The sequence below is a fragment of the Cornus florida genome, unplaced genomic scaffold, assembly GCF_030987335.1.
Source record: "Cornus florida cultivar Cherokee Brave unplaced genomic scaffold, ASM3098733v1 CherokeeBrave_3.0.0_Hap2_Chr11, whole genome shotgun sequence".
NCBI classification, from domain to species: Eukaryota; Viridiplantae; Streptophyta; class Magnoliopsida; order Cornales; family Cornaceae; genus Cornus; species Cornus florida.
The window spans coordinates 121,756,208-121,828,296 of NW_026775581.1; the positions used below are offsets into that span (position 1 = coordinate 121,756,208).

At 32.9% G+C, this 72,089-nt stretch overlaps 4 protein-coding genes, 1 long non-coding RNA gene and 5 other non-coding genes across 11 annotated transcripts in view; 8 read left to right on the plus strand and 2 right to left on the minus strand.

The window, feature by feature from the left end:
- Nucleotides 1–2,173: 2,173 nt before the first annotated feature.
- Nucleotides 2,174–5,111, minus strand: LOC132285014 (cyclin-D4-1-like). Its single transcript, XM_059787171.1, has 6 exons — nt 4,348–5,111; nt 3,829–3,915; nt 3,583–3,681; nt 3,214–3,418; nt 2,983–3,104; nt 2,174–2,822 (listed from the first exon to the last, which is right to left on the minus strand). The coding sequence occupies exons 1-6, from the start codon at nt 4,654–4,656 to the stop codon at nt 2,547–2,549; spliced, it is 1,098 nt and encodes a 365-aa protein (XP_059643154.1). The 5' UTR covers nt 4,657–5,111; the 3' UTR covers nt 2,174–2,546.
- A 5,645-nt stretch (nt 5,112–10,756) lies between these two features.
- LOC132283588 (uncharacterized) lies at nt 10,757–19,591 on the plus strand. The gene is made up of 2 exons (XR_009472060.1): nt 10,757–11,184; nt 11,594–19,591. It is a non-coding gene; the product is annotated as an uncharacterized LOC132283588 (long non-coding RNA).
- On the plus strand, nt 12,640–12,730 carry LOC132287609 (small nucleolar RNA snoR128). Its single transcript, XR_009473103.1, has one exon. It is a non-coding gene; the product is annotated as a small nucleolar RNA snoR128 (small nucleolar RNA).
- On the plus strand, nt 12,796–12,888 carry LOC132287610 (small nucleolar RNA snoR128). Its single transcript, XR_009473104.1, has one exon. It is a non-coding gene; the product is annotated as a small nucleolar RNA snoR128 (small nucleolar RNA).
- On the plus strand, nt 12,953–13,045 carry LOC132287608 (small nucleolar RNA snoR128). Its single transcript, XR_009473102.1, has one exon. It is a non-coding gene; the product is annotated as a small nucleolar RNA snoR128 (small nucleolar RNA).
- On the plus strand, nt 14,501–14,587 carry LOC132287583 (small nucleolar RNA R44/J54/Z268 family). Its single transcript, XR_009473082.1, has one exon. It is a non-coding gene; the product is annotated as a small nucleolar RNA R44/J54/Z268 family (small nucleolar RNA).
- LOC132287614 (small nucleolar RNA snoR122) lies at nt 15,374–15,449 on the plus strand. The gene has a single exon (XR_009473107.1). It is a non-coding gene; the product is annotated as a small nucleolar RNA snoR122 (small nucleolar RNA).
- Nucleotides 19,592–39,354: 19,763 nt separating the features above from the next.
- Nucleotides 39,355–52,566, plus strand: LOC132283986 (uncharacterized). Its single transcript, XM_059786050.1, has 23 exons — nt 39,355–39,488; nt 39,818–40,330; nt 40,417–40,480; nt 41,777–41,931; nt 42,022–42,090; nt 42,255–42,389; nt 42,980–43,098; nt 43,195–43,485; nt 44,115–44,199; nt 44,289–44,394; nt 44,484–44,597; nt 44,935–45,098; nt 45,244–45,364; nt 46,400–46,624; nt 46,706–46,896; nt 48,121–48,288; nt 48,381–48,486; nt 48,901–49,038; nt 50,108–50,269; nt 50,355–50,555; nt 50,753–50,947; nt 51,025–51,096; nt 51,942–52,566. Exons 2-23 carry the CDS (start codon nt 40,017–40,019, stop codon nt 52,092–52,094), a joined length of 3,348 nt encoding a protein of 1,115 aa, XP_059642033.1. The 5' UTR covers nt 39,355–39,488; nt 39,818–40,016; the 3' UTR covers nt 52,095–52,566.
- Nucleotides 52,567–56,371: 3,805 nt separating this feature from the next.
- LOC132283359 (mitochondrial uncoupling protein 5) lies at nt 56,372–57,819 on the minus strand. The gene has a single exon (XM_059785297.1). It carries the CDS (start codon nt 57,513–57,515, stop codon nt 56,556–56,558), a length of 960 nt encoding a protein of 319 aa, XP_059641280.1. The 5' UTR covers nt 57,516–57,819; the 3' UTR covers nt 56,372–56,555.
- Nucleotides 57,820–68,178: 10,359 nt separating this feature from the next.
- The window catches only part of LOC132284534 (uncharacterized), a 4,352-nt gene continuing 441 nt past the window's right edge, over nt 68,179–72,089 (plus strand). The window contains exons 1-6 of one of the 2 annotated variants that reach the window (XM_059786643.1): nt 68,179–68,510; nt 68,674–68,715; nt 69,502–69,617; nt 69,854–69,959; nt 70,240–70,293; nt 72,001–72,089. The exon at nt 72,001–72,089 is cut by the window's right edge and continues 94 nt beyond it. In XM_059786643.1, coding sequence (XP_059642626.1) covers nt 68,253–68,510; nt 68,674–68,715; nt 69,502–69,617; nt 69,854–69,959; nt 70,240–70,293; nt 72,001–72,042 — 618 coding nt within the window. In that variant the 5' untranslated portion in view covers nt 68,179–68,252 and the 3' untranslated portion in view covers nt 72,043–72,089. The remainder of the gene's footprint in view (nt 68,511–68,673; nt 68,716–69,501; nt 69,618–69,853; nt 69,960–70,239; nt 70,294–72,000) is intronic. The other variant, XM_059786642.1, reaches the window with a different exon arrangement.

A 72,089-nucleotide genomic window follows, 5' to 3' on the forward strand; every position in this document is an offset into this window, starting at 1 on the left:
CAATCACCATAACTCTCTCTCTCAGATCTAAACGCATCGTCTGTCATCGTCATCGTCAGCTGCGGTCCTCTGTCTTCGCCATGGACGTCGTCCGTTTCCCGCCGTCGTCTGTGCCGCTGTCCCTCCATCCTCATCATCATCGTTGGCCATCCTCTATCCTCGCCATCAATTAGGTACTGCATCAATTAATTTTTTGGCAAAACTTTATTTTCACTTTAATTCCATGAATCTGGACAACCTCAAAGCATTCTTTAGGCAGTTGCAGACAATTTTGTTTAGTCTTTTCTTCTGCTTCTTCTAAATTTATGGAGACTAATGCTCAATGGCCACAGGTAACTAAATTAATTTATCTCCAACTTATTTTCCTCTGTGATTTCTTTTTCTACTTAATATATACAATGTTTCAGTGGTTCTATAGATATTATTATCATGGGAATTTATAACTTTTTGATGTGTTGTTTTTTCATAGAAAATGCATAATGCACTCATGCTCAATTTTGTCCTTTTTTTTTTTTTTTTTAGAAATTAACCCTTAATTTGTTCTTGAAACATAAAAGCTTGCATTACTGCACCTTTTTTTTTTTTTTGTTTTGTCCTTTTTCTTTTTACTTACATGATAGTTGATAAAGTAATGAAAAAAGGTATTGTGACCTGTAGAATACTAATTAATTTTGAATTTTTTTTATATTTTTTTTTTGTTAAACGAGCCTAGCCCGAGCTTTTAAAATCAAGACGAGCCCGAGCCCGAGCCCAAATTTTTGAGCTTGTCACGAGCCGAGCCCGAGCCCGAGCCCGAGCTGATCCCATAAACAAACGAGCCGAGCCCGAACAGCCTAAAGCTCGGCTCGGCTCGGCTCGGCTCGGCTCATTTGCAGCCCTAAGTATAAGCGGCTAAAGCATAAGTAGACCTATTTATCATTATAATTATGTTTTTGTTTTATATGAAAAAATATTATTTTATGTTTCACTTGTAGTCATGTATATGTATAATGACATTTTTTTTTATTTATTATTTTTTAATGAGTGTATGATGACAATTTTCTTAATAAATAAATAAAAACATGTCCAGATGTCTATCCAGATTACACGCTTGACTCATATTCGTAATCATTTTTAAAAAAACAATCAAACCACGTCCTCAAACAGGATTTATCATTACATAACGATTTCGCATAGGAGTACTCTATCAAAATTACTTAACGATTTTCGCGTGGGAGTACTATCAAAATTTATGCTTTGGTTAGGATGGAAGAAATGGGAAATTAGAGATGATAGCTGACATTCTTATAAAACAGGTTGTGTAATTTTTATAGAGAGAAAGTGGTGTTAATTATAAATAAAGTTTTATAACTTAAAAATAAAAAAATACATTCTCACAATTAATGTGTACCAATAATAAATAGACACATTCTATTTTAATTACCAAATCAGATGGTAATCAATCATAAATAGTAATCAAATCACCATCTTTGATTTGGTGAGTGAGTATCTACTCTCATCATATTGAATTTGGTAATCAAATCACCATCTTTCATTATTAGTGCACGTTAACTATGAGAATGGTGTTACTAGTAAGGACCTAAGTACTCTAAAGTATTAATAATAGCAAGAACAATAATGAGGTCCTATCTTAGTGAATGCTGATGTGAACTAATAATAAATGGATACATTCTATTTTAATTATCAAATCATAGGTGGTAATTAATTCACCATCTGATTTAGTAAGTGAGTATCTATCCAATATATTTAATTTGATAATTAAAATTATTTATTTATTATTGGTTCACAGAGTGAGTATGTATGATATAGATATTCAATCTTAAGAAAATTAAAAATTTATAAAAAAAAAAATGATTTATCCATCTTTCTTTTGTTGTCTCTTTTCTACTTAAACAAATAAAGTTTCCTCCCTATTTTACCTCTTTCATTCCTTCTTACCAAGTATAAAATCATAGCTTTACCGTATTTAGGGCCAAAATTTGTTGCGTGCTATGCGTGTGCGTGTGTAGAGAAAGAGAGAGAGGAAAAGGTTCTCAAATTTTGAGTGGAAAAGGGAAACCTGTCTTGACCACTCGTCTTGTTTATGGTCTTCCAAAAAGGGATTGTTGTATACTCAGCTCTGACTTTCACAAGAAAAAATAAAATGAAACAAACATCTATCTCATATCTTTTAATCTCCACTTTTTTTTTTGGATGAGCCAGGCAGTTCCTCTGCTCTTTTACCATAATCTCCTTTTCTTTTTTCAGTTGAAATTGAAGCTAAAAATAAAAAAACTGTATTTTAACTAGACACAACATATTTGGATCATTTTAACCCAAAAAAAAAAAAAAATCATATTTGGATCCTCCAAATTTATGTTCTTCTCCACCTTCTACCTGTGGTGACCTCTGATTATTGGCAGCAGGTGAGACTTTCTCTACATGCTAAAAGCATGACACCACTCTCTCTCTTTCTTTCAAAAACCACACCAAAACTCCTATTCCACCAAACTGTTTGATTGGACTTTGGTGCGAGAGGCCACAAAAAAAAAAAAAATTTCCACATTTCATGACTTGTTGTCCACTTGAGATTGAGATAGTACGTCAAATTTTCTCCTCTTACTGTTTGGACTATTGTGATGTTGTGATGAAGAATTTGCACATGACCCAACTGTCATATCATCACTTTTGTAGCTCAAGCTGAAGCATGCCACTTCTAACACCCCATTTGGGCTTTGGGGTACTGTTGTAATTGTGCCATTACCACCAGTCCCCACATTACTCCAACCACCACTATTCAATATCAAATCTTGTATCAATTCAACACACTTCAATACTCTCCCCTGAAATTTCACAAACATACATTAATAAAAAATTAAAAATTAAAAATTAAAATAAAATTAAAAAAACCCAAAAAGAGAGATCAAAGAGATCTCCAAATATGAAAAACAAATTTGTCCTGTCTAGGGTAATAATGGTTTCAGTGGGTACCACTAGTTTTACCTTTTCTAAATGCATGAAACAAGACATTGCCTTGTCAATGTTTACTGCTTTTATTTCTCCTGAAATAGACAATGCCACTGCTGCGGCAATTTCACAAGGCCTGAATTCCAAGAAGTCAATCCCTGCACTCAATTTCCACACCAAGCACTGGATCAACACCTCAATCACACACACACGTCTGACCTAAACAGTACTACCAAAATATCAACACATACAAGAGTGAAGACACACCTTTGATTGTGGTTAATATGAGTCGAATTGATCTAGAAATCAATGGTCCTGATGGAAGTTGATCAGTACCATTGATCTTTCTAAGGAAGTAGTCTATGAAGGAACAAGGAGTGCAAGCTTGCATTCTCCAATTCAAGGTGTTCAACACCAGCAGCTCCATTCTTTGTATTGTTTTACCTTCAAACACATACTTGGGCTCTCCTACCTGCCCAAATAAACACATTACCAACACAATTTCATTAATTTTTTCTCATAAAATTCAGACCATATCAAACATCTAATGCACTAAAAGAAAATCATCCTTAAATCCTATATATATATATATATATATATATATATATATATATATATATAATATTGTTTTTTCACCTGTAGGTCTACAGTAATAGGCACTTTAGTCTCCTCCATTTTGGTTGCTAGTGATAAACAGGCCACAGCTAACAATTGCACTGTCCAAGTTTTACCTCTCTACATAATAAGTAAATGAATTAAAACAAAGTGAAATAAAAAAACGCACACAAACACATAGATATATATATATAATTAGCATTAAACACAACAAACCAAATGACAATGAAAGAAAGAAGAACACTTGGGTCCAGATATTTGACTTACAGGCAGTTCATAAACTGATAGGAATCGGTCCAAGTAGTTCATTGATAGACAAGCACTCAACGGTCCAAAACTGTAATGGGCATGAGCCTGTTCAACACCCAAAAAAACACAAAAAACCATTACAAAAATCAACATTGGCAACATATTCATAGGGTATAATCAATTAAAAATGAATAAATCATAGAGCCCAAATCATCGGATAAAAAAAATTAAAAAAAAACACACACACACACACACACAAATCCAGTCCAGAATTACACACAGCTATCAAACCACAAACATGGGGTTTCATTTAGATTGATTCAAGCAAAAAGAGTGACAGGATTTGAACAAAATGTGTTAAAAATAAACATTTTTTTTTATGAAAATGGAAAAAATCTAAGACCCATTTGCAGAAACTCAATTCAATGCCATAAAAAGTATGTAAAAATCAATGCAAAGTGAAGAAGAAAATAACACCCAGTACATTGAATAATCAAAACTCAATAAACCCATTTTTAAGAGAACTAAACAACCCACCTTCAAAATCCAATCAAAAGCCTCTCTTCTCACGCCCAAATCCAATTCCCCTGTTCTTAATCTCTTGAGATAATCGTCTCTGGGCAAATGCATTCTCTCTCTGTCAGCCAGTAAATCGAAACTCTCATCACTCAGCAATGGTAAACCCATCAATGGCTCTGATCTATCAATGCCAGAGACCATGTTTGGATCATATGTTTGATGGGTTTGGTCATCTGTGGCCACTGAATCAAGATCATCAAACCACGACTTGTTGGTTTCCGTACAGAGAAGGTTTGAGGCTGCGCAGTCAAAACTGCTGTCTGCCATCGACAAACCCAGTTTTGCTCTGTAAATCCTAGTGAAATCTCATCAAAATGGGATTGTTGAAACACAATTTTTTTTTTTTTTTAATTTATGAATTTTTGCATGTAGAATATAAAATTTTCATTGTGCAATGAACCAAAGAGAGGGAGAAAAACAGAGAGAGAGAGAGTGTCTAGAGCGAGAAAGTCTAGAGAGAGAGAGGGCGGATGGAGGGACTGCTGCAAATAGATGGACCTTATGTAGGAAATGAACATTTGGTTTTAGGGTAAACGAGAGATTGGGGGAGAGAAGGCTTTTGTTTCGTAGATACAAGAAAACGAAAAAACAAAAATAAATAAATAAAATCCCTATTGTAAGAAAATGAGAGTTTTGAATGAAACTTATTCGAGTTCCTTTGGACGTCCCGAAGAGTGTTTTAATGAGTAAAAATAGAATCTTTGAATGAAAATATCTCAATAAAGATACATTACCAGACCCTTTTAATGCATAAACGTTGAATCTTTGAAAGAAAATAAGAGTATTGATTTAAACTTATTCGAGTTACTTATGAAGTGGCGAAGAGTGTTTTAATGAGTAAAGATCGAATATTTGATTGAAAATATCTCAATAAAAGTACCTTTTATGTCATTAAACCTTTTTAATGCATATAGATTGAATCTTTGAAACAAAAAAAGAGTTTGAATTTAAAATTATTCGTGCTACCTAGTAGTCGCGAAGAGTGTTTTAATGAGTATATGTTGAATCTTTAAATGAAAGTACCACAATAAAGGTACCTTTTATGTCACTAGACCTTTTCAATGTATAAAGATTGAATCTTAGAAAGAAAATAAGGTTTTTGAGTTAAACTTATTCGAGTTCCCTTTGACGGCCCATAGAGTGTTTTACAGAGTAAAGATTGAATCTTTGAACGAAAATACCTTAATAAAGGTAACTAGTATGTCACTAGACCTTTTTAATGTAAAAAGATTGAATCTCAGAAATAAAATGATAGTTTAGAGATTAACTTATTCGAGTTACCTATGAAGTCGCGAAACGTGTTGTAATGACTAAATATTAAATCGTTGAATGAAAATATCTCAACAAAGGAACCTATTATGTAACTAGACCTTTTTAATGTATAAAGATTGAATCTTTTAAAGAAAATGAGAGTTTTGAGTGAAACTTATTCGAGTTCCATTTGACGTCACGAAGAGTGTTTTACAGAGTATATATTGAATCTTTGAATGAAAATTCCTCAGTAAAGGTACCTTGTATGTCACTATACCTTTTCAATGTAAAAAGATTGAATCTTTGGAAGAAAATGAGAGTTTTGAGATTAACTTATTCGAGTTATCTATGAAGTCGGGAAGCGTGTTTTAATGAAAAAAGATTAAATCTTTGAATGGTAATATCTCAATAAAGGAACCTATTATATGACTAAACCTTTTTAATGTATACAGATTGAATCTTTGATAGAAAATAAGAGTTTTGAATGAAATTTATTCGAGTTCCTTTTGACGTCCCGAAGAGTGTTTTAATGACTAAAAATAGAATCTTTGAATGAAAATAACTCAATAAAGATACATTACCAGACCTTTTTAATGCATAAACGTTGAATCTTTGAAAGAAAACAAAGAATAAAACCCCCCATTGCAGTGGATTACATGTACAGATATATGTGTAAATTGCAAAACGATCACCTTAACTATCATTTTCTTTGTAAAAGCCCTTAAACTATTGAAATGGCAAGAATATCCTTGAAGTTTCAAAAGAAAACTTCAAACACCACCTTATTGTCAATTCACATTAAAAAAAACAGAGAGAATGCAGCCAGCACACGAGTGATATGTTTGCTATTAGAAAAACTCTAAACTTGATAACCTATTAACATTGACAAATTTAGAAAATTATGTGACGAAACGGCTTTAAAAATAACAAAAAAATCAATAGCTATATAATTTTTTAAAAGAATAAAATTAAATAATTGCCCCCACTAAGTTATTAACAAGCTTTCGCCAACCTTATTGAGATACATGGGTGTGAACCCCATCATAACAGATGTGATGTAGTGTATCTCAGTCGATTCTCATGACTCGACAACTGTAGCACGATTTTTACTATTATGACTAGTTTTTGATGATTCAATATTTAATAATAAGAATAAATTTGATCTTTTAAATTTCAACAAGGTTAAAATTGTAGCACGATTCTTGCCATTTCTTAAATTAGTATTTACTCTTTTATTACCTCTGTTTTCTTTTCTTCAGAGTATTTATTGTGTGATCCAATCAAGAATGACATAAATGGAGAATGACAGCCTTTGTGGCTTATTTTTTAAACTTTGTTGTCTTTCCATAATACTACAAGTTAAAATTGTAATTTTGAGCGTCCATTAACAGTTACTTAACGGAATATTCCTGTAATTTTGGTTCAAGAGGGAGTATTTACAAAATAGAAGTCCTTGAGGAGGTTTATTTGCAAATTACAATATACCATATATATATGTTTGTATATACATATGATACACATCATACACATGTACAACTGTGCAACATTTATTAAAAGTTGAAAACTGAGAAAATTTGAGGCAAGCAATACAGTTTGCGAGTGCTCCTACTAGGCTACTATTGATATTAGTCACACTGTGAGGTGCTATAGTGTCAATATTGCCATTGCTTGTCTGGGCAGGTTAGTATGGCATACTGGCAGTCAACGATTATGATTGACTAAAGGAAAGGGCAGTGTTGGTATACTTCATTTTAGGGGCTTGTTTGAGTGATGAATAGATTTCAAATACTGATGATGCAATTACTATTATTTTTTTGGCAAATCTAGTGATGTAATTATGATTTCCATGAAATAAATAGAGAGATTGCATCTTTAACCTGTCAATTTAAGAGATGCACCGGACCCAAATGTGATTTAGTAGGTCCTTGGGTTTTCTTGTGTTTAACCTATCTTGAATGTGGTTAGGTGTCAAAGGTATCCACCTGATCATATCCAAACGGAAAATGAAATAGATATAATTTGGAAGATATATAACATTATTTAATAATTTAAATATATATTTTTTTATAAGTGGGTATCTACCTGTTATAATTAGTATCAAAATCAAATTCAGTTATTGATTCGGTGTCACTCTAAGCATCCGACGCGGAGGAATTTAGATTGTCATCTCGGGATAGACAAGGTGACCCTACCACAACAAGGGGATTACGAGTTTGGATGGGAGAGAATGTTAGAGGTCTCCACGTTAGATCCAAATAAAAAATAAAATGGGGTATAATTGAGTGGGTATACAACATTATTTAATAACTTAAGCTTTTGAGTCAGCGAGCAAACGTTTCCGTTCTATTAGCACATTACTCAGTACCCTAATTAGTAGAACGCTCAACATCCCGAATGATTATGTCCGTATTCGAGTATCCCTTCCCTAATTACCTGAATAAAAAAATTCAATGTGATTTAGAGTACACTTAGGTCATAAATTTTACTTTTCTTGTTTATTGGATCTACTTTTTAATTTGAATTTTGTTACTCATTTAAAATTATATTTTTTTCTTATTGAGTATACACTATTTACCGTTGCGCGCCTTTATTGGAAGTTTTTTCAAGTTCAAAGAACGGTTTGAAAGCTTAAACATCACTATGGCACCAATTTTTTATGGGAAGGTATTAATGAAAAAATGTCATAAGAAAATGATTCTTGAAGATTTTTAAATTTAATTAAGGGTTTATTAATTAATTTTACGAGTCGTGTGCTACATTGAGTTTAAATGTGTTTTGAAGTGATAATTTATGATCATTAAGGAGCGGAAATTAATTATGATTCAATTGCCAAATTTAAGTAAGAAGTACAATACAATTTATGATGCCCAAACACATCAGTACATCACCTTTGACTATAACTAATTTATTATAAGTTGGTACGCCTAATCAGTTTGTATAAATCGTATTGGATTTTCATTTCCTTTTAAAAAAACACACACTTGTAGATAATTAACAGTTACAAATAATATAATAGATAACAATTAATATATAATTGTTTTATTAATTCCTTCTGATATGGAGTACCTATTCTGCGTTTCTCTTGTGGTCTCTCTGTAACCCAAAAGAAAGACGATGACTTCTTAAGATGATTTTGATTCAACTCCACACTCACTGACCTACGCTGACACACATATTTATTCCAATGTACCTCTTTATATATATATATTCATATAATATACTGTAAATATATATAGAAATTAAAAAAGTTGGAAGAATCGGTACATAATCAAGAGGATAAATTGAGATCTAAAGAAACATGCATGCTCATTCCCTTTATTAGACTTTAGCATCAAAAAAATTTCCAACCCCTTTTCTTCTCTCCTAGAGAATATTCTCTCTTTATATATAAATATATATACAGAGGCATGAAATTAATTACTTTTTCATCAACTTCTTTTGAAGGGGTTAAGTCCCAAAAATTCTGGTTAGACCAAAATAAATATGGATGTGAAACACTTTAGTCTTTAGTACATACAAGCATCTCATATCACGTGTATTTACAAAAAAACCTGTTCAACAGAGCTCTTTTTGGAGCTGCATGCATGGTTCGAGCTGGCATGGAGTACTGTGGTCCATATTAACTCGGTCTCTTTATGCATCTTTCTCTCTCTAAAACTCTACTCCTTTCTCTTTCTACAATGGCATCAAAAGCATCCAGCACTAGCACTCCATCCATGGCTAGTAGCTTTCTGCATCTCCACAATAAGCGCTGATGTCTTTTATATATATATATATATATATAAAATAAAATGTCTCTTTCCGGATCTACACTGCCCTAAATTTGTCTACCTAGCTCCTTTGCCACCACTTGCTAATTGTAAATTGCCCTATATGTTAAGAGTGTGTGTGTTATATATATATATATATATATATATATGGAATGGTAAGGTACGTGAGAATTGTATTAAAGTATAAATTAAAGAATGTACAACTGGAAATTAAGAGAGAAACTTGCCCATTGAACACAAAACATCAAGAGTTGCAGGTTCCTAAGTCACCTGTGAGTGTAGGTGAGTCTTACTTACAAATAGAAAAAATACAAACATATATATAAAAGAAAAAACAAAGAAGAACTAATTAATATCACCCATTATCACCTATGAGTGTAGGTGAGTCTTACTTACATTTTGTTCGTTAAAATATTAAATAAAATAAAATAAAAGGTGCATGTTGTTCGGTCAAATAATCTAGAGAATTTCAAACTCGTGAGGTCGTTTAGTAAATCATTTGTATTTTTATTTTATACTTTCAAATATTTTAAAATTTCAATAATAATTAAATATTTTAAAATTTCAATAATAATTATAAAAAAAAACAATTAGTATATAAACAAACGCCATAACGAACTTATAGGCTGATGACCTCACGGTCAAAGCATATGATTATAGGTTGTACAGGAAATGTTGGACTTGGACCAGATCGAACAGGAACTACATGATTCCATTGGTTATCAACCTATTTTATTTTGATCTACTCATTAACAACTCTCAATTCAAGTGACATCAAGGCCCAAGGGCCTCTAGTCAATAATATCTCCACACGTTGAGAATTTAAAATTATTATAAGAGAAAAAAATATATAATTAATAAAATTTATTTATTTATATATTAATTATTAGTAAGAGTTGATTCGCAACTTTGCAAGTTTTAAATCTGTTCTTAAATTCTCCCTAACTTTATTACGATGACAAGCCTGTTCCAAAAAGGGCGAGTTCCTATATGGAACGTTATATTAGCATAATTTTGGATTTAATTTTTAAATGTAACTTTTTTTGGTTGTTAGAAATCTTATAAAAAATATATATATATATCATCTCGTCATCATCCTTGCTTTATTCTTATTTTAATAGAGTTTGTCACATAAATTTTATTTCTCTATTTTTGTTATACATTGTGTCACCTACTATATTTAAACTTGACAGACAATAATGACGCTATTGCTATGAAACAAGATGATGACTTTTTATTTCTAACTGTGGGAAGAAACTTAACCACACAAACTCACATTGTCTTTAATGAAATTTGAACCCTCCCCCGTCTTAGTGGTCATAGGCTAGGCCATCTTAGCTTTTTGAGCCGCCTGGACAGTGGTTGGCCTATCCATTATATAATGATTGTTGCTCATTTGGGCTTTCAATGGCTTGCGTTGCGTTTAATTGTTTGCTCTGGTTGGGCTTGTGTTCTGGATTTCCTCCGGGTTTGGCTATTTTGGCCCACTCTACTTGTTGTGGCCCACTATATATATTGCTTAACCTTAAAAAAAAAAAAAAAAAAAAAAGAGGAAAAATCTTACCACTTCGCGGTGTTCCAATCGAAGGAAACCCTAGCACGACAGAAATTTCCCCTTCTATAAATAGTCCTAAACTCCAAGACCTGGAATTACCATCCGAAAGACGATGTGTGTACTGTTCAATTCGAACCAGCTCAATCTTTCTCACCGCATACTCTTCATGGAGAATCTCTCTCCATCAGAAGCAATCTTCAAGCCTTAACCCTAATCCAGGTTTATTTTTCTCTCCTCTTCTTTATTTACACCCTGTAACGATGAGCAAACCACAAACAGTTCATGGAGAGTCTCTCTCCATCAGAAGCAGTCAAGCCCTAACCCTAATCCTAATTCTTCTATCCTCTCCATTATTTACACCTGTAACAATAAACAAACCCAAAAGTCACAAACTCTTCATGGAAAATCTCTCTGCATCATAAGCAGACTCAAACCCCTAACCCTAATCCACGTTTATTTTTCTCTCTTTTTTATTTTTATTTTTTCTCGGTCCCGTTTCGAATGGTCTACCAGACAAGTACAACGATAGGGATTTATTATTATTTTTTTCGTATTTTTCTTAATCTCTTGAATTTGCTTGATGTTCTGTTAACATATTTCATGCATATGTTCTACAATATGTGTGCAGCTTTCAGGTCAGGGGACTCATAGCAATATAGCAGGATTAATTTACTGTTTTAAATTGTGTCATTCTTTGCACTTCTCTAATTTGTATTTTTATGTTACTTTAAAATTTAGATTCCATCGAGCTCATACAATTTTACAAACCATTGAATATTTTTTACTTGACCTAGACCAATACCATGCTTGATCTCATTATGGTGTTGGTCGTCCAAATGGGTTTCCTATTTCTTATTTTATTTTTTACTGCATTACTGGCAACACATCAATTGCACATTTGATCTTTGGGTGCTTCAGTTGTTTTCAAACTGGAAGGATTCATAATTTTACTACTTAATGGCTGATGCTGTCTTCCAGCCAATTCCTTGTGAAAATTGAATGTTTTCTTGTGAAGTTGTTCTTAGGATACTTGTAGAAGTTATGTGCTACTTCAATTAATGTTTATTAGTGTTACTTCTTCATTTGAAAGTCAAGTGGCTTCTTTAGTCAATATTTCTTTTGGACAGCGCTGGGGCATTTTAAGATTGTTTGGAAAGATACCGGTATAGCTATGTAAATGATTGAAAATATGGTGTTGGAATGATATGGTCTCCTAAATTCATTTTGATAAACTAAGGATCATGAAGATAATGTGAATAATGTGAATAGGGAGTTGCCGATAATCATTTCAAAAGTTGTGGGTTAAACTAATTATACAATTTACATTATTGCTTGAATCAAATTGGATATAATATACAGAATCTGCCATAGGAACATTGAGAATGAGATAAGCACAACACAAACGCTGATTGAGTTCTATGCCATTTGTCAATGCATTTCTTTGCAAATGCTCATGTTTTCCTTCCTTACCCAATTATTTACATCATTTTAAATGTATTATACACATTGCTGAATTTTTTAATAGTTGAGATTTTACTTTGATCTCTTTTCACCATTTGTCTACCTATCTCTTTGGTTTATTGCTAGACTACCATGAATTTACATTTTTGCCGACAAGTTAATGTAAGCTTCATATATTAAAATTTGGAGAGGAGGATTAATATGGAAAGTTGGTTGCTGTGATGAATATAAAACTTGTTGAAAGTTTACTATTGCTTGATGAAATATCGACAATTATGTCGAACCTGAGCGGTTACCTGAGCAACCTAGTGTCACATTTACTCTTGTATTCCTTTTACTCCTCTTTCAGTTTGTACAAATTACAATTGGTTGCTATGATGAAGAAATAATACCTGTTGAAAGTTTACAATTGCTTGATGAAATATCGACAATTATGTTGATCCTGAGCGGTTACCTGAGCAACTTAGTGTCACAGTCACTCTTGTATTTGTTTATTCCTCTTTGAATATGGAAAAATTACAATTGGTTGCTATGATGAAGAAATAAAAGTTGTTGAAAGTTTGCATTTGCTTGATGAAATATCGACAATTTAGTCGATCCTGAGCGGTTACCTGAGCAACTTAATGTTACAATTATTCTTGTACTTTAGTCCTCTTTAAATATTATGTTTCTCTATTTTCTTTATATGGCAGTTTCATATTTCTCCTCCCAAAAAAGTAATTTCGTGCTCTATCCTTTTGTTCTTTTTGCACTTCTAGAGGCAAGTATTCTAGTTGATTAAATAATAAGTTAATGGTTACTAGCATGAATTTATGTAATTTTCATTCTTAGTTTTTCTATCTATATATATCCAAATTCTTATTGCTTTTATTTTTGGAAGTTATATATTTGAAGTTTATTTGTCATAATAGCCTTGTCTCCTTAATGATGTTTACTTACACATCTGTAGGCTACTTTGTGCGATTGAGGTATTGATTTTGCGAACTCCCCTCCCCTCTTCTCTTATTTATTAGTTCTTGTTTTTTGGTTTGCTTATATTGAATTTTTATCGGCTTTCTCTTTCATACTATTGTATTTTAATGATAGATTTTATAATTTAAGAGGAACATATTGTCTTATATGCAAATGGTTTGCCAGGATGAATACTAGAAACTTGAGAGTTTTGATGTACATGCTCGAGGACATGTCAACATTTATGTCGACCTGAGTTGTTTAATTGTGTTACATATTTTTTTTCTAGTTTTAGTTTCTTTTGACATCTTTTGCGTGTGTGTGTGTTTTTTTTATTTTTTATTTTTTATTTTTATTTCTCCCATTTCCCATTTCCTATTTCCCAGAGTCTGTTTGTTCTCTGTCTCCTCCTAAATTCCTGATATCATGTATTCTTACCATTATCTTATTCATGTATCCGAAGTATATCTTTGGACTTCTCTCATATGAAATGGGGTCTATTTGTAAATAATGAATGTGGAAAACTTATTCTAAATTTCTAGTAAATATTTGAGGAAAGCTGATCCAGGGATTGATAGATATACACTTTAGTTTACAACTCAGTTTTTGTAAATACATTTTTGTGTTATAATAGTCCGGTTAGTTTGTATAGATTTTTTAAAAATTTCCCGTGGATATATATCACTATTTTTGGGTTTTAGAATAATATGAATTATTTCTTGGAAATGTAGTCATTTTTGTCATTTGGTTGCCAATGATGGGTTTAAATATGCTATGAATATTCATAATGAAAAGAACTTACTCTGAGGTACCCCTTTTTTATTTTTTTAAAAATTTCCTTTGGATATGTATAACTAATTTTGGGTTTTAGAATAATATGAATTATTTCTTGGAAAAAGTCATTTTTGTCATTTGGGTGCCAATAATGGGTTAAATGAATATCCATAATGAAAAGAACTTACTTTGAGGTACCCTTTTTGGATCAATAAATTTTTATTTTATATATAGTATTATAGTTGTTTACTTATGAAGAAGGATTTCATGCTATTTAACCTTTTTTTTTTCAAGGTAGTTTATAGGTCTTCTTAGAAGACTGCAAATTGTGTTTATTTAGATATTAGGTTGTGCAAGTGACGACAAAATAGACAGGGACATCAGCATTCCCCATTGGAGTATGATGATTTGTCTTCGGGAATCTCTCTGATGCACAATCATTATCAGACTTGGTAGAATGTTTTTAATGTTATTTTTGTTTTCTGCTTCATTTATTATTCTTTGTTTCTGTATATCTTGGGACTAACAAGATAAACTTAATCTGATTTTTTTGCTACTAACAATATGATTCTGTAGTATAAACTAGTTTCTGAATCCATTTTCCACCATTCTGATTTTTTTGCTTGAGTTGATACCAAATCTTTCAGCATCTCTCACCCCGAGTTTACTCCGTTGCATCTCTCACCCCGGGATTGATGGATATACACTTTAGTTTACAACTAAGTTTTTGTAAATACATTTTTGTGTTATAATAGTCTGGTTAGTTTGTATAGATTTTCTTTTGGATTGTTTTTGACAAGGGCTTTTGTGATCATGAGGCTTAATAGTGATTATTTGCTCATTGCTATTGTGGCAAATTGGAAGTTATCTGAAAATATATTTAATTTTTTGTCTACCTGATTTTGACGAAAGCTGTCACTAAACTCAAATCAATTTTCTGACAGTATTTTCCATATTCAACCACTTACATCATTGAAGTCCCCTTTTAGCGGTGTATGTTAGTATAATTAATTTAGATCATTGAAATGTTTTACCAATATGCATGATGCATACTTTTTTTATTACGTGTGATTCAGTAATCATTGCAGGAGTTTGTCTCCAGTTTATCAATTTCTTGTTTCACTAAGTCTTGCTATGCACCTCTATTTGTCTTAAAGTTATGGATTAGGACACTAGCGTAGTCAGCTTTGCTTTGTGTTCCGGTTGCTGTCATTTCTTGGTTTGCCTATGATGTATTTATCTGCACGTATTATCAGACATACTAATGATGATATGTGATTGTCACTACCTCTGAGGCAAAACCTTCACTAATTGAGATCTTAACTAGTATGTATATTGGTTCCTCAGTTAGTGTTACACAATAATTAGGTTTATGATATTGTCAAAAGCTTACTGAATTATAGTTGAGAATAAGTTCCATTTAAGTTTTGATCTATTGTTATATTTCCTTTAAACTATTGTGTTAGTTATTTGTTATTCCCCAAGCATAATAAATGGCAAATGATGATCTCCTTGATTTGGGTATGATGTGTCTAAATGCTTGTATAATCAGATATGGAGAGGATGACTACTGATTGTCACCTCATCTGAGGCAAAACCAGCCATGCTTTAAGCCTTTGACTTTGACTATGGTTTATACTTTATTCCTCTCTCTCTCTCTCTCTCTCTCTCTCTCTCTCTCTCTATTTTTTGTTAGGTATGGTCTCTAGTTACTTATTCAATAGCTTTGCTTAATGCATACCCTTGAAATAAGCTATCACTGTCATTAGGGGCTTATGATATGTAATTTACTAAAGCATGCTAGCTAAATATCATAGGGTATTAGATGCTAATGGAAGTGGTACCTGATTATTTTTTCAGGTATTAAGGTATTTAGTGGGGAAAAATATAGACAATTATTTTCAATGTTCACATATTGTCACTTCCAGGGCTTGTTATAAGTTGCATGTTGTTTCTTGAAAAGCCTAATGATTGATACAAAAGAACGGAGATTTGAATGGTGCTCTTTGTAGTAGCCTGACCAAAAATTGGGCTCCAATAGCATCTCATGTGATGGACAACTACTAGTTGGAAAATGAAGGCTTATATTCCAGTTTTCAACTAGATTTTTTTAATTTTTGTTGAATGTTGGCAGTTTTTTAATGTTCCAATTCCCTTTTAACAAGTCTGTTAGAAGCATGTGTGCATTATACATTGTTAATCATTTCCTGATGCATGGCAAAAGTTTTAATTGACTAGTTAGAGGGCATGATTATACATGTTAATCATTGCCTGTTGGCAGTTTCTTTTAATGTCCCAATTCTTCCTTTACAAGTTAGGGGACATGATTATACATATTAACCATTGACTGTTCAAAGATTTTTAATGTACAATTCATTCTTTACAAGTTAGGGGTGATGGTTATACATGATTATACGTGTTTTTGCATTACGGTTGTGAACATGTTTATTATTGCCCGATGAATGCCAAAAGTTTGATTTGACTGGTTAGAGGACATGAGTTCGAGTACAGAAAGACATTGTGTCTTATCCTCCAGCACTGCACGTAGGTGAGGAATACTTGTGATTGCCAATATTTAAATGTTAAACATGTTGGTCTGTTGCTGTGGGATATTTTGGCCAATAACAAGATTTGATCTAATGCTCCTTGTTAGTTTCTGTGCTGCAGTGTCTTAGAAGAAGATTAGGACCGTTGGATTTGCTTTTGTGCATGTTCTTTTTGTAATATGTTTATAAACTGCTCAAGGGTTCATTTGGCAGCCAAGCTTGCTGAAATTCAAAGTTCATTAAACGAACATCTATTTTCAATTTTTTTTGCTCCTCCAAAAAATAATCTACATAAAATCCCCTGATGTTGCAAAGTGATTTTATATTGACAAAAATGTCCTTAATATAAATTTTAAAAAATTTAGATTTTTTATTTTGTTTTTAATTTTTTAAAATTAGAACTTAAAAAAGTGTACGCTGATTATGGGATATTATGTGACAAATACCTCTTAATATAAATTTGAGAAAATTTAGATTTTTTATTTAATTGATTTTTATTTTAGGTTTTCTCTGTGTTAAAGATGTCATTTTCAATATAAATTCGTGTACTTTTGGTTATTTGAAAAAAAAGTTAATTCACTTACTATGATTATTCGTATTTTTATAAAGTTTAAAAGCTCACTCACTGTTTTTCAATTTTATTGAAAAATAAAGTTTGGAGAAATTGGATAATGGATGGGAATATTGAATAGAGAGGGTTAAGCTTTAACAAATATGAAAAAATGGACAGTTAAAAGTTACTCACTACTACGGTTATATCCTTTTCTTTTCCTTAAATATGATATTAACATGACTAAGGAAATAATCTCACTCTTTCTTATTGATCTTACGTAATGGATCTTTTATTTTTATTTAACTACCCAGTTTTTATATAATTGTTAAAGAAAAAGAAAAAAGAAAGACTAATATTACAATTATGATATTGGTTTGATAGAATTTGATTTAATTGAAAATTCAGAATACAAATTTGTTTTGATTTCAAAAGCAAATAAATAAATAAAATAAAATAAAATAAACTAGTACATGTACTACAAGAATTTAGCATTTGCCCAAATTCGTAAGTATGGTCTGATCAATTGAAAGAGTTTTCGTTTCCATTGATATATAATGAAAAATGATAATATATACATATATTATTGGCACCAAAGTTTTCTAATTTTTTTTTTAAAAATATGCCATGTATAATTATTACACACACTCTCTTCCTTTTTCTTTTACATTTTTTTTTTCTTTTCAAATTTGACGTAACTTAAAATCTTGCTCCATACAATTTAAATCCCAACAGATGAGTAAAATTCTTGTGCTTACTGTTAAATATAGAATCCTATTGAATCTAGAATAATTTATTTTTTATATTTATATCAATTAATCTAATAATTTTCTCTAAAATAAAAATTGAATAATCTCATTTAAAAAAATAGTTGTAAAAATTATCACATAATATTAATTCAATTGACATAATAAAAATATCAATATTTTAATTACCAATCTGAATTTTAATATAAAAAAATGTCCGTCTCTAAAACGTTTTTGGTCTTTTCAACAATTTTAAATAATAACCTAAAATAATTTCATGAGATATTGAAAAGACAGCCTCTACAAACTTTTGTTTTATTTTTTATTTTTAAAGGAGCCTATGTAGTTTTCAATAACAAATAAATTTTTTTTTTCTTTTTGAAAAAAATAAAAGGAGATCCAATGCTGATACTTCGTGTATTTAATACCGTTTCGAACAATAACTGAGATATTTGAAATATAAGGGGGAAAAAAAAAATGAGGATGGCGTCATAAACAAGCAATCTCCAACCTATATATCTATATAAAGACGCACCTGACCCGATATACGAAATATAACGTACTGGTTAGGGTTTCTGCTTCTCGTTCTTTGAGGGCTCGATCAGAAATAGGTCTTGAGGCCGCGGTTGGGTCTGGAAGCTTTACCAATATGTATCCTTTTCGCAGTTGGGGTTTCTTTCAAGAGGGTCCGATAGGGTCTCGAGGCTGCGATTCAAACAAGGGTATGAGGGTTAGGGTTTTATCGTCCTCTATTCGAGGGCTAATCAGTGATCAGACTTGGGTCTTGAAGGTGCGATTCAAACCCGCGTTTGAGGGTTAGGGTTTTCTCGTCCAATATTCGTTCTTGAGGGGTCGATATTCAAACAAGGGTCTTGAGGGTTAGGGTTAGATTCAGAAAATGGTTTTTTGGGTTCGACTGAAACAAGGGTCTTGAGGGTTGGGGCTCGATCCAGATGATGGTGTTGTGGTGTTGGATCCGGTTGATGGTTTTGTGGGGCTCAATACTGAGGGTTCTGCGGGCATCTTTTGGGTAAAAATTCGTAAATCAACTTTATTTAACTGATTTATTTACCATTTATTAGTCTAACTTCTACTCTAATTTTTTAATTGATAACTGAAAATTGTATCAAAACTAGATATAGAAGGATAGAAATTGATTGATTATTAAGATATATAAAGATCAATACATTATTTTAATAATTTTTTTTATAAGTATTAATCATTTTAAGTACTCTTTACATGTATGTATGTTAATCATATGTCATTTTCCTATATTATTGTGCTTGTGCTGAATTTGTATTTCATCTCTATTTTAATGGTCTAATGTTTTTATTTTATTTTTATAATTTTGTATTGTATTGGTAATTACCCCACCTTCCCTGAAGCGTAACATAATTACACCGGCTTCTCCAGTTGATTAGAAACTTACTTGGTTCTCCCCTATTGTTGTTACTGAAGCTCTCACCTATATTAGCAGAATGCGCTTGACAATTTCCAAATGGGAATGCTAGTGTCCAGTGTAGTATGTTTTAGTCAAAGAGGGAAGTCTATGTAATTATGTTATTCCTGAAAGAAGCCAATGTAATTTATTTATTTTATTTTTTATGTTATATTTTTGCATTCTATGTATTGTTGCATTGTTTAAACAAATTTCTCTTCATGTTTAAGATGATTCTAATATAAAGATTCGGAAGCTCAAAGATGGTAAGAGTGCTCAGATCGAATGATTTGAGAGGCTGGTGGTTCGAATCCACCCGAATCAATTTGATAATAGAAATAGTGAGTGACATTGCTTTTATCTTTAAAAGCGTATGCGGTGGCTACTTTTTTCTTGCTGGTGTCTCTTTGAATATTGCTGTAGAAATGGCATCGGCTGTATGTGGATACGGAGCTGAGATGTCTGTTTTAATGGGGTAAATGTCCCGTATAATATATACCCATCCTTCATTTGCCTTCTTACGAAGCCTGCTGCTGTAGACACCTAGCTAGAAGAAATTATTTAAAACAGAAAAAGAAACTATTGTGTGGTCCTTCCAAATAGTGGCATCAATTTGCTATGTAGAATTGTGCCAACAAATTCATATTTAATCTATTACTTTATCAGTTGCTTCCGAAGTTTAAACTTAAATGATTTGTGATGTTCTTTAATGTTGGCTAAAAGGAATGTGTTGGAGCCACGGAGGCGGAATCATTTTCGAAGAGAGGTAATGGTTTCATTATGAGCAAGGTAAAAAGAGTAGAGGCCAGATGCTTGTGTTGAGATTAAGTAATCTATTTAACTAGCCACAGTACATGCACATTCCTTTGTGCAGTTACTTGACATAGGGTAAGAAAAAGTGTTTATTGTGTTAGTTGTTTGTATCAGTTTATTGATTTATTGAGGTTTGTGTATTCTGACTCGTTACTCTCATTTTTTTTTCCCATGTATGTGTGTGTTTGTGCGCACTAGTGCATGGAAATAATAACTGGAAATTCATGATGTTGTTAAAGTTTCTGGTGCACCTCCACCTAGGAAGGCTATAGTGCAGCAATGCATCCTTGACCTGGGGGTTCTGGGAGATTCTATGAAACTATGTAACCTTGTTTTGAGTATTCCATTAATTAAAGTTTTTCTGTGGATACTTGCACTTGAGTGTTTTCTCAGTCCTTACCTACATAAAAGGTTTCAGCCTTCAAGGCCTGTGATCAACTTCTGTACAGCAGTTGCCATTGAGGCTTTGGGTTCTCTTAGGACTGTTAACAGTGATGTTGTGAAAAGAATACTTCCATATATTATTTCTAGACTACAGCTTGGTGCCGAGGGAGGTTTGGATCACAAGTTGAGGTTTTAAAACTTACCATACAATAGGGAGTTTGGTTTCTCCTATTTTTATGTTGTTTTTTTTTTTTTTTTTTCCTTTGATATTTTCACTGCCCTCCCTCAAGGTCTATGATTTGGTGACATGTTCACCCCTTCCATTAACAGTCAACTCTGGTCAATGTATTTTTTGCTTATGCTAGCAAATGTAAATTTTAAAACACCAACTTTGCCAAGCTGCCCTTAGAATGAGTGTAAAGTCAATACAGGTTTATGAAGTTAAATAGTAAACTTACAATTTCCTTTAACACCATTTAAGGACAAAGTCTAGTAGAGAAAGTGTAATTTTAAAAACATAGGGAAGGTCATTTTTTTTTTTTAACTCAACTAGAAGGGCGGTTACTGTAATTTTGTCTTGTAAATTCTGTTTTCATAATTTGCCAACTTCACAGTAAATGTAACATATGCCTGTTACTTGAATGCTGGTAGGCTAAATATATTGGTCAGGCGACTCAGGCACAATCCTTTGGGGTCAATTTTTTGGAAATTGTTTTTGTTTTGTTTTTTTTTTTTTTTTGAATGATCTGTTTGGATTCTCAGTTCTGGGGTTGGTTTTAGGATTAATCAATAAAAAAATTGGACTTGCCAAAATGAAAAGTAGCAGAGAGAGCCTCAGCAATTAATTGGACACACTTTCAACATTCTTAACTTTGGAGAACAAAGACATGGGATGTGCTATCTTTTCTCCAACTAACTGTAGCTTGGGATGTTTCTCCTCTTCAAGAAAGTACTCGTGAATTCTTCTGTAGATCACAAAAACAAAATTACCTACAAAATTTCATTAGAGTGAAACAAGTTTTCCCATATAAAAATGAGTTGACTAACTAAATTTGCCAAGTGGTTTGTTGTAACGTATTCTAGAAATGAATGATCCACTGTCCAAATTTTATTGCATTGCAGGCCTAGACAAAATGAGACCACGTAACAATTCCCACTCCACCTCAGGAGAAATCTTTATCAGTGACTGTAATTACTTGAAGAAAAGGTCATACTAAAAACATGCGGGGCTTGTGGGGCCATATCGAAGGTTTATCTGAATTCTAAATCATTATATTTTATTTTGCAAGGGAAGTAGAGTTTTTGGCCCATGTATAGCACTCTAATGTTGTGCGTTATAGTTGATAGTTGAACAAGTTATGCTGTCATATTGTGTGTTCGTGTCCATTAGAGTGAGAAATTTGATCCTACAACAGAAGTAGGACATGAAGCAAAATTTTAGGGGGATTCTAACAATTATAAGATAAAGAGGGGATGATACAATTCATTTCCAACGACACATATTTTACTAATATAAGCCTGTGATGAGTCGATGACACCAGACACTAGCTAGAATTTGAGGTACAATGACTATGAATTGGAGGAAGATAACTCTTTTTGTTCGATTGTCAAATGCAAGAAAAAATGCATATTATACTTTCTGTTTAGTTGATTGTTGACTGGAATCTTTATCTCTGTGTTCAGGGCCTTGGGCTGGTGTTTTGATGATTGTTGGTTTCCTAGCAAATAAGGTGGTGATGTCCACTAAACTTACTAAAAGCTTGATTCAGTCAGTTGCTGAGGTAGCTCGAGACCGATGCGAAAGAATCAACTGAATTGCAATGTTTTTATATGGTATTTATGGCCTTGGTCAACCTTTTTCAGGTATTGCCATGTGCTTTGAGTAGCAATTAATTTTAATTCTCTCTCTCTCTATGTATATACATATATGTATATCTATTATTTACCCTTAGGCATTAGATAATGTTTCTCAAGTTTCTTCTTTTGCTCTTGATGGTGTTGTGTAAATCATGAGTTTTCCCCCTTCCATGCTGTGAAAATTTTCTTTTATCTGGTGGTTCTTATACACCCTTCACTGGCCTTCAGTATGCATATAAAATCATTCCCTTGATCGTACGGTAAATTTCTTTCTAGTGTGTTTTGGAATCCCTTCTTGAGTATGGGCTTGTAACATTGTTCTTGGGACTTCTTATTTCAACTCCTATTGTAAATTTATTTTTATATATGTTCGCTGTATTTCTGATGATACATTCCTTCCTACTCTGATATAAATTATGGAAACAGCTTCTTTGAGGGGCTTCATTCATCGTGTAGTCTTTAAGCTCCGTCATTCTTGCATGAAGCTATCTCAGAGAGAGAACGACCCAATATCATCTGAATCAAGTTTATTCAGTTCATTTGGGAAATTTTAGTATTTGCCTTTTGGCTTTTACAGATATGGCGTCCATCTTCTTAGATATTTCTTTTTTACTCTTGTATTTGGTTTTTAACCCTTCTTTTCTCAATTTATATATATGTTTTTCCTACTGAACGATGCTAATACTGTTAATAGGAAGCTGGGCCTCACCAGTTTTGTTTCTACAAGTAAGAAATATCCATGTGAATTACGTGGGGCAATTCACAGTTTCCTGGAGGTTTGTGGGCTAATTTATTTCTCGCTCTCTCTCTCTCTTGTGCTCTCTATCTGCGCGCGTGTGTTGTGTCTGTTTGTTTCTCTCTATTGCTCTCACTTCCAAATTAGTAGTATGTTCTCAATCTTCTTGTGTTCCTTCCTTTTAGGATTCTAAACTTGAATCCAAGAAAAGGGGTTCGGTATATGAGATCCTGTCCAGGATGTTAGATGGGAATATGAATTTGTCACATGAGATTCCCTTGTTCAAAAATTTGGTTTGCACTGGAACATCCAAAGGTATTGTCTGTTGGTTCATCAAACACACAATTTTTGTTGATTAATTTTATTCTTACTTCTTGTCGCATACTTTGCTAACTACATTTTATGAATGTTATGCTTTTATTATAATTTTAATATGTGGCACAGACTGAGGTTCTACACTTGTTGGTTTGGATTCATATGTTATTCTGAAAGAAAACTAAGACTGCCCATTCAGAGGTGACATTGTTGTCTTCTCATTTGTTATTGTAAAAAAACAATGTCTGGTGACCTTTCAATTTTGTTATGCCATGTCTTACAGGTTCACTTTAGCAGTTTGCTTCACTATGTTCGGTTGATTATTTAATGGTTCTACTATTAAAAGGAAATGTTTCATTACTCACTCGTTGTTTGTTTGTTTTTCTTTTTTTCCTTTAAAATTGCCTGTTCCTTTTTGGTTGGTATAAATCCGTTCCACATCTTCCTGAGGTCAATTTTTGGTGCTCTCTCTCTCTCTCTCTCTCTCTCTCAAAGAAAGAACCGTAGATATATATAACTCTAGCATTTACAACAGAATACATTTCAAGCCATGTGGAAGGTTTAGAAATCCTAAACCTTTCAAGGCATAATCCAAGACTCATGTAACAAGAAAACACTTGATAGAACAGCATTCAGACCTTTAAAACCTGAAGAGAGAATGCATTGCCAAAAACAAGAGCCAGAACTCCAGAGATGATGCACACCTAGATGAGAAACTGTGACTACTCGCCGGCTGGATGAACTTTGGCTCGAGACTTGCGTGCAGAAGCAGCAAGGGCAGTTCACCTCTTTCAACTGGCAATTTACTGGTCATGCTTACTTGATTCAATTTGAAGTTTTGTTTTCCAAATTACTTTATTGCCGCGGAAGTTTCCTGCCAGTCACTTGTAGAGAGCCAATTAATGTGTGAAATGAATGGCCATGCTATTGTATATTGTTTAAACCCATATTTCTTGTTCTCGAAATTCCAGCTTACTGTTGCAATTATCTTTGGCTGGTTACTGCATGCTTGTGTCCATTTCTCTATTTTTAGTTGCTAAGTACCAGTAATTGGTCGATCACATGTTAGATTTGGCTTATTAGCATAGTTGCTGATATCTTTATGTATCAATTGTTATCAACTCCACCTACAACTCGTTTGTGTTGAGAACCCAACTCTTGTTGATTTGTTGCTTCATTTTCAACCTGATGACAATTATGTCGTAGATCACTGTTTTGTGGAAAAATCTTTTCAAAGTGAAAATCATATCTGATTTATCAATGCAAAAGCAAACAGGCCAATGGATGTTGATCAATCGGCTTTGCATGGGACCCACATGAAGTCTGTTGGTCAATTTTCGTTAGCATTTTTTAGTCGGCCTACTTTCTTTGTTTGACTAGCATTACTCATTACTATGGAGTCGTTACTTGTGCATAGTAATGCTACTCTACTTGAACAGGGAGCTAGAAAAGGATTAATGGGACTTTTCTGGGCTTCATACTCTATCAATCACATGTAACCTACCCTCTCATCTCTTCCTTCTTTTATCAATTAGTGTAGGATGTTGAGCTCTCTTTTTTCTCGGATTACAGGAAGCCTTTCTTTGATTTATTCTTTTCTAGAGCTTTTTTGAGAGTATAGTTTTTTCTAGATACCTAATGCGTACATGAGTGCATCCTCTTCAGCGCTTTCTTGTAAAACTTTTATTTATTTAAAATAATTCAGCACTGAAGGTCTTAACTATTACCCTATTTAAGTAGATATGTTCTTAGATTTATGTTTGTTCCATGACCTTTTACACGTGTAACCGCCTTGCTGCATGCGTATAAAGGTATGTGGATAGATTTCTGTAACGGATTTCTTTGAGTAGTCCTTAGTTAGAGGTTGATTCTTTTAGTGAATGGTAGGCCAAGAATGTCATGTAGAGGCAAATCTTCCGTTCTTCTTCTCTTTCACTAGTATATTACCCCATTTGTTTGTACTTCTTTGTAATCTTGAATTGAAACAAGGGTTCCAAGATCAGTTATGGTTTTCATTGTAAATTTTAAAATTCAGAATCTACTTGATTTACATTGACCTGACCATCTTTAGGCCTTATTATCCATGATTTTTTATGCTGTCTCCTCTCTTCCATTGGCTAGAAACTATTCGAGATGCAATACTATGCCGGTTTCACGATGACGATCTAAGTGTGGTTCAGGCAGCTCTAACTGTGGGCAGATTGTCTGAAATAATGAGTCCTGGATGTCTGTTTGATGCACTTCAGAATGCGCGTTAACAATGCCTAGGCATTTGATGTCAAGTGAGTTGGTTATAATGCTTTGATTCCTCTTCTTATCTTTTTTTCTTTACCTTTCCATATTGTACTTCATGATTATGTTTTAAATTCTTTTTGATATTATATGGTTCATTGTGAATTATTGCCATCTTCACTGCAGAAAACAACGTTAGGAATTTAAAAAGTTAATAATTTTTCCTTATGTAAAGCTTAGTTCATACTCATTGGTACATCAGTAATCAAACTTCAAATTTCAGATGTCCTTTTAATAGATGTGATGACTGTTCGTTACTACACATTCTGTGTTACAGCTGATAAGCTACTTTTGGTGTTCTCTCTTCTTGCTAGTGAATCCGTCTCTTGCCTTGTATTGCAGTTGAACCATGATCATTATTTCAGTTGGTTAAAATTGGCGATTTATCAGGAGGGTAGTTCATTCACTTATTTCTGTTTGGCTTTCAGGACTGTGCTGACCACAAGTTGCAAATGTGCTCACTAATTGTAAATGTATTTTTGTTTGGCTTTCAGGATGAATTTGTGCCGAAACTCAAAGGTTTCCTTGTTCTCAACTTGAGATATTTTATTTTTTCTAGAATCTAGTGATAAATAAGTTCACTCTTTTAGTGTTTGGTGTTAGCATGTCAACTTGTAGTATTTTATTTACTGAATGCAGACTTTGAAGTTGAATTTGAAGTCTTCGTATCTGGCCATGGAAGTAAAGTGGCCTTTCTACAGGAATCTTGTCAGTGCCTCTGGCCCAAAGGAGATGATAATTATTGTAGAGCTTCTTAGTGCAGCAGTAATTGTGATTTTTGCGATGTAATTTATGTGCATAGAGGTTTGAGAAGCAGTTACAGTGATGCATGATTGGGTCGGAAATTTATAGCCGTGGGTGGTCTTTCTTTTTTCTTTTAAACTTGCTGTACACATGCATCACTATAACAATAAGTCTGGTGGTTTAGTATTATAAGCATGTAGTGTTGTTCTGTGCCATGGTTTTCTAAGCCTTGGTCTTGGACACTTATTAGTTCTAAACCTTCAACTATAATTCCATTCTCCAACTATAAGTAAATGAAGGCCTTGTTTTAGCTTCTTTTGTTCTGAAGAGTAAAAATAAGATCAATGGCTTCAGGTAAAAACCTTTTTTCCTACACTGCATCGATATGTGTCAAATGCTTGGTTTGCCTCAGATGGCCATCAATTTATTGGTCACCTTTTAACTTCATGCATTTCTGGAAGTATGTATAATTTGTTGGTTCAGGATGAGCCTGGGATTTTCTCGCTTGCTCCTTATATTTCTGATTTTATATTTATTGAATTTTTTTTTTCTTGAAATAATTAAGTCATTGATCATGTTTATTTATTATAATGAAATAGTTGATCATGTTTATTTATTTTCTCATTCTTCTACAATTTACTTTTGAAATTGTTGCGCGTAACTTCAATCAATATGCTTTGAATTCAAAATTGACTCGGATCCTATGGGCATAATCCATATAATCCATGTATAAAGTGGGCTTGTTCTGTAGTGGGCCTTAGGTTAACCCGATCCATTTTATCCCTAAACATATCGAGATCCAAACCACAAGGAGTCCATATTCTGTCCATTTTTAAATTAAAATCCAAATCGATAAAATGGATTTTAGTTCGAGCAGATTTTGGGGGAAAGAAAACCAATTTCATGCTCTGTTTGGTGGTTGATACCAATTGCAAAGAATTGAATGCTGATATTCTGTTTTGCTTATTTTGGAGATTAGTTGATGCATTTGTTTCAGCAGTGACTGCAGATCACTTGGCTGGTGATGCATGTTACTTTCTTTTCTTTTCTTTTCTTTTATCAGCATCATTTGTCAGTGATGCCTGTTATATATTTTCTCGTTTATCTCATCTTTATTACTTAGTGCCTGAATTTAGTTTATAATTGTCAATGGTGAACGTGAACTAATACTTGTTGCTGGATGACAATGGTAAGTGGGCATGTACACTTCATGATCTGTTCATGTTCTTTGAAGCACCACAGTTCGACCATGTATCAAAAAGCTTCTTCATTATCTTGTAGTGACGTGCAAGACCCCTCCAGTCTGATTTTTGTCTAAGTTTTTTACTGAAGAAGGTTTTATTATTAGGGAATGAAGAGATTATTCTCTTAAAGAAATGCAACATTGAGTGAAGCCGACAACTCCCTCTCAAGCAGCTAAGAACCTTTCAGAACTTGAACTTTAGTCAGCCAACTCTTGATTAGAGAACTTGGTTGGTGAGGATTGTTGATTTGGCTTGCAGTCTTGCAGAGAGTACTGTACTTGATTGGCCTGAACTTGCTGCTTTGAAGTGGTTCCTGAGCTAAAGGTTGGAATGCATTTCATAGTTTTTTTTTTTTTCACTGTCTATTTTGTTTGCAAACCTTGTATGTTAGTTTTCATTTGTTTAATTGTTTCTGTACATTTGGCTGCTTTGGCTTGATTGGATGTAAGGACAGGATGAGATCTACATTATCCATTCTTTGTTTGAATGCACTACAAGTCCGTGATAAGGTGTGCAAATAGGGAATCAGGAGGATGTCTATTGTTGTTGAATATTTGGAGTGCCTTGAGAATTGCTGAAAGATAAGACTTATATGTTCATCCTAATCTGATTCCCATCAACTTGTTCTAAACGTATATATTCGCTGAACCAAATGCAACTTTGTTTAGAAAACATTTAGGTACTGTATGGTAAAATTGAAAATTAATTACTAATGATTTTGCTTAAAAACCTTTTATAATACCTTTTTGAATTTTAAATGGTCAATGATAAGTGATGTCTTCATTATCACTTTACTGATTTTACCTATTTTAAGAGCACTTATTATTCAGTGGTATCCTTATTGAATTGTCAAATGCACATGATTGGATAAGTGCTGAATGTATTCAGAATTATGTGCTAAATATGGTTATCAAACAACATCTTAGTGTTTCTCACACGGGCCTCTTATTGAGCCAGCACCTTTCAGGTTGGTTTTAATATTTTGCATTTGGGTGTTTCAATGTTTGAAGCTTTCCATTTTGCGGGTGTTTCTGTTACAGTCCAAGTTGAGAGTCTCAATAGTTTCGCGTTTCTTTGTTATCAGTCTGAGGAGTGCTTATTTTTCAAAGTCCCTTCAATTCTTGTTCCTCTGTCCAGCGATACTATTTTTCTGAACTTATTCTCGACTCCACCTGTGCTTTTTGTAGTCTTAGTAAGAAATTTACATTAAAGAAGTTCCTGATTTCGTGGATTTTTTTTTGGCTATGAAAGTTACTATTATAGAACATTAATCTTTTTGTCACGTGTCTATTTTCCTTAAGTTACTATGAATTAATGCTTATTGACTTATTTCTTCAGGATATAAGTATTGGCTCGAGTTAATTTTCCTAGATGGAAAAATGGTAGCACCCACCAACAGGTCAGTGGCCTAGCGGTACCAGGCTCCTACTTTCCAAAGAGAGGTTAGGGGTTCGAGCCTCGGTGGAGGCATGTGTGTGTGAGTACCAACCAAGAAAAAAAAAAATTGGTAGCACCCTTCTGTTAGAACAACTCTTTTAGTGCTATCTATACTTTCTGATTTGCCTTAATTGTTGGCATTCTCTAATCTAGAAATTTGACAGGAAGCAATGTGATTTGGAGTCATTTTCTTGTTCTTTCCTCATGTTTAACATCTTTGTTCAGCTCCTCATATCATCACATTTTAGTGCCAGAGACTATCGTACAGAGGTTTCTTCTTATGTTATTGCTAGCTAGTTTTCATTATAATTGTGATCATGATCATCATTGTCATCTTCACTCTCTTCATTAAGGCTATTATGCATTAAATGTCACTGATGTTTATGGTATATGAAGGGATGCTTCCCTCTATTCTTGCTATGCAATATTTTCTGTTATGTGCGTCTTGCCTACTTGATTACTGGAACAGTTGGTAACATTGAAATCTGTGTTCTCTCCACCATCCCCCACAGAAAGAGAGAAAAAAATAAAGGTGGTGTAAAATCACTGTTCATCATTTAATTTCTTTCAAAAAATAACTTTCATTAAAGAATGAAATACTGTGAGATTCTTAGATAATCTGACGGATCATTGCTAATATTTCTCAGTACTTTTCCTAGTCAAGTCAATGCAGTATAATGTATGTACCTTGTTGCGAACTCTAATGGAGGCTATTGGGGCTTATTCAATTCCAACTCATCCAATCAATTCATGGTTGTCTGGTTTTTCAAACACGAATGTTCCACAGTAATATCATATTTAGCTAATATCTAATTTTTAAGCATATTATTGATTTAAAAAGTATTCTATTTTGCATGCCTTTTCAGGTTTGACCAGTCTACAAAAGATGGAATACTGCATTATATTCTAGTTTGTGCACTAAAACTTTCTAATTATGCAAAGGTAAATGTTCCATTAATCGGTTTTCTTGTTCATCACTTGCTAGTTATGATATGTATAGATGAGTCTGGTTTTGGAAATAAAGTATTTGCGAAGTATTTCGTTATTGCTGTAATGCATGCCAGCATCGTAATTGTTTTGGATAAAGGAATAATGAGATTGAGGTTTTTGGCAGCTAAGAATTCTATTTTTGCTCAAAGGGGAGGGGATTAGAATTTTTCGGTGTAAAAGATGTTGAATGTTTGCTGTCTGACCTATTGAGAAAACACTGTCAATATCTTATTGTGTTTGATAAATCCTGCCATAAATTGTCTCTGACTGAAGTTGAAATCCTATGCCTTTTACTGGAGGTAAATTGAAGTATTAAATATATATATATATATATATGCCTTAAATACATTTACTGTCATATGCTTCTTTAAATTTTGTTGAGAATTGCATTTCCCTTGTGTACTAGACCTGTGCTGTGCAGTGATCATCATTCAATGGACATGTTTTTGAAGATCATTTATTGAAGGCCTTGCAGCAAAGTAGTATCTGAATCTTGTATTTTTTATTTGTCCTTATTTTTTTATTGATGTTTGAATAAACATGCACTTGTTGTCTGTTCTTCCAGTTAGATGATATGTCTCTGAAGAGCCTGCTGCTCCCTTGTATAACTGTGTGATTAACTCTCTGCAATTCCCTTTATGGAGGTTTGAAGACTGCGACACAGGTAACTTTTATCCATTTACCAGAAGCATGCCCAGATTCTATTTTGCAATGATTAGGTCAGCAGCCTAAATTTTAGTAGTAGATGACTGATGGATGGAGCAAGGGTATAGTGTGTGTGTACGTGTGTTTGGGGGTTCAGACAATTTGAATATGTTCCATTGGAAAACATGGACTCACATGGCTAAGCCTCAAATTTGGATGTATTCCAAATGTACTTGAAACACTTCCGGACATGTTTTTAATTTTTAACGCCATTTTTTATGTTTTGCATAACCATAGATAGTTGAATTTATATCTTGATGTCATAAAATTATCAACATTTATTGAGAATCTATATCCTTGAAATTCAATATTGTTCTTTTTTTAAGTTTTTTGTTGTATCAATGTGAGATAGAGGTTACGAAATGAATCTTGAATCAACATTTGTTCTGAGTTGTTTTCTCCAATCAATGTCCGCATCTGTAGTATCTTTTTTTGTCCCTGATATATGGAGGACTTCTGCCAAATAAAGATTTTAAATAACTACTCTCTGTATTCCTAAAAATGTTATGCCTAACTGTTTTTTACTGAAATGAGAAAAATTACCGTTTCTTAATATTTGTTGTTCGATGTCTTTTTCGTTATATTGTATTTGTAAGTGTGTTTTTGTTTGTTTTAAAGGGATATGAGGGGTCGAGGATTTATGAACTTCTTAACGTCAAGGATTTGTTAACTCATATGTGCATTTGTGACAGATGATGCATTATTTTGAAATACAGCAAGCTCTAGGTTCTCTACATATCAAAATGATAAGCATTACTCATTAGGTGCTTATCATTTATATATATATATATATATATATAAAAATAAATAGTATATAATAAACATTTTAAATTATAAGTAATTCCAATATTCTGAGTAGATTGAATTTATAATTTACAATTGAGGAGTGTTAGCGACAGTCGCTCGACACTCGCCTTCAGTGATTGATTGAAAACCTATCACAACATAAGACTAGTTCAGGTATACAACTGCTTCTCAAATACTCAAAGTAGTTCTACCATGTAGTTCTGCCATCTCCTGAGGAGAGAATTATCCGCATTACTTTTTAATTCATGTTTACCGTTCAGATTGCAATGATATACAGCAGGTCCAAAATACATGTTTATGTTAGTGTCCTTTATGTAACATATCCACTTCTTATGTTTTTGGTTTAATATTCAGCAATTCTACTTATTATGATTTTTTTCCTGTGAATGTGCTTTCATCCTCCATCGGATATCTTGTTAATTGTTCATGTCTAGCCCTCCAAAAGTAAGTACTAACTTTATTTTGTTTTTCTAGTACGAGATTCTTTAGTTAATTCAATTTTATTAATTTGTTAAGTCTCCTAATTAAATCGGGAATATAGGTAAAGTCGGACCACGTAAATTCTTATCAATTGTGTATGTGTCTATTTTTTTTCCTCTCTAATTATTATATTCTCTTGTTCTCATAAACTTCCATTGGGTCTTATTTTTTATAACAATTCATTTTCTTTATTAAATTATGAAGAATTCTAAAAGTTGAAGATTTTTGAAAAAGAAATTAAAGTGGAAGTGTGAACATATCTGAATGAAATGAATGCATTTCATTTAAGATATATGAAGAATCTTATTCATGTTTGTAAATAAAATAATATTTATTACTTTGGGCAATTCAAAATTCATTAGTATATTTTCACACCCACACATAAACTTAGTGAACTTAATTTTCAACACATATTTAACAGTATCGATCCCACATGTTCCAAACCTCATTTTAAGATAAATGCTAAGTACTTGCGACTGGAATCCTTACTTAAATACTGGATTATATAGGTAAGAGTTTTTTTATACAAACCGGCACAAAGACATATATTTATATATATATATCTATATGTCTTTGTGCCGGTTTGTATATATTATATACACACAGAAAAGAAGAAATCATTATACCACACCATGCTTTGCTTTAATAAATATCATCACAGTTTCACAGACCACCATGCTTTCCTCGTTTTCAACTAGTAAATGAACAAAAAAGATTATTTAAATTCTGTTTCTTATAATTGGATTGTTTGTTACTATTGAAGCAAAATGAGAGATTCCGAGCATTAGAAGAAATATTTTTGGAGATGCGTTTTTCCCCCAACGTGGAAACACATTAATTAAATGATTTAAACTATGTTAATTTTGGTTCAATTATGCAAACAAAATAATATAAATAGTTTGATAGATTTTAAACGATTTTAAATTAATTAATTTAATATAATTATGCGTGTAAATTTAAAATAAGGATTTATTTGAAATTCAGGCAAGAAAATATCCAAGTTGTGAAGTAATTATAGAAATATGTTTTTCTTATACTGGATTTTGTAATCGAACTTCGTAACGTTCTTATTTAAATTCAAATCTTTTTATTCTAATTATATATGCTTGACTCTTAATTTTATTTAGTATTCTTTTATTGCTTAATAATTAAAAAGATGATTCAAATTATAGTAAAATTTAAAATACAAGTGTCCAACTCATATAATCTTGTCATTGTTAAAGAATTAATTTAAGTTAGGGAATTGATTCTTCCATCGAATAGTTGCAGTGAATTGCTAAACTTACTCTTTTAATTAGTCAATTATACAGCAAATAAGAAAGTGGAGTCTTCCACTTAATTGTATTTGATATAAATAACTAATTAAAAATAATTTGGTTAGGCAATTCACTATAAGTATTGAGTGTAATTATTCAGCACGAGTACCACTATTCTTAAAATTGTTGTCTAAAACTTCAAATTATAATAAGTCAGACCCAATTTTAGTCTAACATTTATATTTATCTTATTTCCATTCTACCATTTTTCCCTTTTTAAATTTTTTTTTTTGGGAAGACGAAATTAAATTAGATTCCAAATGAGCACGCATCATAAAGTCCAAATAACATCACATGGCCACCTTTTATGTTTGTCGTTTTAGGTAACATGATCAACTACAAGGTGCTAGTGTAAAGCTACACTATTGACCTCAGTAGGTGTTGCGCTTAGAGAGATGGTATTTTCGTTTTCTTTTTCGCTATTTGTAATTTTATTTTATTATTTTTATTTAAATTCGCTCTCATTACTGTTTCCTCTTTATATGACTTAAAGTAAGGCACAATTTTTCTTTTTTTCCCTTTTCTTCTCTTTTTTAATTTTTTAAAATAATATAATCCAAATAAAGCCTATTTAAATTCTTGAATTTTTATTTTTTTTTTATTTATTTATTTTTTTTTCTTGATAAGAAACACACTTTAAACACATTTGTTTTATACATAATCTTCTACTCTCAAATTTAAACATGAGAAAGGGACACTAGATTACGGCTTTTAATGAGACTTTAATTAAAGTCATGACGATGAATAATAACATTCTTATCGAAAATATTTATGATTCATCCTTGACGGAGACTTGAAATTTGCAATTTCTTTCAAGACTTCATCATAAAACAATTTCAATATCTTGTATTTATAGTAATTTTTATCTTGATCATAAAGGTGGAAACCAAAAATAATGATATCAGAAAAAGACAGGACTTAATCTTACAAATATATATATATATATAAAAAATAAAATCGCCAAAGTAAGAAAACTGAAAAGTAAATTCTAAACGAGATGACACCGACATGATATACTCATTTCTTGAATTTTCTTCTCTTTTTTATTTCCTTTCTGGTCATGTCAAATAATTTTTTTTTTATTTTTTTTATGTCATGACAATGTTAAAAGTAATAAAAGAAAAGATTATGGGACTAAGTTATGATGTGTTTCTCTTTCGTTATTTTGAATCATTGGCTTAGATTATACCGAGAGATCAAATCTCTTCATTCAAAGCCCTCCTTTACTCCATATACTTTGACTTAGATTTCACTCTAGATAGCCAAATGGGTTAATCCTGTCGTATTGATAAATTAGTAATCTTATCTCGTCTTAGTTTACTTACAAAATTAAATTTTTTTATCGCTAAAATAATATAAAAATATAAAAGTAACTGACATAATTATCACATAATAAATAAAAAAAACATAATTCATGATAAAAAAAACTCTCTCTAGTTAAGTTGGAGCAAAAGTGAATTCAAGAGGAGAACGGGCAAATTAAGTCACAAATAGTGAAAAAGGAGTAAAAGTGTACGTGGAGCATGAGAGTAGGAGGCGGCATGAGAACGACATTCCTTAAGAAAGATTTTGTGACCTAATTCTTCACACCAAACATATCGACCATTGAATATGATTCGAACATACAAAAGGTAATTACCAAAAAGAAAAAAAAAACATACATTCATGTTTAGTGTGGATAAAATTTTTACTCACCCATATAAAACATCCTCGTATTATTTTTCATTATGCTTTTCATCTTGATGGTTTTGGATTTACTAAGCTCAAGGGTTTTTATTATTATTATTATTTTTTAAAAGAACTGTATATTTAGGAGTACTGGTTTGGATGATGGTTAATGTTGTTTGCATATTGCATGAAATGATAGTCCTACTAAAAGTGTGGATTACTAAAGTGGATGCTTCAAGCGTCTAATTTATGAACTTTCTTTAGTATATTATTATTTCTTTAGTTTCCACTTTCTTAGTCACCAAGGCATGCATCAAAGAATATATATATATATATATATTGGTACTAAAGTGGTGAAGCACTGGGATACAGCAAGGGTCCAGTTAGGTTTGAAAGTCACGATGAAAGGTGGCCCAAACTAATATTCTCAGTTCCCTCTTCCCACTCAATAGTCAAAGGATTGGAGAAAATTTTCATTATATGGTCCCACCTTTTATTTTTCCAAAAATAACAAACTTTCTCCATATCTCTTTTTGATGAATATATATATATTTGTATTGTTTTGATTTTTCAATTTCATTGTATTATTTGCGTGCTTTATTTTTTTTAATTATTATTATTATAAATATAATTATTATTATTATTATTTTGGATATGATCCGATTTGTAGAAAAAAGTTATTTGATTTAAATTTGATACCACATAATGAAATTGGTTTAGTTCAGTAATTGCTATGTGAACGATGTTTATTTTTATCAGTTGAAAAATTTTAAACATCACAAATTATTGTGTCACAAAAATAATTTGAATTACATGATAGATGACGTGGCAATTTTATGGTGCCTAAACGAGTCATGAAGGGTATAACGAACATACCTGTCTCCACTTTGGATCAAGAATGATATAACAACTTAACTTTGTGTATTCCGAAAGTGATTTTGTTCAGAGACTACATAGTATGATTGAGAGAAAACATAAGAAAAAATTATTTATGATAAAATCTAAATGCAAATAAAACTTTTTGATAGATGTTTTAGGGGTTAACTATTTCTCTTCTATAAGAACCCTAATTTTTTTAACCAATTTTTATTTGTGAATAATTAAATAAATATATAATTCACTTAAAGTTATTTAAATTTTTTTTGGAGTCATCTTTCTCTTAAATAAGAACCCTAATTTCCTCAACAATCTACATGGTTGAATAATTTAAATAATTAACTTCATGTTTGGTAAGTTTACGTTTATGTATTTCTTATTTTCTATTTCAATTTCTAAGTGTTCATATTTCGTTGGCAGTTTTTTAAAAACAGTTAAGTGTTTGATAACATTTATTTATTTCTTGAATTTTATAAACGGTAAACCAGAAACATGTTTGGTAAGTTTTTAGCACAAAAAAAAATAAAAATAAAAATAAAAATTATTCGTATAAAAATATATTAATCCCATTAATTAATATATTCTTCACATATAATAACAATTGAGTTTTCTGCTAGGGTTTCTTGAATTGGTAGTTGGTAATTGAGTTGAGTAATGAATGATGAAAATAAAGCAAAATAATGAAGTTGAACCAATTTAAAAAGAAACCCATATTTACATGCTTCCAAGAAACATAACCATCAATTCCTCTACGTATGTGTACCTATGTATACACACACACACACATCGAGATTAAAAGGAGTAACAATTCCTGAGAATCAAAGCAGATTGTGATTTTGTTGTCTTTATAAGTTTTTGCAATTTCAATATGCAGGACATATGGTATTCTATCATGTATGGGTTGTCTTTTGTTACAGAGACTACGAAGAGAATAGAGTGAGAATGCATATCTAGAGTGAGAATGCATATCCAGGGGAGGGCTAGGCTGGAGCGCCCCCGCCCCCCCCCCAAAAAAAAAGAAAAAGAAAAAAAAAACAGAAAAAGAAAGTATTATTATGGGTAATTTTAACCCAAATATATATATATATATATATATATATATATATATATATATTAGTATTAGCCTACTCAAATTGTATTATTAAATTTATGTTTAATTTTACCCCCTGACAATTTCTAGATCAGCTTGAGAGGAGAGAGAATAGAGTAAGGAGAGAGATATAAACGAATACGTCTATTATGCCTAAGGCTACAACTCGAGCAGGCCCAATCCGAAATAACCTAAGCACAACTCGATTTTTTATAAACTTAGACAATGTTTTTCTAATTTCGGTTTGGGTCTGGGTTATATATTTTGAGCCCGAATTCAATTCGGGTTGGGCTTGGGTTGATATGGATGAAGTCCGAAACCCAACCCGAGCCCGAAAATATTATATATATTTATAATTATATTAAGTTACAAGGTGTGGTAACCAAGTTGGAAGTGTGCTTATGATTTATACTTAAGGTTTTAGGTTTAAGTCATGGGTATAACATTAATTGATTTATTTTTTACACATAAATTCTTCTGAGATGGGTTCAGTGCGGACTTGGGCAGCTTGGCTCGAGCTGGGTTTGGGCTAAAGATTTTTTATATAGGCCTAGCCCGAGATGAGTGCCAAGCCCGCCCAGCCCAAGTTGCAGCCCTACATGCCCATAAATAAGAATATGTGTTTCCGTGTTTTCAGTGGGAACAAGTGAAAACAACTTTTTTGCTCTCGCAAAAAGTTTAAAGAACTCCCGCTTATAAGCCACATGATTTCTATTTTTAGAGATTTGGGAGAGAAAATTAATTGAGAAATAATCCTTTACAATAAGGAAATAAATTTTTTTTTTTTTTTTTTTCTCTCTCTTCATTCCACGTTCTCACTTTCTTTCTCTTAGTTAACACCCTCAACCAATCTGTCTCTTTCTCTCTTAGTTAACTCTCAAAGGATCTGTCTTTCTCCTGCATTATATCTTTGGTTTTTCTCTCTATGCCATCAATCCGGTTGCCGAAGATAGGTAAGGCTTTGTTTTCTGGAAGGTTTGATTTTCTCTAAGTTATGAATCAAAAGACCCTTAAACAGATTGAGTAGTTTCCATTATCTCTTGATGAAGAAGAAATTATGATGCATATGAAGGACGGAGTGGAATGCTATCAACACTAATGGCTTGTAATATTTGATTTGTTAACCAAGAGGGATAAAGAGAGATATTTATTTTCTTATTGCAAATGATTCTTTCTTAATTAATTATCTCTTCCAAATCCCTAAAAATTGGAATAGTGTGATTTAAAGAGCTCTCTCGCCATATCGATCATTACTCAATTTAAAAATAAAAATAAGGTTATCAAACACGGTATGATGTGTAACTTTTTTTTATGCCCAGCACTCTGTTTGAAATATACTATCACGTTACCAATGTGTAAAATTGTTGTATATTTTATATAACCTTTTTATACATCCACATCAGCATATTTCCTTTCTCCTCCATATTTTTCATTCAATTAACGAATCAACCATATATTATGTGAGGTTGAATGAATGATATTGATGGGGGATCTAAAAATAAATAATCTTTTTTTTTTTTTTTTTTTTGATTTACCCAAAGAAATATAGACAACTATTCCAAATCAATATCCTCGCTCCCAACATTATATAAGTCCAAATTTAAATATCATTATCAAAACACTTCTTGAACAGTCCCATAGATTTCTTTATGTTTTGTATTTGATCTTTTAACTTTCTATAACATAGAATTCAGTCACATCATTATATACTAATGTTACGAATTGAAACCTTAAAATTAAAATAAAAAAAAATTAATTATAAATTAAATATCTTCCACTTCAATAACAAAAGCCCCCAATCCAATGCTAACAAACCTAGTATAAATGACTTATTTGATTAATAATAATACCATGTCGAATGAATGACATAGCCACCGTAGAAAACTTGAAGGCACAGAATATGTGTGCACCAAATCCCCAGAGAAGCGCCATTAAAAAGATCGACCGTTATAAAAGACAAATATCCGCTAGCCACGTCAGCTTCACGTTAAAAGCACGTCTCCGTTTCTTTCTGAAATCCGCCGTTACCGTACGTATCATTTTTTTGTTTCGAAATGATCAAAAACCTTAAACTCTATTTTTAATAAGAAACTAAAAATTAAATAAATTAATTTTTTTGATATTAAAGATATTTGAAATATATAAAGGGAAAGAGAAGTGACGATCATAAAACAGGATGGGTTTAGAGAGAGAAAATATATAGAGAGAAGAAAAAAAGCCATTAAATTTGCAGAGAAAGAGAGAGAAACACTCAAGAGTTATAGCGATCTCTTCAACTTATACTCTCTTCCTTCTCATTCTCGGTAATTGTTTTACTCTCTCTACTTTCTATATTTGGAACTGTGCCTATGTGAGTTTTGTGATACATTGAATCTTTTCGTTACTATATATACTCTCGGTTAATGGTTGCTGTGAAACTTGAAAAGAACAGAAAAAAAAGGAAAGAAAATTGGGAACTTCACAACTTCACAAACTCTAAAGCCAACCCAATATCGAATCCGAGTTTTATTTTCTTTTCCTTCAATTGATTTCTCAGAGAAGAAACTGTATGTTCTGTGTTGCTTTTCTTTCTTCGCACTGTAAAAGTAGTGTTATTGATAGCGTTTTTTCACTCTCTGTTTTGATGGTTTAGGTGAAAGCAAAACCCTAATGTTCATTAACATCCTTAAATAAGTTTGACTGGTGAGCCTATTGACTGAGCATCACTTTGTGTTTTGGTTCTTGGATTTTTTTTTTTTAAAGTTTAGTATGAATCTATTGATAACTTTTAGAGTTGAAATATATTGAGAGGAAGTGATTAAATCCAAGATAAGAGAGAGAGTCTTTATTCAATGTCGACTCAAAGATTGCGATCTGATCCTCTTGTTGGCCTGAGAAATCACGGCCAAGGATTCAAATTGCCATCTGCGGCCAAGTTCCAGAGTGGGCACTTGCCATCTAAGGTTATTCCGGTGGCACGGGCTGTACCCGTCAGCAGCAATGATAATGGGTCAGGATCGGACATGGACGTATGTAGTGATTCTGATGATGAGGTTTATGGCGCACAGAATTCATTGGGCAGGCATGGTAATAATGCCAATGCCTCGGTTCACTCTGAATTCAGTTGGTCTAGGGATGCAATTCACCGGGAAAAAGGGCATAACAGGTATATCCAGTTGTACAAACTGATATTACAGATTATGAATTCTCCGATTCAATGGCTAATTTTGAAGTTGTCTTTACTCCTTTTAGGAGTAACAGTGGCAGTGTACATTACCAGGGAGCATATACTAATGTGAAGACAGCTCCCAAACAGGTTCTGAAATTAAATCTTTATTTCTTGTTTTGGAATATTGATGTTACAAGACATGTATCTATCAGTCCGGACATGGATCTACAACATTTCGAGCTTATTGTATAGTTGTACATTAAACTCTCTTATTATGTTATGTTTGTTACATTATTGCTCTAAAACGAGTGGAAACACTATATTACTTTAGAATTAAATAAAAATATTAAATAATATGAATATCTAGCCATATTTCCTTGACATTTAGTTTGAAGATTTGGTAAATCCGAGTCAATGTAACATCAACATTAACATGTTAATAAAGCATACTAAAGATAGACTGCAATTATGTACGATGGTTAATTATTATATCAAAACTTGTTTTTATTTGGATTTTTATGTAGGCCAATTAAGAGCATTTAATGGATACTTTAACATTGCATATATTATTTGCAAAACAAAGAAAGATTGTATACGTGATTTACGAGTGTTTAATGTAAGATTCATCAAATGATGTCTGTAATTTTCACTTGATGTCTTTTACCTGTTGTCATGGAATGTTAGTATATGCTAGTTCCGTGTTGAGAACGATAACTGAAAGACAACTGTTTCTAGCCAGTTATCTGAATGAGGAAATATAGAGCTAAAGTAGGTCAAAATTCTCCATTATTTTTCTTGTCTTGCATAAATGGGAAGATAGCTAATTCTGTTCTTTTATATTGGAATGTTGGAGATGAAATGAATGCTTTTGTGTACCTTTTGGGGTTCTTGATTTTGGAACTGTGTTTTGCTGAGTATCTTGAGGGAATTCATAAGTGAGAACTTAAGCCAATCTGTAATGCTACCTTTTCTTCCCAACATACAATGCTTAGTGCCCCACTTAGACTGTGTGCATGTACAACACTTGCATGGGCGTAACTTGTAACACTGAAATTAATGAAATGCCGTCGTGGATGGAAATTCAATTAAAAGACTGTCTTGCTGGGTGAATTATGGCTTGATCAAATCCAATGGTAATTATAGCTATTCTATTCATTGCATCAATGCAAGTTGGAAGAGAAATTGGCTTGTATTACTAACTGCCTAAAGTTAATGTGTAAACAATAAACATCAATTTTGGTTTATTATCCTATGTTTTTCCACCCAAAATGCAGACTATATAGAGATGCTCTCTCTCTCTCTGTGTCTGTCTGTCTGTCTGTCTGAAATGAGAGCAAGATAAAGAAAAATATTTTGTTGATGTTTATGTCCAGAGATGGTCATTTTATTGTTTAAATTATATTCCCTCGTGCTGAACTCAACTGGATTACTGGTTCCGCACAGGAAATTGATCAAGTTCCTGAGAAACTTTTATATGGCAGAGCAGAGAGTGCACCTTCCTCTGTAAGTTCAAATGGTTTGACAACTACAGATGAACCTACTGCAACCATAAGTGTGCCCTCAGGAGCTTCTGCACATCATAGTACCTCATCTGTAAGGTATTTTGCATATAGTGCATGTTTTGGGTTTTTCATTATCACTGTATTGAGGAATTTTGTATAATTGATGTGCCTGAGTATGCTTAACAGGACTGCTGGTGTTGGAGCTGCTACATCTAACAGCCCTGTTCCAACTTGCTCTCCCACATTTCATGCGAGGTAAATGAATAAGAATCGAGTACTTGTTGGTTGGATGGTTCTTGAATCATTGCGTATGACAGACTAATGCCCTCTGATGCATTTGATTTGATTGAATGATCTTTTTATTGATTTGTATTTTGTTTTTATGTTATTGTCTTCTTCCTTGTATGAACTGGATTCAGTGGATTAGGTCCTTGGTGTGCTGTGATTTCTTATGATGCATGTGTTCGGCTATGTCTTCACTCATGGGCCAGGGGTTGCATGGATGCTCCCATCTTCTTAGAAAACGAATGTGCACTGTTGCGTAATGCATTTGGGTGAGTAAGTTGTCAATTTGTTTATTCCCCCCCCTCCTTCTTTTCCTTATCTGGTCAGGTTTGTTGCTTTCTGATCAATATGTTATAATATTACTTTAACAGTTGAGATCAGGCTATGAAAATAAGAGGTAGAAGGGATTAAATAGAATTTTTTGATTCGGAGTCTCCTGTTCTGGGCCTTTGGCTTGTACAGCTTCATATTATTTCCTAGAGAATATGATGTGCTTTAATCACTTGAGTAATAAATTATTAAAAAGAAAAGTATTTCTGCATGAGGGATCTGTTTCCATAGAATTTCAGGAGCAATCGATCAGCTATAGATTATCCATGAAACTTAACAAATAAAGAGTAGCATAAGTTGTGGTATTGCATTTCACTTTAGTAGCGAGCAGTATGTAAAAATGATAACGGGATTAATAGTTTCTGGGATTCAATATTTTCTCTAAAATTATCTTTATCTGTTTATGCAAGAAAATAGTTTGTGTTTAGATCTTATTCTATTTTATGGCATATGTTTCGGAATTGAAGTTTGTTATTTGTTCCTTTTATGCGAAGTGTCTTTATAGTCATTTTTCTTTCTTAAATTATAGATTGCAACAAGTACTGTTACAACCGGAAGAAGAATTATTAAGGAAAATATCTCCAGATTTAGTCAGTGAGGGAGCCACTCTAAAACCTAAGAAAACCTTTGGCAAAATGAAAGTGCAAGGTAATTTTGTGTTTTTCCTACCACAAATTTAATTGTTTTTGCACTAAGTTAGTATGTGGAGGTTTGGTATCTATCAAAATTGTGGTTGTACTGCAGTGCGAAAAGTGAAAATGGAGATAGATGCGCCCATAGCCTGCAGTTTCCCATCTTTAAAACCGGAATCACTTCAGATTCAGATTTCCAAAATAAAATCAACTTGCTCTTCTGGTTGGGGAGCTTTAAAGAAAGTTCGTGTTGCCACTCGCATTCCTGCAAATGGCTCTTTTTCACGTCGAAGTTTGGCATATATGCATGCTGGAAGTCAGTATATGAAAGAGGTGTCTGGGCTCCTAAAAGTTGGTGTGACTAGTTTGCGCAATAGTTCATCATCCTACGAAGTAGTGCAAGGTACATGCTTTATATTTTAATGAGTTTTGTTATGAATAAATCTAAGCTCATACCCAGAACATCAATTATTAATTTGTACACTGTCACGAACAATACAATCCATTGAATTCATGCCAGTTCATCTGGATTTTCTGGTGGCTCTTTTTGTCTCAGATGGACCAAACTGTCTCATAGGCTTCAGCAAACACAGGATTAGAAATTACTTGTGAAAATATTGTGAAAATATCACTAGTCCTACACCTTGTTAACTTTTTTAGATGGTGGCAAAGGTTCTAATCCAAGACTTACTGCTCTTTATTGTAATTGGTGTTGACTGTCTAGTCGCCAGGCATAGCCATTTATTATTCAGTAGGTCATCAGTCGGGGGAACCATCTTTTGCATAAGAAACACAAGAAAACTATGGAAATGTTCTGGATCTGTCACCATATTCTCAACTTTGGTCCTATCTTGCTTAATTGGTATTCATACTCTATGGTCTGGTCACTTGGGCCTACGGGGGAGCTCAATCAATTAAAGTTCATTGTCTAAGTTATTGCATATGGACCAGATGATTAGTTTTTTACGAATTTTTTCTTGATGCCATCAGTTTTTTCTTTTCTTTTAAATGATTTGTGGTTGTTGTTCCCAGAGACATATTCTTGTTTGTTGAGATTGAAAAGTTCGGCTGAAGAGGAGAAAATTCGAATGCAGCCTGGACCTGAAACCCATATATTGTACGTTCATGTTTGCTTTCATTCTTAAGTGTTACTTCTTTCCCATCAGCCAGAGTGGATGGTTTCATTTATGTGCTACTGCCATACAGCCTGCCAGATGGAATTGGAGATGATCTGATTATTGAAGTCCATGATTCTAAGGGGAAGTATTGTGGTCATGTCATAGCTCAGGTGGCTGCCATTGCTGATGACCCGGTATGTTTTCTTTAGTTCTCAGTTATTGACTGCTAGGCATGGGAAGGCAGACATCTATGCCAGAAGGTTCATGTATTAGTTGAATGCAGGGTGACAAGCTTCGTTGGTGGTCCATATATCATGAGCCAGAGCATGAACTTGTTGGAAGAATGCAATTGTACATAAGCTATTCAACTAGTCCAGATGAGAATGGTCATCTCAAAGTACGTATGAGATTTTTTTTCTTTGAAGGGATAATCAGATTACATGTTATATTTATTTACTGCTCTATAAGGAATTTCTTATGTTTGGGTATATATGCAATAATATTCATGTTGATGATAGTGAAACTCCAAGTATTGTAAGCTCTATTTTTTAGTTATTAAAGGAGAATTTGATAAAATTACAAGTGAAATTGACTACCATTAACACTGAAGGAACCCTGCAATTGGCATCATGTTGACAATATCTCTTTGTTTGTGGAATATTAGCAACATTATTATCCTGCCTTTAGAAGTGGGCTATATGATACTCACATAGTTCCCTTTTTTCCTTCAATAGTGTGGTTCCGTTGCAGAAACTCTGGCTTATGACATGGTTTTGGAGGTTGCAATGAAGGTACAGTGTTTTCAGCAAAGAAATCTGTTGCTGCACAGTCCGTGGAAGTGGTTGGTGGATGAATTCGCAACCTATTATGGAGTTTCAGATGCATACACCAAGCTAAGGTATTGTGATGTGGTAGAGTGGGTTTCTCATTTTTGACTTGCAGAATCCTTGTGATCCATCCTCTACAATTTTCTTCCTTCCTTCCTTTATTTATTTATTTTTATTTTTTAGCTTTAATGTTGAGTCGTTTACATTATCTTGCAGATATCTTTCATATGTTATGGATGTGGCTACACCAACCGCAGATTGTCTGTTCTTGGTTCATGAGTTGCTATTACCTGTAGTTATGAAAGGTGATTTTAAGCACACATTGAGTCATCAAGAGGTGGGAGTTCATTTTGATATTAGTTTCTGCTGTTAGGTGCTTATTTAGTGGTTCAGTAGTTATGGTATGGGTTTGTGCAGTTTAGGGGGGACTATTATTTATGGAAGTAACAGTCACTGGGCCTCTTTTATTGTGGTTTGATGATTGAATGGACTCAATTTTATTTAACAAAGTTCCGACAGTGAGTTGGCTTAAAACAGTTAACTTCTCAGGTTTCAAATCCATGCAGTTATGCATCACAAACATGTCAGCTTTTTTGTAGTTTAATGTCTATAAAATTTCTTTTGGAATGTGAGATAGGCACACACCTCAATTTTATTTAACAAAGTTACGATGGTGAGTTGGCTTAAAACAGTTTTAACTTCTCAGGTTTCAAATCCATGCAGTTATGCATCACAAACTTATGTCAGCTCACCTGTAGTTTAATGTTTATATTATTTCTTTTGGAATGTAAGATAGGCACCCACCTAGTTTATGCATAACAAACTTATTTTTGTTCACCCCTTGTTTGATGTTTTTGTTGTTGTTATTTATCTATGCAAGATTGCACACACCCAACTCACCCAAACACCTACTGCTTTTGTGTCTATATTACTTTTTTATGTCTCCTCACCCCTGTTTTTGTGTGTATATTACTTTTTTATGTCTCCTCACCCCTGGTTTTATGTCTATATTACTACTAATAAGCCTCATTTTCTTGTGGATAGCTTAAAGCTTTAGCTGTCGCCTTTGGCGTTTTGTGTTTTCTTCGGTAGCACTCCCCTCTTGAGTGCCTTTCATGAAATCTTACTTATCAAAAAAAAAAAGTATGCCTCATTTTCTATCCGTCTTTGGGTAGTAACTTTCCTGTACTATTTAAAGTTTTAACTTTGAATACGAATCTGCTTCTCTTTCCCCCACCCTACCGAAGTATTTTACTATGAAGCATCTTGTTTATTTACATTTTATTTTCAATTCTTTAAATTTAGCAGTACTTAATGTAGACATCTCAACATTTTTTTTAACATCGTGAATGCATTATGGATCACTGACCAGAATCGCATCTTGGGAGAAGTCTTTGATCGATTAGAGCAGATTCTTGCTTTGGTTTTTGAGAATTACAAGTCACTGGATGAATCATCAGCGTCAGGAATGGTGGATGTTTTCAGGCCTGCAACTGGAGTGGCTGCTCCTGCTCTGGAACCAGCTTTAAAGCTGTACAGTCTTCTGCATGATATACTTTCTTCCGAGGCACAGAGGAAACTCTGCGGATATTTTCAGGTATTTACGCTTCAATACTACATAATTCTGCTTCCTTTGGTCTTTAGCAATTCACATCCTGAAGTGCCAATGGCTGTCCAGAATGCTGCAAAAAAGAGGTCCAGGAGGCACTTGGCTGAAACAGATGAATTTGTTTCGAACAATAATGAGAGTATATTGACGGATCCAGTGACTCTTTCTACGGCCTACCAGAAAATGAAATCTCTTTGTTTAAGTATTAAAAACGAAATATCCAGAGACATAGAAATCCACAATCAGCAATTGCTCCCCAGGTAGAAGTATTTCCTTGTTTTATTATGTTTAATTTTGTAACTGTTTACACCAGCTAAAACTGCCACAACTTTGGCAAATGCTTAATTCATTGCTGATAAGTTACATGCTTTAATACAATTGTTTGTTCATCTTTTTCACTCACTCACCCTCTCTCTCTCTCTTTCTCTCTCTCTCTTTGTCTCCCTCTCTCTCTCTGTTTTTATTGTAGAAATTTTATATCCAAGGGTTCTCCTCACTGAAGAAAATAAAATCTTCTAGCTGTTTTAACTTCTACTTTGATAACATTGTTGTTTCTTTACTCATGTTTGTTTCGGTATTATGTGATATCTCAACCCCTTAGGAATATATTTACCTTTACTTTATGCTAAACTCCTATTGCACAGTGAATAATTCACTCTAAGTTTTTTGGCCCACACCCCCTCCTTTGGTCACTATTGTGTTCATATAGAGGAAAAAATCATTGAAATGGTTCTGTGATCATTCCCCTCCCTCCTAATTTTTTTTCTCTCCCTCTATTACAGCGAAGGCCCATGTATAAAATTGTATATATCTAAAGTATTACAGCAAAATGGCGGGCTAATGAACGAGATAGAGGCCTTGAGAACATGCTCCTATTCTTTATCGACTTGTGTGTAATATCTTCTAATTATGCTCCTATTCTTTATAGACTTGTGTGTAATATCTTCTAATTATGTGGTTTTCTTAATTTTTTAGTGTACTTTCTGCCGTTCAAATTTATTGATTGATTGTTTAAAGTTAACCCCATCCCCAACGGTCCAAACATGAAAATCTGTGTAATATTTTGAACCGTTCATCAACATCACAGCAAATATGATTAAAATATTTATAGCTCCTACGTAAATAAGAAGCTGCACAGCGGCTACAAAATGGGAATTGGATAGAATGTAGAATAAGGAGATACAAACAAGAACCAATCCCAACGAAAAGGCAGAAAAATTGTATTGTGAAGTAATATTACTCCTAGACCTCACAATTTAATACCCACTCCCAGAAAAACTGAAAGAAAATCATGTATTGGCACAGGTAAATCCATTCTAGATGAAGGTAATGATTATAGGCATGTCCTCCCCTGCATAATTCTTAGTTGGCAGTTATGAAATGTTTGCCTTATTTAATTTGTATTGTTAATCAATAATCATATTCATTGATGATTGATTTTAATGCTTATTAATTATTGGTGTTCTAATTATATTTTTGTCCAGTTTCATCGACCTTCCAAATCTTTCTTCATCAATATATAGCGCGGAGCTTTGCAGTAGATTGCGTGCATGCTTTGTTGCATGTCCTCCTGCTGGCCCCTCACCTCCCGTATCAGAACTCCTTATTGCGACAGCCGATTTCCAAAAGGATCTTGCTTACTGGAATATTAGGTATTGACTATTGATTGTTCTTGCTCCACTATAATACTAATTGTGATATGTAGTCCATTGTCTGATTTTCACTGATCTGTGAATTTTAACAGCCCCATCAAAGGCGGAGTTGATGCAAAAGAATTGTTCCACTTACATATAGTTCGCTGGATTCAAGACAAGCGTCTTGCTTTGCTTGAATCGTGCAAGCTTGATACGGTAGTTTTAATTTTGTGGTTTCTTTTGACATTGAGAAATGCTGTAGAAAACACTAAGTTTTGTAGTTTTTATATATTAAAAATTTATTTGAATAATGGTAATACCTTTCTTTTGCTTATAAAAACTTAAAGAAGATCAATATGTTATTAGTGCTATTAATGAGATTAAATTACACCATGTTTTCTACTTTTAACTATTTAATTCATTTCCAACATGATGGATTAGCCAGCTTTATATTCAATTGAAATCAATTATGTAGCTGCTTGCTATGGTGTAGATTTCTGTGCCTCTTGATTAGTATATATGCAATAAGCAAACAGACAATATATAATGTATTCACCAGGAAGGAACTTCTGGAACTGGCTTCTTTCTTAAATTTTGGTTAATAATTGACTAGAAGTGATTTGCTTCCAGGTAAAGTTGTCCGGCATCAAAACAAAGTATTCCACAACTCCTTTTATTGATGATACGTACAATCTGCTGAAGGAAGCACTGAATGAATTTGAATTCATTATTTGTCGCTGGCCAGAATATACTTTCCTTTTGGAGAATGTATGTTCAACTATATTCTCTTCGTTCCCCTTTTTTTTTTCTTTTTCTTTTTCTTTTTTTTCACATTTCTGGGTTGACTCAAATTTGAATTATTCAGTGTAGTTCATTTTACTAATGCAATATGGGCAGATACATTGCTCAAATAAAATTGTGAGACAGACCTAGGTGATTTCTTAGGCCTAAAGTTTAAAGGTTGAGGTATACAGGAGTTTTATCCATGTCCTAAGTAATGGCATAATTTGGTCATCTAATGGAATAGTCATTTGATCAGTGACGGAGCTAGGCATTTATTCTTGGGCCTGTAACCCTGAACAATAATAAGATAAATAATTTTTGAACCAAAATAATAAATATAGACACTTAAATATTGATAGATTATGGTTCCATTCAATGCATTTATAATTATCTTCAAAGAGTTTTCATCATGATAACCTCATTTGATTTGACGCATGAAATAATACGATTAAATTGCATAACTCTATACTTTTAATTCTTTGAAGAATGAATTAATTCACAAAACAGCCAATATACTGATATTAACAAAATTATTTTTTTTTATTTTTTTTGTTTCTTTTAAAAAAATGAAATTCCTATTTTGCCGAAAGGGCAAGATTGGTGAAAAAAGGGGTACATTTTTAGAGTTTCTTGCATTCCGACTTAGGGTTGAGAAATCGACTGAAAGAACACATCTATGATTCTTCCTCTTCACTCTTTATGTTATGTTCACATTTAACAAATATATATATATATATCTCAATTTTTTTTTCTCTCTTCTTTTTTCCCTTTCTAATTTTATATATATATATATATATATATATATATATATATATATATATATAATTAGAAAGGGAAAAAAGAAGAGAGAAAAAAAAATTGAGTGAGTGCAGTTCCCCAACTAATCCTAATGTGCCTCCACTTCTGCATTTGAGATGGAGAACTTTAAGGCTCAATGCATTTAACTCTGATTTCCATCCAGTAAAGCTTCTTCCATATGTCTATATTTTAGTGTACTTTTCTCCATTTTCTTTTCAAGAATCTTATATGTGTTTTTGTTTGTCTCTACCAAAAGGCTTTAGTAGATTTTGAGAAGGCAGTAGTGGAAACTTTGGACAAGCAATATGCTGAAGTTCTATCCCCGTTGAAGGAAAATCTGGCACCCATTAAATTTGGCCTAAAGTATGTCCAAAAAATTGCCAAAACCAATCTATGCCATTATACTGTCCCTGATGAGGTGAGCAATTCTTCTTTTCTGTAACTGCTGCAGAATTGTATGTTCTTTTTATACAGAGTGCAATAGCTTACATCTATTTCTTCAGCTGGGAATTCTTTTGAATTCCATGAAAAGGATGCTTGACGTGCTGCTACCAAAAGTAGAAGCACGGTTGAAATCATGGGGTTCTTGCATTGCCAATGGTGGAAACACAGTCCCAGGTGAGCTTCTGAGTGAAGTAATAGTGATGCTGAGGACCAAATTCAGAAACTACCTGCAAGCAATCATGGAGAAACTTGCAGAAAATGTGGGTACCCTTCAGAAAGTAGCAATTTCTTTTCTACGTTTCTTTCAATATAACCTTTTGAACTTGCTAGTAAATGGTTTACTAATTTGTTGAAAATTGTAATCATTCTGTTGTATAGCATAGAATATTGATGAGTTGAACAAGAATTTAAGTGGTTGATGGAGTACTAAAAAATGACGGTTTCTTTGTATATACAGACAAGGGTGCAGAGTGGAACAAAATTGAAAAAGATAATCCAAGACACAAAAGAATGTGCTGTAGAATCAGATATAAGAAGTAGAATGCAGCCTCTAAAGGATATACTGGCAAAGACAGTCGATCACCTCCATACTGTCTTTGAAACTCATGTGTTTATAATTGTCTGTCGAGGTTTCTGGGATCAGATGGGACAGGTAGGCTACAGTTTTAGTGTTTACGAAGTTTCCCTTGTTTTCTTCACCTTAGAATGGATTTTTTCTTCTCATTGCAGGATGTGCTAAGGTTTCTGGAGAACAGGAAAGATAACAGAACCTGGTATAAAAGCTCGAGAGTTGCAGTGTCTGTAAGTTGCACTTTAAAACCTAACCTTTTGCCAGAAACTGAATCCTGTTTTTACAAGCATTTTAACCTAAACAAGGTTTTATGATTCTGAGTGTTTGAGACACTTACATTTCCAGGTTTTATGTTTCTATGCCATACAATTTTCTTGCAATAATTTTGAGATTCTGAGTCAGTGATGATGTCTAGATGAAATTTTGACACGGTTTTTGAATTTCCGAATATCAAAATAAAACTATGTTCTAATTAGGAATTAGTGTTTGATCTGGGACACAGACACTACACAGACACCTGAGTGTCTCTGATCATTTTTACTGGCATACTTTGTCCACTTCACATATAATCGTGAGGGATTACGAAGACTCTAGATTTACTTCGATTTCGTTTCTTTTCTTTTCGGGCTAATGACTCTTTAGGATGCTATGTTAACATTTAGCCACTGGACTGCAATGGCTTCAACTTATACTTAACCTGATTACAACAATCATCTTTAATTGGTAACTTTAGCAAAAGAGGTCCTCTGGTTAATCCTAGCAAATACTGTGCCGACTGTCTGCAATTTGATATGTTGTTTGTATTGTTGGGAAAGACCATCTTTCTGTACAAGATTCTATTATATGTTTTAATAGTTATTTACATCTTTCTTTTTCCCTCTCGAGAGGGTTACTATTTTACTCATTAATAACAGCAATCATCACTAAGTATTTTTTTTCTTCGAGTATCATGGATTTGTTTTGTTGTCAAAAGTTTATTTATTAAACCATATATGTAAATTATCTTGTTAACATTGTTGATAATTATGGCACTATTTCGCCAAGATTGCCTTCATGAGTGATGCTGAATGTGCAGATTATAGATGACACATTTGCATCACAAATGCAACAACTACTTGGAAATGCACTACAGGAGAAAGACCTGGAGCCACCCAGGTCTATAATGCAAGTGCGCTCCATGCTGTGTAACGATGCCACAAACCACAAGGACAACAATTACTATTACTAGAACTGTAATTATCTGTACATAGGAGAGTCTGAAGAGGCACTTCAATTTTTTCATACTTCTCAATTAAAGAAAGAATCAAGCAACCGGGTTTTGCCACATTCGATAGAAATTCCAGCTCTCGGAAGTGGGACGTCTGAGCAAAGGAGACATTGATATAGCAAATTTGGACAGCAGAGACTCACAGAGAATGTTCCCTCAATTTTGTTCTGGTAGAGCAACACGGCTTGTGACAAGGTTATTACGTGGCCTTCGTGTTGGTTCTTTGATTTTCCTTTTTGTTGTAATGAGAAGTTTAATTATTGAAATTTGTTGCTTCCATAACTTATATAATTTTGATTGGTTTTGTATTTATATATAATGGTGTAATAATTGTTTAGCCTTACTGAGAGGCAGGGCTTTTCTTAAAAAAAAAAAGTTGTATGCTGTCTTACTCGTATAAATCAGTAGAGAAGAAAATGATATTTGTTTTGTTTGGATGAGAATTCAGCATAATTAGGTATAAATCAGTGGAGATGAAATGAATATTTGTTTTGTTTGGATAAGAATTTTGCATAATTGTACAATTTTTTAAAGTTGGGAGTTCAAAAATCTTTGAGACTTTGTTTATGATGGTTAGCAGCAATGTAAGATTATTTATAAGATTATTTATTAATTGTGTGGCCCATATGTTTTGGACATGTAATATATTTCATTAATTAGTGATTAAGTAAATAGGTATCAGATTAATATTATATTATTTGGTCAACTTATAAATTACTTTTATGATAATTAATTATTGGAGAAGTGTTTTCTTATTTATTCCTTACTTTGATGGAAAGTGAAATTAAAGTTACTAAAAAGAAAAATTGATTCGAGAGAAATTTTCAATAATTGTTTGGTGCATGTGCATGTGTCTCATCTTTTACCAGCCTAAATGCTAGTTTTGTCAGGAAAAAATAATAATAATAAAAATGAAAAGTTTGAAAAGGTTTAAGGTAAAACCATTACCATTACAGTCAAAGAAATAATCAACAATCAACGAAGTTTTCATTATGCCCACCATTGTCCCCAAAAAAAAGTTGTAAAACCATTATCATTACTGTCAAAGAAATAATAAAAAAAGTAATCATGATAACCAAATCAAATAAAATTATGGAATTATGCTAATTGCAGTGTCATGATCCATTATATTATGCGAGTTATAGCCATGTTAACTAAATCTTTTGACTTATTAAACATGTTCTTGTCAATAATTTAAATAGAATTTAGGAAGAGAAAACAACATTATTTAATACCTTTGATGCAGAGAGCATCTGATCCCAATGGGAGAAGCTCACATAAGAGTAAGCACGTGATTTTTTTTCAATTTTTTTAAACCCTTATTAGATAAAAGTTATAAAGAAAAAAGTGGTGAGCATGACTACTTCTCGACTCTAATTACACTATGGACTTATTCCGTAAGTTTTTTTTTATAATTAATTCGGGGTATTTCGGATGGTACGAACCTTTAAGGTCGACTAATTTCCGAGAACCTGAAAGGGCGCCTCCCCACCTAGACGGGATAAGTCACTGCAGAAATAGCGGAGGCTAGCAACAAAGAATACCTAGCGGGAGTCGAACTCCAAACTTTGAGTTTGCTAAGCTCCAAAGTCCAACAAGTAAACTGTTGGACCATATTCAAAGTGGATCGTAAATTTTTATCTTTGCATTCGCATGTAATTCATATAATTGGCCCAAAAAAATAAACTCTTATTTCTATCCTTATCTAACATTTTTTTTTTTTTTTCTCCTCCACTCATTTCACCTTTTTTTTTTTTTTTTTTTTTTTTTTTTTTTTTGGTAAAGTATAGTAATAACTCGGAAGTTTGCCAAAAGGACACTGACAAGAAAATTACCTGTTTTTGGGACAATGACATCCCTTGAAGATTAAAAAGTGGACAAAGGCATCCCTTGAAGCCAATTGGCATGAAAAATTGACCAAATTGCTATTTGACCATTTAGTTGACCTTTTTAACTTTTACAAGTTAATAAATTGGACAAAACTATCCCTTATGAACAAACCGCCACAATGTTAGAAATATAGACTATATATATGTGTGTGTGTAATATAGACTATATATATATATATACACTTCCCTGAAACAAATTAATAAATTTTACGAAAATACCCATGTGTGAATTAATAACAAAATTTTTGGTTAAAAAAAAAAAACCATTTGTTTTCATTATTCCACAATTTCTCAAAATAACAAAATTGATAACTCACAATTTCTCAAAATAACAAAATTGCATATTTATTTTGCTGTAATAAATTTTCAATTTCTTACAAAAAGAAGAAAGTTTGACCAATCTAAAAGGGTGTCTATGGGTGTTACTTATATCTGTTAATGTTGTTCAATTTTGCCTTAAAAAAATTGTGAGAGATTATGGATGGGTTATTCAACCTTGAATGATGTATTTCAAGAGCTAATTGATGCTACTGGGTATTACTTCGCTGCGTAACCCACACTAGATTCGCTATTTTAGATATTTAGTTATTTTTCATTCTGTTTTTATGGTAATAACAAAATTGATAACCCCCATTTGTTCAAAAAAAAAAATTAAAAAATTAATTAATTAATTTCATTATGCAACAATTTCTCAAAATAACAATTTTTTTTATTTTATTTAAAAAAAAGAAAAGAACAGGAACAAAGAAAACCACATATTAGTAAAGAAAACGAGAACAAAATTTTCTTGTAAAGAAAATAAAGAAAACCCCATATTTAGAAAAACGCATAAAAAAAAAAAATAAAAAATAAAAAAAAAAAGCCCATTTTAGTATAGAAACAACAACGAAATTTTTGTTAAAAAAAAAAAAAAAACCCATATTTTTTTTTTTGTAAATTAATAGATAATATAGTAAATAAAACAGGAACAAAATTTTGGTAAAAAAAAATACGAGTATGATATTTTGCAATTCACTGGTTGTTAATCTGGCGTTAATTTGTGGCCCTAAACTTTCAGGGGCAATTGCGTCATTTTGACAGGTATGATATTTTGCAATAAATCTGAATTTAATATTTAGGAGCAATTTTATCTTTTCATATGATTTAAGGTCTTGTTTGGATGGAATTTCTTTAAAGGGATGTCATTGTCCCAAAAACAAGTAACTTTCATGTGAGTGTCCTTTTGACAAACCTCAGAAGATATTGTTGTACTTTACCCTTTCTTTTTCTTTCTCTTTTTCTTTCTGTTTTTTTTTTTTTCCCTCTATCATTACTCTAGCTGTATTAATTGTTGAAAAATTAGACTGGTTATATTATATAGTGGGAAAAAATTATAGCAAAATTTAAATACAATATTCTAATTAGTTTGCATCTCAAGAAATCGTCACAATTTCTATATCTCTAAAAAAGTGTGTTTTTTTTTTACCAAACAAAGTTAAACAATGAGTTTTTAACATTAGAAGTTTTTCCAACGATTCCAACTGTTTATGCTGGAATCAAGGCAGCTCCAAAGGAGGAGCATCACTCTCCACCATCTACACCTCCAACAAGTTGGAAAAAAAAACACCACACAACAAAACTGGTAATTATCATATCCTTCTTTAAGAAATTTCCTAGAATTTGGGCCCCACTTATCACTGTCCCTGACCCAATTAATAATTGATTTCATGGACTACGTGATGCCATAGCTACAGCCAATTTTGTCCCCACACGCATTCTTCCAAACCTAACAATCTAACATGTCTATCTGCCACCCAAGGTCAGTGTGAAATAGATTCAATGCTTCCACATTAAATATCTCCAAACTTGCTTTTATCCGACTTACACAATTCTTTTATTCTGGTATCGTTTTCACATTCCTCACATTTTTGCATTTTCAACTCTCTCTGGTTTAGATTTAATAATTTTCATGCTCTCAACTTTATTTTTATCCTGAGTTTGCGTGATTTAAATTTAGTCTCACCCTTCCTCTCTGATTTAAATTTAATCATTTTCATTCTCAATTTGTGTAATTTAAATTTAGTCACTTTTTCTGTGTAATTTAAATTTAGTCATTTCCATTTCCACTACTTTTACTTTCATCCTCAATTGGATTCCCGCATTCCCATTTTTGCATTCCCTCTTCACACTATAATACATTGGGCTGTCCTCATCACCAATTGGTCCCAAAACCCATTTCTTACCATTCTAATTTTTATTCACCGAACAAAAATATACTGACTGAAACAATCCGTTTATTCAGCCCATAATAATATTGATGAGTTATTCATTTTAAGATGTAATTATGTTAAAATGTAACCTAATCGCACATTCACACCACAAATGGACTCATTATTAACACCAAAAACAAAATAAACACGAATACAACATCTGGAATTTATATATTAGAATAAAATTAATTTCTGACACCAATGCAACTTCACTTGCTTATTAAAATTACTATTTTTTTTTATCTTCTTCGTCGTCATCATCATTTTATAGCAACTCGCTTGATTTAGAAATCTTTGAGGAGCTTTCGGACTTGTTCCAGTGTAACAAAGAGCACGATTGTAAATGGACCCTGTCTCGATATCGTAGGGATGAAACCCTTGTAAAGGGCCAGGGGCCCTTCTGATCGAATGGTCTTCATCGCGCAATCAATGGCTCCACTGTAAGGTGGGGCCATTCCTGGCTCCACCTTCATGTTCATCACACGTGTCTTGATCACATCCACTGGATTTGACGCTACTGCAGCAACGAACCCTGCTGAGAAGCTTGCAGTCACGTGGGTCCCAAGCCCATCCTTCATCAGTCCCTTGTCAAGAATGGTCTCCTTGATCTGATCGTACGATGCGAGCTGCGATGCTGTCACCAGCATTGCGCGGTTCACCGTAAGCGATGATCCGCGCCACAGGCTAGTGATTCCCTCGCTCTTTCTCATCTGTGATATGGCGTCCACTACGCTCTTGTAGTTTCGGCGTTGAGCCGGCGGGAGTCGGCCGTCGGCTTGCATGCGGACCATGGCGACGTCGGCCGGGTTGCCGACAGCGGCGCCGATTGCGCCGGCGATGAGGCCGGCGCCTATCTTGCGCACGAGGGGCATGTTACCTGTGTTCGGGTCGGTCCATTTTTGCTTCAGGATGTCGTACAGGCCCATCCGGGTGGTGGAGTAAAGGGTCTGGCGGAGGACGGTGGCGGACACGCCGGAAAAGAGGGCGGCGGCGCCGTCCTGTTGGATGATCCGGATCCCGACTGCGACTGGGCCCACACGCGCGGCTGGAGGGGGCGGAGGAACGCGGATGTTGCCTGAAGAGGCGTTCTGGAAGGCGAGGGCTGGCCGGATCTGGACGTTCGGATTCGGGGCATGGTTCTCGCCCTGGAGTTGCATGCGAACCTTGATTAGATCAAGTGGGTGGGTCGAACACCCCGCAACGATCGAAGCTATGCCTCCTTCAACAAATCCTTTGACACCCATGTCAGATTTTCTCGGAAAAAATTCTGATTAATTCCTAGCCGAGAAAATGAATTGGAGAAGGAGACAAAATCTGAGGAGCGGTTGTGGGTGTTCCTGAAAATCAACAATAGGACCAGTTGGAGCTTGGGTTCATCTCACTGGAGACCAGGAGATGAGAATGGAGGGCAAAGGCTACAGATGAGGAGTGTGGAACGCTGGGCCTCTGAGACATATGCTAATAGTAGAGAGAGAAACAATGTATGATGGGTTTTGGGGAAGACAAGGGGAGAGAGAATTTATAGAGGATAGGTTTTGTTGAGGAAAGGAGACGGAAATGGGGTGCCAAACACACGCAATCTGTAACGAAAGTAAATTTGAAAATCTCCCATTAACGTGGTGGTGGGGTCCACTACTGGTCTTTTATTTAATTAACTTTTCTACGTCTCATAATCTTCTGGAGTTCAGGGGGTGTATTAGAGTTTTACAGAAGTACCCATTGTCTTAAAATAAATATTTTTTTTTGAAAAATTGTAACTCACAATTTGTAAGTTACAGTCACTTTAAAAAATAAAAAATCAAAATCAAAAGAGGCATTTTTATTTAAGACCAAAAAAAAATACTATTCATTTGACATTCTTTAATTCTTTCTTCTTCTTTTTTACAAATAAGGGCTATGGTCCTTTCTCCAAAATGGCATTACATTTCTTGGAGTTAGCCAAAAAGGAAATTAAAAAAAGAAAAGAAAAGGCCTTAACCAAAAAGAATTTAAAAGGAAAGGAAACGCCTTAATAGAATATATATATATATATATATTTGTGGGGATTGAAAGGAAAGTTTTATAGGTTAGTTATTATATATATTTTTAGGCAGTTGAGTAAGACGAAAATGCAAATATTGAGATGAATATGGGATTAAAAAAAAAAATGATAGAATTAAAAATGAATACGTTGGTTCAACCACTAATGGGATATAAAATTTGAGAAAATCAAATGATTTTAGCCAGTGTCAGAGCTAGGAACATACTTCATATGTGTTCTGAATTTTGTTTTATAAAAATTGTGGAAGAGAAAAGATATGAGTCTTTTTTTTTTTTTTTTTTAATTTGGAAATTATGTTAGGCTGAGTTAGAAAATGAGGAATTTTATTTTTTTGAATTTGAAAGTTTTTCTCAAGTCTTTTGTCATTTTTTTTAGAAATTCATTGAGACAATTTTATAATCATTAAAATTTATTTATACAATATAAGAATAATATAAAATTCAGTGAGAGCATTTACCCTCACCAACACAACGGACTCCACCACTGATTTCAGCCATTTGCATATAAGACCAAGTACACCAATTTAAGAAGAAAAAATAAAAGGTCAAATTTAATATGAATAGAGATAATAAGAAAAGTTATTATTCCCATAGCATGTAATATATAATATAGTTGAACCATCTTAATCTGATTAATTATTTGAATATAATGAATAAAAAAATCGAATAATTTACAACATAGTTCACATTTGAGTTGCAAAGTATGAAGCAAAAAAACAAAAGAGAAATCAAAGGGGTGTTAACAAAAAACTTCTACAACATTGGATTGGAACAATTTGACCATAAAGATTTTCTTCAACACGTTTAAAAGTTGGTTTGTGATCTCTAAACGGTCACATAATAAATTTAGAATTTATAATTTAGAATACGAGGTTGAAGCGGCCAATAGTGGGACTCAAACGTTAAGCTTGACTTGGATTTCCTCTTGCTATTTTCCACATGTCCCCTGTCTAAGTTAGGGTTACCTAAACCTAGAGAATTGTGGAGTCAAAGACCACACCCAGCTGACTCCGTCATCATGTGAAAGTCACAAGAGGTGTCATTCAGGGGAGGCTGTTTATTGACTCGCTGTTCTTACCTTCGCACCGCGCACGCCGGAATTACTCGGCTATACCGACGTTGGACTTTGGAGGTTATACATGTGCACACGTATATATATACATACACACATATACACAAATTTTAGATTTTCTTTTTTATGTTTAAATTAGCAAGAAAGCTATTACTCTTGTGAGGACTTGAATTCTTTTGAGAGGCTAAACAAATATGATTATTCTTTTTTAGTAGTTATTTAAATTTTAAGGTTACTTTTACTATATGTCTATTTTTGGATGTTGGCTTTTATATTAATTTTTTTCTTTTAATTAAAATAAGAATGAAGTGTCAAAAAAATAATCTTGGACTTGAATTCTTTTGAGAGGTTGAACAAATATGATTATTCTTTTTTAGTAGTTATTTAAATTTTAAGATTACTTTTACCAGATGTCTGTTTTTGGATGTTGGCTTTTATATTAAATTTTTTTATTAAAATAAGAAAAAAGTGTCAAAAACAAATAATCTTACATATAAAATGTGCAAATACGCCCTTATATAGTTTTAAAATTGAGCAAATACTGATATTTTGTCAATTTGATAACTGAAATATTTAAAATGTACTTAAAACAAATTTAAAATAAAAACATTGATTTGAATTTTTAAGGGTATATTAAAAATATTTTGGGGTTTATTAAAAAAAATTGAACAAAATTAACGGTGAACAACAGATATTAGGCGGCAATGTTTACATATTTTCAAATATTAGTAATTTTTATGCACTTGATGAATAATGTGGATTTTTTTTGCATTTTATGCAACAAGGGCTTTTTTTTTTTTTTTTTTTTTTTTGTTTCACTTTACCAATTTTAGTTGGAATGTAAAATCAATATTTTTCTAATTTAAATTTTGAATTGGACATATAAAAAGTATATATTGAAGGCACGATATCCTCATTGTTCTTGGATTGAACGAAATAATTTTAATTATTGATTAATTAAGTATAACAATCTGACAACATTAGCTGGATGTTAGCTTTTTCTAAAAATGTAATATAAATTTCATAGCTTTGCTCGACGATTCATTGCGTATGTGTTTGTCAATTGACGACTCAATACAAAGACTTGAAAAATATCATAATTATTGGTTCTCTTTTTTTGTCCAAGCACTGGTATAGTTGCCTATTAAATGTGGACCCTACTAATATAAATTGCAGAAGACCATGCGTATTATTGATGAAAAGAAAGTTCCCCCACCTCCCATCTAGAATTATTCAAAGGTGGTTTTCCACCTCCACTTGTCTGCCTGTTAAAATATCACATTCTCTTAATTATTCATTACCATTGGCTCTTTATTTTTTTGGGATATAACTTGGAATATTCTAACTTGACTTTAGCAAGTTTTGCGTTTTGTGAGGGATTGAGTTGCTCTTTTGTTTGAATGTTCATGTTCAAACTTTACAATGTTTCCCTCTCGTCTAATTATTAACCCTTAGTATTATTATAAAAAAAAATTAAAAAAAATTGACTTTTCTAAACTGGTTTAAATACTAATTTATTTTATTGTTGGACTTAGTGATCTGAATTTAAATTGAATATAGGCAAAAGTCAAAATATTTACGAGCACATAGTACCCATACTACCAGCTTATAAAAAATAAAAATATGTTGACTTATTGCATGGAAAAATGACACTGACATTAAATAAAAAATGTAATACATTTTTGTTTTTATGGTATATTAATTCAATTTAATATAATAGTGTTATATAATATTGCATTTCAATTTATTTTTATAGCAAAATACAATAAACAAGTATGTTTTTATTTTTATTGTATATTCAATTTAATAGTGTCATTATTTGTATATCAAAATACAATACACAAATGTGAACAAAAGAGGATTTGGTTCCGGGAGAACAACGCCCATTATGTAATTAGAGGGTGACGTTTACACCATGCCTCACGCGGTCCATGCGACTAAGAAAAAGTTTTATTTGAATCATAAATCAGTGAATGGGAAGGAAAATGAAAAGAAAGCGAAAGAGAAAAGAAGGCAAAAGTTGGTTCCTGATATAATTTGTCATGTTTAAATACATTTTTTAAACAATGCCAATATATATATATATATTATTATAAAGAAATAAACTAATAATTTTCGCTATAATTTTCCTTGATTCTTGTTTTACATGGCATTTAAAGAAAACAAAATGATTTTCTTCTCTTTTACTTCAGCAAACACGTGAACCAAACGGAATCAAACAATTTTAGGATTTTTTTTTTTTTTTTTTTTCCTTCCTTAAATAAAATGATTTTCTAGATATCTTGGATGGTGCTTGTCATGATAGTGATATTGAACTGCTTTTTTATTTATTCCGGGTATCTTCCTTACGAGAAGCCATTAATGGAAAAGTTTGATTGGTCCAGTTAGCTAACAAGTCTTTGCCCGGTTTCTTACTTATTTATTGTTATTGACTTGTTCAATTCCTGCTATAAAGGTCATTTTCGTCTTCAATCACGCTCCAAATGCATCAAAAGGTTTGGCTTCTTGTTCACATCTACTTTATAGTTAAGTGAAAAAATAATAATTGAAAACATCAATTCCATAAACATACTTTACTTTTGCCGGGTAATTTTCATAAGGGTAAATTATACTCTCCCATAATTATTTATTACCATTATCTCTTATATGTTTTGGATAATTGTACTTACTCCCTTTTATTCACATGAATGTAACAAATCGATTTTTGTCACCAATTTCACTAATGGTGATAGATGATCAACACTAATGTAACAAATTTTTTAATTTCATATGATAAATATGCCCTTCAAATTACCGTGAACTATGAAGACGAATGTTTTTATCCGAAAAGATAATTATAATTCAATTCACGACATTTTCGTCAATTTAATTTTATTTAGTTAGGAGTATAATTGTTTTTTCCTTTTGCACATAATTGGCAAAAATGTGTTCATAGCAATTTGAAGGATATACTTATCATATGAAGCTAAAAACTTATCAGTTAGCAACTTAGCTATTGTCATTAACAGTAAGAGGGGTCAGAAGGAAAAAAAATGTAATCATCAAAATTATTGGGGAAGTAAGTGTAATAACCTTTAACTAGAAGGGGACTAAGTGTAATTTACTCATTTCTTAATGCATTTCTTCTTATTCGCTCATTGTTAATTGTGTGTATGAATTATCATGTCTTTGTATTTTAATTTTTCCTAAAAACAAAAATAATAAAATTTGTATCGTGTGGATCACATGGTCCTTGAATTATTGAGATTTTTTTGAAGCTCAACTTATGTGCAAAAATTGATAAAATAAAATGTGGAGAAACCATACGTTGCATGTGTTTTAACCATTTCTTATTTTAAGGATCATGTACCTAACACCCAATTGACCATATGTGTGTCTATATGTATATAAAAATACAAGTTGCTTATAAAAATGATGCTACATGAGTCATTAACACCACAACACATGCATGGTTAAGACTTTAAAATGGTTGAACATATTGTCTTTAGCTCCAATGCCAAGCACAATCAACTTGTGGACATGCCTGAAACTTAAGCAACTAATTGGATGGAGTTTAGGCACAAGGAATATGTTCCTTTCCTCATTTTCAATCATGCACTGCATTTCCACTGGTAATACAAACAACTGAATAAACAAATATTCGGGCGAAACATCTTCTCTGCTTCAAAAGGCTGATATCACGTTCTCCTCCATTGTATATATATATATATAATATATATAGAGAGAGAGAGAGAGGGGGGGGGGCGGCTTAGATTTAAAGTTCTGAAAAAGTTTCCCCCTTTTTGAAGATGTGGTGCCGCCTTCTAATAGAAACAAGTAATTTAAACAAATATTGTCCGGATGAAACTGAAGCCATTGTATTTGGCGCTGGTGTTTAAATTTGATTTTTAATTAAATTATATGTTACTGATATTTGTAATTGAGGAATAATTTATTTACTGCGCAAATGAATTAGAGTAAGTTAGGCTTCCGGAGAAATTTAGAGTGTCAGGTTTCGACTCTCTACATTTAATAATCTAACCTCTAACCTTTTTAGCCTTGTAAAAATAAAAAAATTACTGCACTTTGACTCATGAAAAAGTGATCACATTATGAAAATGTATGCATTTAATATTAACATCCCTTGTAAAACAAGCTGATAAAACAGAGATTATGAAGGTTCACCAATGAACACTAGACCAACTTTGAATTTACGCAACTAATAAAAATGAATTTCAATATTATATAAATGAATAATGAATGTCTAAATCTGCTCTTTCATTACCAGTATAAGAAAACACAAATAAATCAATAAGATAAGAATCTTAGGTTATTCAATCATCGCCGATTTAGATGTGCAACTTTGATTGGATCTAAATTGGATATATTAGTGATTTTCAACTTTAGCTGCCCATGAATTAGTAACATATGCCATAGGGATAACGTGGGTTTTCTTGATGGTTACACACCTATTCTGTCAGATGCTGTGGATTTGGATTCTACTCACTATTCTGATGGAATGAACTGTTTTCATTGCATTCTAAACAATATATAAATGTTATTTTCTACAAAAATAACATAATTGCCCTTTCCTATTTACAAATTCTCTCTCTCACATCCTGTCTCTCTCATTCTTTCTTTTTTTTCCTTTTTTTCTTTTTCAGAAACCATCGCTCACGTTCTCTGCATCTCTAATTTGGAGACAGAAGGCCGTATTACAGAACACTGGAGAGAGAAAATTCACAGTTCTCATCCCAAACCACTCCAAATTTGTTGATTGATGGTAGGGCTGCAAATGAACTGAATTGTTCATAAACAGCTCGAGCTCAGCTCGGGTTTATTCGTTTAGTAAATGAGTTGAGCCCGAGCCTAATTTACAGAGTCGTTTACTAAACGAGCCGAGCTTGAACAACGTTGGGCTTAGCTCGTATAAGCTCGTAAACATTGATTCGTTGAGGCTCATGAACAAGGCTCGGGCTCGTTATATATCTATACATATTTATATATATAAAGTAATGATGATTCATGATACTGCCTTTGAGAATATATATGTTACTTGTAGTTTTGTTTTTGGGCTTATGGGTTGAGTTTTGCTGATTGAAGCTGAACCTATTACTTGGGTGTCTTACTTGGATTGTATCATTTAATTTGGGCTTATCTATGTTATGGGCTTGATGTACATTATTTTTGTATTTATAATACGTCATACAAGTTTACTTTTTGAATTTTTTTTTTTTTTTTTTTTAAATTATATTTATTAAACGAGCCGCCGAGAAGACTTTGTAAACAAACGAGCCGAGCCTAAGTAAACCCAAGCTCGGTTCAGCTCATTTACGGGCCTAACTGATGGTATGAACAAATTGCAAGAATTGATGCGCAAAAAGAGAAGAAAAATAGGGATTGAAAATCAACTCAAGCGCGACAGATAGGCAGACACCCAAGCCGAACAATAGATGTACCCTTCAAAGTGCTCCATCATTCTTGAATTCTTATTCTTTCCTGCCTTCTAAAAAACCACCAAACAACTTCTGGAGTTGGCCTCAAAAGAGAGAACCAAGTTATAAAATCTTATGATATGTACATATACACATCTTAATCAAACACCGCGAGATTACTTAGCCAAAAAAAATAACCAAGAAATAAATGATTGAAATACTTGCATATTACGAAACAAATGGACAGTTTATATGGGTTGAAGAGATGGAATTAAATGGTTTATTCAACTTTTTATTTGATTAGTTTGATCACAAGTTGTAGTTTCAATTTTGATTGTTTTTGTACTTGAGATCGAAGGAATGTTTTAGACTCCAATATGTCTGTCCATAGAAAATTATTGCTCTTTCATAAAGAAATTGAAGGATACAATCTTTTGAGTACAAACGTATATACAAAAGACGTGGTAGGGGAGAGAACGCGAGAGAGAGTATGAATTCCAAACTGAACATGGTATTATACTTCTTGGGTTCAGGAATCAGGAATTATTCTGTAATTTCATTTTAGTATAATATGAAAGTGGAGGGGACTTTTGTGGAGGGCTAATGTCAACCAAAATAAACAAGTAAAATAATCTAATAAAAGTTGAATGACCTAAATAAACGAGTTAACCCCACTCTATGTTTGGAGTTCATGGACCAAAGTTAAAGAAGCTGTTTGCATGTTATAAAGAAAGGTCGAACCCTTACTCCTTGATTTAAAAGCTTAACTATTGAGTAATGTTTTATATATGTCCATATATACTTAATCACTTTTTCCATTAGATTTGATGTGGGACAAAATTTCTCTAACATTTTTTTCACTCAAACTTGCAACACCCTTGTTGTGCTCGGAACATCTTGTTCGGATCCGACACCTCTCAATGGGGCACACTCAGGAATGAGTTTACCTCCGACACCAACTATAACAAACCATATACTTCTCTTTAACCCGAAAGTTTTGACCCAAAAATTTAAGCTTATAGGTTTACAACTTGTTTTTGAGAGCTTAAGCTTAATTTTTGCTTAGTCGAGAAAAATGTGAAAATTACAAAAAACTGTATCAAAGTTTATTTGGTTTAGTGACATTATGAATATATATATATATATAAAGACTAGTAGTTTATTATTTTTAAAAATTAATTTTCATTTGCTCTTTCATTACCTGTATAAGAAAACACAAATAAATCAGTAAGATAAGAATCTTAGGTTCTTCAATCATCGCCGATTTAGATGTGCAACTTTGATTGGATCTAAATTGGATTTATTAGTGATTTTCAACTTTGGCTGCCCATGAATTAGTAACATATGCCATAGGGATTAAGGCCAACGTGGGTTTTCTTGATGATGCTGTGGATTTGGATTCTACTCACTATTCTGATGGAATGAATTGTTTTCATCGCATTCTAAACAATAAATAAATGTTATTTTCTACAAAAATTCTATGGTATTCCACTCTACTATTTTCTCAAAATGAAACTACAAAAAAGTCTTTAAACAACACCATGTTTAGTTCATATTTTTTTAATCTCATAATTGCCCTTTACCATTTACAAATTCTCTCTCACATCCTGTCTCTCATTCTTTTTCATCCTTTTTTCTTTTTCGGAAACCATCGCTCACGTTCTCTGCATCTCTAATTTGGAGGCAGAAGGCCATAGCACAGAACACTGGAGAGAGAAAAGTCACAGTTCTCATCCCAAGCCACTCTAAATTTGTTGATTAATGGTAGGGCTGTAAATGAATTGAGATGTTGAACAGCTCGAGCTCGGTTCGGGTTCATTCGTTTAGTAAATGAGTCGAGTCCGAACCCAATTTACAGGCTCGTTTAGCAAACGAGCCGAGCTTGAACAACATTGGGCTTGGCTCGTTAAGGCTAGTGTACATTGACTCCTTAAGGTTCATGAACAAGGTTCAGACTCTTTATATATTTATACATATATATATATATAAAGTAACGATGATTCATGATAGTGACTTTGAGAAAGTACATATTACTCTTAGTTTTGTTTTTGGGCTTATGAGTTGAGTTTTGTTGATTGAAACTGTCACTAGGGTGTCTTATTTGGATTGTGTCATTTAATTTGGGTTTATCTATGTAATGGATTTGATGTACATTATTCTTATATTTGTAATACGTTGTACAAGTTTACTTTTCGAATTTTTTTTAAAAAATTATTTTTATTAAACAAATCGAGCCCGAATTTTTTAAATTAATAAAAGTCTGAGCAAACTCTGTAAACAAACGAGTCGAACCCAAACTCGGCTCAATTCATTTACGGGCTTAATTGACAGTATGAACAAATTGCAAGAATTGATTGACAAAAAGAGAAGAAAAATAGGGATTAAAAATCAACTCAAGCGCGACAGATAGGCAGACACCCAAGCCGAACAATAGATGTACCCTTCAAAGTGCTCCATCATTCTTGAATTCTTATTCTTTCGTGCCTTTTAAAAAACCACCAAACAACTTCTGGAGTTGGCCTCAAAAGAGAGAACCAAGTTATAAAATCTTATGATATGTACATATACGCATCTTAATCAAACACCGCAAGATTACTTAGCCAAAAAATATAACCAAGAAATAAATGATTGAAATATTTGCGTATTACGAAACAAATGGACAGTTTATATGCGTTGAAGAGATGGAATTAAACGGTTTATTCAACTTTTTATTTGATTAGTTTGATCACAAGTTGTAGTTTCAATTTTGATTGTTTTTGTACTTGAGATCGAAGGAATGTTTTAGACTCCAATATGTCTGTTCAAAGAAAATTATTGCTCTTTCGTAAAGAAATTGAAGGATACAATCTTTTGAGTGCAAACGTATATACAAAAGACGTGGTAGAGAACGTGAGAGAGAATATGAATTCCAAACTGAACATGGTATTATACTTCTTGTGTTCAGGAATTATTCTGTAACTTCATTTTAGTATAATAGTAAAGTGGAGGGGACTTTTGTGGAAAGCTAATATCAACCACCTAAATAAACAAGGAAAAGAATCTAATAAAAGTTGAATGATTAATTTACCCTCACTCTATGTTCGAAACTCATGAATCATAGTTAAAGAAGCTGTTTACACGTTGTAAACAACAAGAGTCAAATTCTTACTCTTTGACCCAAAAATTTAAGCTTATGGGTTTTTGAGGGTGTAAACTTAACTTTTGCTTAAAAATGTGAAAATTACAAAAACTGTATCAAAGTTCATTTGGTTTAGTGACATTATGAATATATATATATATATATATATATAAAGAATAGTGGTTTATTATTTTTAAAAATTAATTTTCAGATAATTGAACCCCCAAGGCCCAAATGTTGATTATGTTGGAACTCGGAACGACATCGTCCTGTGTAATAGGAGTCCGCACCTAAAAAGAGAAAAAAAGGGGTTCGCGAGAGGTGCCCAAAAACCCAAATGCCGGTGACGATTTCATCGTTGATTCCCTACCACAAGCTCAACCACCAACGCCTGTCGGCGTCGCTTTCCGTAATCGTCGGAGCTAATAGACTAAAGATGACCACCACCGCCAGTGGCGGCGCCACCAACTCCGCTGGTGCGTACACGACTATCAAAGAGAGGGTCGCATTCGAACGAGAGATCAAAAAGAGCAAATTCATCGCCATTGCCGGCCACATCTCCGACGAACGGTCCGCTCATTCCTTCCTCTCTGAGGTACTTTTACATTACCTTGTATTCTCTGTTCCATCATTCGTCGCACTCCATTTCCCTGCTCTGTTTGGCTGCTCATTTTATCAATTATAACACGTTGTTTTGATGGGTACCAATTTCTTTGCTGTTTAAATGTAATTAATCTGGATTGTATGTCAACACGCAGGTCCGTGATAATAAAGCCACTCATAATTGTTGGGCTTATAAGGTATATGTTTATTATTGTATAATATATATGTGTGTGTGTGTGTGTGTGTGTGTGCATGTATCATCCCAGTTTTGTGTTCTTCTGACTTTTTTTTTCCCGTATTTTTTTCATCATCCTAATATGGGTACCGTTCCTTTTAGGCTCCATTTGGATAAACGAGTGGATTTGAAATGAATGTGTTCGAATGTAAACAAAAAGATTGTTTATTGATGTTGGATTCCATTAGAGAGACATTATCAGTATGGATTGCAAATGACTCCTTCCACCTTGTTATTTGAAATGAAATGGAATCCTCTGCTGAAAATACACACTGCTGTGCAGCAGAGGATCGGGCTCATTTGATATACGTACTTATAAGTGTCTCTCAAATCAGTATTCATAACCTAGACCTAAATCATTTTCTCTGAATTCATTATTATTGTTTTAAGTGATAAATTCATTAATATCAATCCTTCAATCCAAATGGAGCTTTAATTCATATAAAGCATGTGATGTTCTTTTAATCTGTGTGCTTGACCACCCTTTAGGGGTTATATGTGAGTTCCATTTCCAACATTTTCATGTGTTGGCTACAATGAGCATTTTTAAAATTGAAGAGGTAGGGTGTTTATGTCATTTATAAGTGAAAAATTGATGGTAGGACTTGTATGTCCTTTCCTATGAAGTGCATGGATTAGAAATCATGTTAGAAATGCAAGGATTAAAGGGAGAGCTCATGGTAAGCATGTAAAGGTCGCAGCATCCTTTTTTTCTCCGCTCTTCTATTAGTTGTTCCTTCTATTCTAGGTTGGCGATCAGTATCGGAGTAATGATGATGGTGAACCATCTGGTACAGCTGGCAAGCCAATACATTCGGCAATTGTTTCTTCAGGAATAGATAGAGTGATGGTGGTCGTGATTAGGTATTTATTTTCATATGCCACTGATGAACAATTACTGTCTTTATCTACAACACCTTTTCGTGTATGATTTCATAAGACTGCACTAGCTTGTGATACTACAATATTGCTCTTGCATTACGATAGATCACTGTTTATTAAGTCCCAAGTATAAATTTTTGTTATATATGTTCAGGCAGAAGATCTATGGTATGTTAATGATTTGGTACCCTTTCTATATTTATTCTCCTTAATGTCAGGCATTTTGGAGGTATCAAACTAGGCACTGGAGGATTGGTCAGGGCTTATGGAGGAGTGACATCTGAATGCTTGAAAAACGCCCCAACTTGTCTTGTGAAATCCAAAGTAATAAATTGCTTACTTGGGCTGCTTTATTTTTCTGTCTTTGATCCATTTTAATAACTATACTAAAAGTTGTTTTGTTTTCTGTCTTTGATCAATGTTTGTAACTGTACTAAAAGCTGTTTATTTTTTTGTCTTTGATCCATGCTAATAACTGTACTAAAACTTTAACTATTTGCAAGTTAGGGAGAATTTCTCAATTGATATGACCATTCATGTTCCTTACTGATAGAATTAAACTCTATGTAATAACAATTTTATTTATTTATTTTTTTTTTGGTAGGTTCCAATGGGTCTGGAGGTTACATTTGATCTTTTAGGAGTTTTGTATCATCAGGTAAGATCTGCTTTATGTGTTTTCAGAAGTCCTTCTGATTCATTGGCATTCTTTGAATTGGGCATCTTAATTTTATAATATCAATAGTCAGTATGATTCCCTTTCACATTTTCATCTCTTGTTGTGCTTTTCTAGTAGATAGTATGGTGTTTTCCAAATGATAGATGAAATTTTTATTCCTCAAAATACACAAAAGTAGCATATGTTTTTTACCCCCTTCCTATCTATGGTATTTTCTCATTTGGTTGTCATCATTACAAGACATGTGAGGTTAAATCCTTCTGAAAATGAAACCTTGCTCCTTTTGTTGTCTTTTCCCAATCACAACCTGCCCATGTGGTCAAATTTATCTAAGTTTGTTTGGAGGCAGTGAAGCACCATAAAGATTTCAAGTCTCAACTGTCATCTTCTTCAATGGTAAGCTCTACCTTCACTGTGTTTGGGCATCTATCATTTAATATAAAAACATATTAGAGCAACGATTTGGGTAAATTGATTTTCAAATTTGTTCTTAGTACTTTTATCTCCCACCTTTCTTTTTGATAAGTAAAAGAATCCACTAAAGGCACAAAGCGATGTACTCATCAACTTTTGAAAATAATGAGCTGCACCAAAAAGAAAAAATGACAGCAGTAACTTGAGGTCTATTCCTATTTCCAACTCCATACACACACAAACAAATAAAAATATATAATAATAAAAAAAGACTGGAAAAGAAAAAACTCTCTCCCTTACCAAACATTACCTCCAGAGACCCCTAGCCCTTTGCAACATACTCCTCCTTTTCCCTTCTATCTCTTCCATCATAGTTAATTGACCTTTACATTTCTTTAGTTCTCTCCCGCATCGAACTAGACCTCCTTTTCTCTTTGGCTGTCCACTCCTATTGATTGCCAACTCCAACCAGTGTCCCCAAACAATGTCATTGCTTCATCCTCAAAACCTGATATGGAACGTAAAAAAATGGCATATCCTCGATTCTCACCATCCTCAATTGTTTTTAAAGGGTGCTATGAATGTTTAACAAAATGAGGGTTAAATAACAATTCATGAACTAAAAACATGTAAAATTGAAGGGTTTAATACAAAATTTAACGATTTATCTCTAGGATTTGAGGGCTTTGTTTTCTTTGAAAAGACGTAGCACAGTGAGGAGAGAGAACCTTATCAGCTGTCGGTGACCAGATTTGTGTCTGGCATGTTATTCCGGCTAGGCTTTTGGCCCTGGCAATAACAAATCTGGAGAAAAAGTAAATTTATTTATTTATTTTTTATAATTTTAAAATTCTTCCTCATTTGCCCCTCTATTTTTTCCATTTCTTCCTTCTTCAACTTCTTCTTCCCTTGATAGGAGATTGCAGTTGGCATGTTTCCAATAGGTGCCATTTCTGCACCCATGTCCTGTACCCCTCTTTGTATCGTTTTATGTTGATACAGGTATTTTGGGATAAACAGCTGAGTCTTTGTAACATTGCCTGCTCCACATTTCATAAGAGAGACGCGTACTTACCAAGCCCTCTACTGGAGTCTTTTTAATTCAATGTTACAGTCTCATATGTATAGTGCCTAGATGTTACATGAATGAAATTGTATTGAACTGTACAAATTACCGAGGCATCTGCTATTGTGATTGGAAAACAATTGAGGATTATACTTTCGAATATATCTCAAGTTTTCATGTGAAGATTTTCTCTCACTGGACTATAGACTTGTGCTTGGTTATTTGCAGCTACAGTCTTTTCAAGTTGAGGACATCAAACAGGATTATGATACTGGTAAGGATGGTGTTACCATGG

What these genes read in the sequence shown, in the direction of transcription:
- LOC132283986 (XM_059786050.1), top strand. Translation starts at nt 40,017, where the DNA reads ATGTCGACTCAAAGATTGCGATCTGATCCTCTTGTTGGCCTGAGAAAT. An exon ending in CTGCCATTGCTGATGACCCG is followed by an intron (nt 44,395 to 44,483) that starts GTATGTTTTCTT and finishes AGTTGAATGCAG; the next exon opens with GGTGACAAGCTTCGTTGGTG. An exon ending in GCTCGAGAGTTGCAGTGTCT is followed by an intron (nt 51,097 to 51,941) that starts GTAAGTTGCACT and finishes CTGAATGTGCAG; the next exon opens with ATTATAGATGACACATTTGC.
- LOC132283359 (XM_059785297.1), bottom strand. Translation starts at nt 57,515, where the DNA reads ATGGGTGTCAAAGGATTTGTTGAAGGAGGCATAGCTTCGATCGTTGCG.
- LOC132285014 (XM_059787171.1), bottom strand. Translation starts at nt 4,656, where the DNA reads ATGGCAGACAGCAGTTTTGACTGCGCAGCCTCAAACCTTCTCTGTACG. An exon ending in CTATTACTGTAGACCTACAG is followed by an intron (nt 3,419 to 3,582) that starts GTGAAAAAACAA and finishes TTATTTGGGCAG; the next exon opens with GTAGGAGAGCCCAAGTATGT. An exon ending in GTTTCATGCATTTAGAAAAG is followed by an intron (nt 2,823 to 2,982) that starts GTAAAACTAGTG and finishes GTGAAATTTCAG; the next exon opens with GGGAGAGTATTGAAGTGTGT.